Here is a 72,089-nt window from a genome sequence, read left to right on the forward strand (position 1 = left end):
TCACCCACACGGTGCTGTAACTCCTGAATTTCGTACACACGGTGCTGTTACTCCGGAATTTCACACACACGGTTCTGTTACTCCTGACTTTCACACACACGGAGCTGTTACTCCTGAATTTTACACACGGTGCTGTTACTCCTGAATTTCACACACACCGTGCTGTCACTCCTGAATTAACTCACACGGAGCTGTTACTCCTGAATTTCACACACACGGTGCTGTTTCACCTGAATTTCACACACACTGTGCTGTTACTCCTGAATTTCACACACACGGTGCAGTTACTCCTGAATTTCACACATTGTGCTGTTACTCCTGAATTTCACACACACGGTGCTGTTACTCCTGAATTTCACACACACGGTGCTGTTGCTCCTGAATTTCACACACACGGTGCTGTTACTCCTGAATTTCACACATGGTGCTGTTACTCCTGAATTTCACCTACACGGTGCTGTTACTCCTGAATTTCACACACACCGTGCTGTCACTCCTGAATTAACTCACACGGAGCTGTTACTCCTGAATTTTACACACGGTGCTGTTACTCCTGAATTTCACACACACCGTGCTGTCACTCCTGAATTAACTCACACGGAGCTGTTACTCCTGAATTTCACACACACGGTGCTGTTACTCCTGAATTTCACACACAGGGTGCTGTCACTCCTGAATTAACTCACACGGAGCTGTTACTCCTGAATTTCACACACACGGAGCTGTTACTCCTGAATTTCACTCACACGGTGCTGTCACTCCTGAATTAACTCACACGGAGCTGTTACTCCTGAATTTCACACACACGGTGCTGTAACTCCTGAATTTCACACACAGGGTGCTGTCACTCCTCAATTAACTCACACGGAGCTGTTACTCCTGAATTTCACACACATGGTGCTGTTACTCCTGAATTTCACACACACGGAGCTGTTACTCCTGAAGTTCACACACACGGTGCTGTTACTCCTGAACTTCACACACAGGGTGCTGTTACTCCTGAATTTCACACACTCGGGGCTGTTACTCCTGAATTTCACACACACGGTGCTGTTACTCCTGAATTTCACATACACGGTGTTATTCCTCCTGAATTTCACACACACTGTGCTGATACACCTGAATTTCACACACACGGTGCTGTTACTCCTGAATTTCACACTCACGGTGCTGTTACTCCTGAATTTCACACGCAGGGTGCTGTTACTCCTGAATTTCACATGCAGGGTGCTGTTACTCCTGAATTTCACACGCACGGTGCTGTTTCACCTGAATTTCACACGCACGGTGTTATTCCTCCTGAATTTCACACACACGGTGCTGTTACTCCTGAATTTCACACACACGGTGCAGTTACTCCTGAATTTCACACACACGGTGCTGTTACTCGTGAATTTCACAAACACGGTGCTGTTTCACCTGAATTTCACACGAACGGTGTTATTCCTCCTGAATTTCACACACACGGTGCAGTTACTCCTGAATTTCACACACACGGTGCTGTTACTCCTGAATTTCACACACACGGTGATTTTACTCCTGAATTTCACACGCACGGTGTTATTCCTCCTGAATTTCACACAGACGGTGCTGTTACTCCGGAATTTCACACACATGGTGCAGTTACTCCTGAATTTCACACACACGGTGCAGTTACTCCTGAATTTCACACACACGGTGCTGTTTCACCTGAATTTCACACACACTGTGATGTTACTCCTGAATTTCACACACACGGTGCAGTTACTCCTGAATTTCACACATTGTGCTGTTACTCCTGAATTTCACACACACGGTGCTGTTACTCCTGAATTTCACACACACGGTGCTGTTACTCCTGAATTTCACACACACGGTGCTGTTGCTCCTGAATTTCACACACACGGTGCTGTTACTCCTGAATTTCACACACACGGTGCTGTTGCTCCTGAATTTCACACACACGGTGCTGTTACTCCTGAATTTCACACACACGGTGCTGTTACTCCTGAATTTCACACACACGGTGCTGTTGCTCCTGAATTTCACACACACGGTGCTGTTACTCCTGAATTTCACACATGGTGCTGTTACTCCTGAATTTCACCTACACGGTGCTGTTACTCCTGAATTTCACACACACAGTGCTGTTACTCCTGAATTTTGCACACACGGTGCTGTTACTCCTGAATTTCACACACACGGTGCTGTCACTCCTGAATTTCACACACACGGTGCTGTCACTCCTGAATTTCACACACACGGTGCTGTTACTCCTGAATTTCACACACATGCAGCTGTTACTCCTGAATTTCACCCACACGGTGCTGTAACTCCTGAATTTCGTACACACGGTGCTGTTACTCCGGAATTTCACACACACGGTTCTGTTACTCCTGACTTTCACACACACGGAGCTGTTACTCCTGAATTTTACACACGGTGCTGTTACTCCTGAATTTCACACACACCGTGCTGTCACTCCTGAATTAACTCACACGGAGCTGTTACTCCTGAATTTCACACACACGGTGCTGTTTCACCTGAATTTCACACACACTGTGCTGTTACTCCTGAATTTCACACACACGGTGCAGTTACTCCTGAATTTCACACATTGTGCTGTTACTCCTGAATTTCACACACACGGTGCTGTTACTCCTGAATTTCACACACACGGTGCTGTTGCTCCTGAATTTCACACACACGGTGCTGTTACTCCTGAATTTCACACATGGTGCTGTTACTCCTGAATTTCACCTACACGGTGCTGTTACTCCTGAATTTCACACACACAGTGCTGTTACTCCTGAATTTTGCACACACGGTGCTGTTACTCCTGACTTTCACACACACGGAGCTGTTACTCCTGAATTTTACACACGGTGCTGTTACTCCTGAATTTCACACACACCGTGCTGTCACTCCTGAATTAACTCACACGGAGCTGTTACTCCTGAATTTCACACACACGGTGCTGTTACTCCTGAATTTCACACACAGGGTGCTGTCACTCCTGAATTAACTCACACGGAGCTGTTACTCCTGAATTTCACACACACGGAGCTGTTACTCCTGAATTTCACTCACACGGTGCTGTCACTCCTGAATTAACTCACACGGAGCTGTTACTCCTGAATTTCACACACACGGTGCTGTTACTCCTGAATTTCACACACAGGGTGCTGTCACTCCTCAATTAACTCACACGGAGCTGTTACTCCTGAATTTCACACACATGGTGCTGTTACTCCTGAATTTCACACACACGGAGCTGTTACTCCTGAAGTTCACACACACGGTGCTGTTACTCCTGAACTTCACACACAGGGTGCTGTTACTCCTGAATTTCACACACTCGGGGCTGTTACTCCTGAATTTCACACACACGGTGCTGTTACTCCTGAATTTCACATACACGGTGTTATTCCTCCTGAATTTCACACACACTGTGCTGATACACCTGAATTTCACACACACGGTGCTGTTACTCCTGAATTTCACACACACGGTGCTGTTACTCCTGAATTTCACACGCAGGGTGCTGTTACTCCTGAATTTCACATGCAGGGTGCTGTTACTCCTGAATTTCACACGCACGGTGCTGTTTCACCTGAATTTCACACGCACGGTGTTATTCCTCCTGAATTTCACACACACGGTGCTGTTACTCCTGAATTTCACACACACGGTGCAGTTACTCCTGAATTTCACACACACGGTGCTGTTACTCGTGAATTTCACAAACACGGTGCTGTTTCACCTGAATTTCACACGAACGGTGTTATTCCTCCTGAATTTCACACACACGGTGCAGTTACTCCTGAATTTTACACACACGGTGCTGTTACTCCTGAATTTCACACACACGGTGATTTTACTCCTGAATTTCACACGCACGGTGTTATTCCTCCTGAATTTCACACAGACGGTGCTGTTACTCCGGAATTTCACACACATGGTGCAGTTACTCCTGAATTTCACACACACGGTGCAGTTACTCCTGAATTTCACACACACGGTGCTGTTTCACCTGAATTTCACACACACTGTGATGTTACTCCTGAATTTCACACACACGGTGCAGTTACTCCTGAATTTCACACATTGTGCTGTTACTCCTGAATTTCACACACACGGTGCTGTTACTCCTGAATTTCACACACACGGTGCTGTTACTCCTGAATTTCACACACACGGTGCTGTTGCTCCTGAATTTCACACACACGGTGCTGTTACTCCTGAATTTCACACACACGGTGCTGTTGCTCCTGAATTTCACACACACGGTGCTGTTACTCCTGAATTTCACACACACGGTGCTGTTACTCCTGAATTTCACACACACGGTGCTGTTGCTCCTGAATTTCACACACACGGTGCTGTTACTCCTGAATTTCACACATGGTGCTGTTACTCCTGAATTTCACCTACACGGTGCTGTTACTCCTGAATTTCACACACACAGTGCTGTTACTCCTGAATTTCGCACACACGGTGCTGTTACTCCTGAATTTCACACACACGGTGCTGTCACTCCTGAATTTCACACACACGGTGCTGTCACTCCTGAATTTCACACACACGGTGCTGTTACTCCTGAATTTCACACACATGCAGCTGTTACTCCTGAATTTCACCCACACGGTGCTGTAACTCCTGAATTTCGTACACACGGTGCTGTTACTCCGGAATTTCACACACACGGTTCTGTTACTCCTGACTTTCACACACACGGAGCTGTTACTCCTGAATTTTACACACGGTGCTGTTACTCCTGAATTTCACACACACCGTGCTGTCACTCCTGAATTAACTCACACGGAGCTGTTACTCCTGAATTTCACACACACGGTGCTGTTTCACCTGAATTTCACACACACTGTGCTGTTACTCCTGAATTTCACACACACGGTGCAGTTACTCCTGAATTTCACACATTGTGCTGTTACTCCTGAATTTCACACACACGGTGCTGTTACTCCTGAATTTCACACACACGGTGCTGTTGCTCCTGAATTTCACACACACGGTGCTGTTACTCCTGAATTTCACACATGGTGCTGTTACTCCTGAATTTCACCTACACGGTGCTGTTACTCCTGAATTTCACACACACAGTGCTGTTACTCCTGAATTTTGCACACACGGTGCTGTTACTCCTGACTTTCACACACACGGAGCTGTTACTCCTGAATTTTACACACGGTGCTGTTACTCCTGAATTTCACACACACCGTGCTGTCACTCCTGAATTAACTCACACGGAGCTGTTACTCCTGAATTTCACACACACGGTGCTGTTACTCCTGAATTTCACACACAGGGTGCTGTCACTCCTGAATTAACTCACACGGAGCTGTTACTCCTGAATTTCACACACACGGAGCTGTTACTCCTGAATTTCACTCACACGGTGCTGTCACTCCTGAATTAACTCACACGGAGCTGTTACTCCTGAATTTCACACACACGGTGCTGTTACTCCTGAATTTCACACACAGGGTGCTGTCACTCCTCAATTAACTCACACGGAGCTGTTACTCCTGAATTTCACACACATGGTGCTGTTACTCCTGAATTTCACACACACGGAGCTGTTACTCCTGAAGTTCACACACACGGTGCTGTTACTCCTGAACTTCACACACAGGGTGCTGTTACTCCTGAATTTCACACACTCGGGGCTGTTACTCCTGAATTTCACACACACGGTGCTGTTACTCCTGAATTTCACATACACGGTGTTATTCCTCCTGAATTTCACACACACTGTGCTGATACACCTGAATTTCACACACACGGTGCTGTTACTCCTGAATTTCACACACACGGTGCTGTTACTCCTGAATTTCACACGCAGGGTGCTGTTACTCCTGAATTTCACATGCAGGGTGCTGTTACTCCTGAATTTCACACGCACGGTGCTGTTTCACCTGAATTTCACACGCACGGTGTTATTCCTCCTGAATTTCACACACACGGTGCTGTTACTCCTGAATTTCACACACACGGTGCAGTTACTCCTGAATTTCACACACACGGTGCTGTTACTCGTGAATTTCACAAACACGGTGCTGTTTCACCTGAATTTCACACGAACGGTGTTATTCCTCCTGAATTTCACACACACGGTGCAGTTACTCCTGAATTTTACACACACGGTGCTGTTACTCCTGAATTTCACACACACGGTGATTTTACTCCTGAATTTCACACGCACGGTGTTATTCCTCCTGAATTTCACACAGACGGTGCTGTTACTCCGGAATTTCACACACATGGTGCAGTTACTCCTGAATTTCACACACACGGTGCAGTTACTCCTGAATTTCACACACACGGTGCTGTTTCACCTGAATTTCACACACACTGTGATGTTACTCCTGAATTTCACACACACGGTGCAGTTACTCCTGAATTTCACACATTGTGCTGTTACTCCTGAATTTCACACACACGGTGCTGTTACTCCTGAATTTCACACACACGGTGCTGTTACTCCTGAATTTCACACACACGGTGCTGTTGCTCCTGAATTTCACACACACGGTGCTGTTACTCCTGAATTTCACACACACGGTGCTGTTGCTCCTGAATTTCACACACACGGTGCTGTTACTCCTGAATTTCACACACACGGTGCTGTTACTCCTGAATTTCACACACACGGTGCTGTTGCTCCTGAATTTCACACACACGGTGCTGTTACTCCTGAATTTCACACATGGTGCTGTTACTCCTGAATTTCACCAACACGGTGCTGTTACTCCTGAATTTCACACACACAGTGCTGTTACTCCTGAATTTTGCACACACGGTGCTGTTACTCCTGAATTTCACACACACGGTGCTGTCACTCCTGAATTTCACACACACGGTGCTGTCACTCCTGAATTTCACACACACGGTGCTGTTACTCCTGAATTTCACACACATGCAGCTGTTACTCCTGAATTTCACCCACACGGTGCTGTAACTCCTGAATTTCGTACACACGGTGCTGTTACTCCGGAATTTCACACACACGGTTCTGTTACTCCTGACTTTCACACACACGGAGCTGTTACTCCTGAATTTTACACACGGTGCTGTTACTCCTGAATTTCACACACACCGTGCTGTCACTCCTGAATTAACTCACACGGAGCTGTTACTCCTGAATTTCACACACACGGTGCTGTTACTCCTGAATTTCACACACAGGGTGCTGTCACTCCTGAATTAACTCACACGGAGCTGTTACTCCTGAATTTCACACACACGGTGCTGTTACTCCTGAATTTCACTCACACGGTGCTGTCACTCCTGAATTAACTCACATGGAGCTGTTACTCCTGAATTTCACACACACGGTGCTGTTACTCCTGAATTTCACACACAGGGTGCTGTCACTCCTCAATTAACTCACACGGAGCTGTTACTCCTGAATTTCACACACTCGGGGCTGTTACTCCTGAATTTCACACACACGGTGCTGTTACTCCTGAATTTCACATACACGGTGCTGTTACTCCTGAATTTCACACACACGGTGCTGTTACTCCTGAATTTCACATGCACGGTGTTATTCCTCCTGAATTTCACACACACTGTGCTGTTACTCCTGAATTTCACACACACGGTGCTGTTACTCCTGAATTTCACACACACGGTGCTGTTACTCCTGAATTTCACACACACGGTGCAGTTACTCCTGAATTTCACGCACACGGTGCTGTTACTCCTGAATTTCACAAACACGGTGCTGTTACTCCTGAATTTCACACGCACGGTGTTATTCCTCCTGAATTTCACACACACGGTGCTGTTACTCCTGAATTTCACACACACGGTGCAGTTACACCTGAATTTCACACACACGGTGCAGTTACTCCTGACTTTCACACACACGGAGCTGTTACTCCTGAATTTCACACACACGGTGCAGTTACTCCTGAATTTCACACACACGGTGCAGTTACTCCTGAATTTCACACACTGTGCTGTTACTCCTGAATTTCACACACACGGTGCTGTTACTCCTGAATTTCACACACACGGTGCTGTTGCTCCTGAATTTCACACACACGGTGCTGTTACACCTGAATTTTATACATGGTGCTGTTACTCCTGAATTTCACCTACACGGTGCTGTTACTCCTGAATTCACACACACGGTGCTGTTACTCCTGAATTTCACACACACGGTGCTGTTACTCATGAATTTCACACATGGTGCTGTTACTCCTGAATTTCACACACACGGTGCTGTTACTCCTGAATTTCACACACACGGTGCTGTTACTCCTGAATTTCACACACACGGTGTTATTCCTCCTGAATTTCACACACACGGTGCTGTTACTCCTGAATTTCACACACACGGTGTTGTTACTCCTGAATTTCACACACACGGTGCTGTTACTCATGAATTTCACACATGGTGCTGTTACTCCTGAATTTCACACACACGGTGCTGTTACTCCTGAATTTCACACGCACTGTGCTGTTTCACCTGAATTTCACACGCACGGTGTTATTCCTCCTGAATTTCACACACACGGTGCTGTTACTCCTGAATTTCACACACACGGTGCAGTTACTCCTGAATTTCACACGCAGGGTGCTGTTACTCCTGAATTTCACACGCACGGTGCTGTTTCACCTGAATTTCACACGCACGGTGTTATTCCTCCTGAATTTCACACACACGGTGCTCTTACTCTTGAATTTCACACACACGGTGCAGTTACTCCTGAATTTCACACACACGGTGCTGTTACTCCTGAATTTCACACACACGGTGCTGTTTCACCTGAATTTCACACGCACGGTGTTATTCCTCCTGAATTTCACACACACGGTGCTGTTACTCCTGAATTTCACACAAACGGTGCTGTTACTCCTGAAGTTCACACACACGGTGCTGTTACTCCTGAATTTCACACACACGGTGCTGTTGCTCCTGAATTTCACACATATGGTGCTGTTACTCCTGAATTTCACACACACGGTGCTGTTACTCCTGAATTTCACGCACACAGTGCTGTTACACCTGAATTTCACGCACACAGTGCTGTTACTCCTGAATTTCACACACACGGTGCTGTTACTCCTGAATTTCACACACATGGTGCTGTTACTCCTGAATTTCACACACACGGTGCTGTTACTCCTGAATTTCACACACAGGGTGCTGTCACTCCTCAATTAACTCACATGGAGCTCTTACTCCTGAATTTCACACTCACGGTGCTGTTACTCCTGAATTTCACACACACGGAGCTGTTACTCCTGAATTTCACAAACACGGTGCTGTTACTTCTGAATTTCACACACAGAGTGCTGTCACTCCTGAATTAACTCACACGGAGCTGTTACTCCTGAATTTCACACACACGGTGCTGTTACTCCTGAATTTCACACACACGGAGCTGTTACTCCTGAAGTTCACACACACGGTGCTGTTACTCCTGAACTTCACACACAGGGTGCTGTCACTCCTGAATTAACTCACACGGAGCTGTTACTCCTGAATTTCACACACACGGATCTGTTACTCCTGAATTTCACACACACGGTGCTGTTACTCCTGAATTTCACACACACGGTGCTGTTACTCCTGAATTTCACATACACGGTGCTGTTACTCCTGAATTTCACACACACGGTGCTGTTTCACCTGAATTTCACACGCACGGTGTTATTCGTCCTGAATTTCACACAGACGCGGTGCTGTTACTCCTCAATTTCACACACACGGTGCTGTTTCACCTGAATTTCACACACACGGTGCTGTTACTCCTGAATTTCACACACACGGTGCTGTTACTCCTGAATTTCACACGCAGGGTGCTGTTCCTCCTGAATTTCACACGCTCGGTGCTGTTGCTCCTGAATTTCACACACATGGTGCTGTCACTCCTGAATTTCACACACACGGTGCTGTTACTCCTGAATTTCACACACACGGTGCTGTTACTCCTGAATTTTACACACGGTGCTGTTACACCTGAATTTCACACACACGTTGCTGTTACTCCTGAATTTCACACACACGGTGCTGTTACTCCTGAATTTCACACACACGGTGCTGTTACTCCTGAATTTCACACACACGGTGCTGTGACTCCTGAATTTCACACACACGGTGCTGTTACTCCTGAATTTCACATACACGGTGCTGTTACTCCTGAATTTCACACACACGGTGCTGTTACTCCTGAATTTCACACGCACGGTGTTATTCCTCCTGAATTTCACACACACTGTGCTGTTACTCCTGAATTTCACACACACGGTGCTGTTACTCCTGAATTTCACACACACGGTGCTGTTACTCCTGAATTTCACACGCAGGGTGCTTTTACTCCTGAATTTCACACGCACGGTGCTGTTTCACCTGAATTTCACACGCACGGTGTTATTCCTCCTGAATTTCACACACACGGTGCTGTTACTCCTGAATTTCACACACACGGTGCAGTTACTCCTGAATTTCACGCACACGGTGCTGTTACTCCTGAATTTCACAAACACGGTGCTGTTACTCCTGAATTTCACACGCACGGTGTTATTCCTCCTGAATTTCACACACACGGTGCTGTTACTCCTGAATTTCACACAAACGGTGCTGTTACTCCTGAATTTCACACACACGGTGCTGTTACTCCTGAATTTCACACACACGGTGCTGTTACTCCTGAATTTCACACACATGGTGCTGTTACTCCTGAATTTCACACACACGGTGCTGTTACTCCTGAATTTCACGCACACAGTGCTGTTACACCTGAATTTCACGCACACGGTGCTGTTACTCCTGAATTTCACACACACGGTGCTGTTACTCCTGAATTTCACACACATGGTGCTGTTACTCCTGAATTTCACACACACGGTGCTGTTACTCCTGAATTTCACACACACGTTGTTACTCCTGAATTTCACACACACGGTGCTGTTACTCCTGAATTTCACGCACACAGTGCTGTTACTCCTGAATTTCACACACACGGTGCTGTTACTCCTGAATTTCACACACACGGTGCTGTTACTCCTGAATTTCACACACACGGTGCTGTTACTCCTGAATTTCACACACACGGTGCTGTTACTCCTGAATTTCACACACACGGTGCTGTTACTCCTGAATTTCACGCACACAGAGCTGTTACTCCTGAATTTCACACACACGGCGCTGTTACTCCTGCATTTCACACACACGGTGCTGTTACACCTGAATTTCACGCACACAGTGCTGTTACACCTGAATTTCACGCACACAGTGCTGTTACTCCTGAATTTCACGCACACAGTGCTGTTACTCCTGAATTTCACACACATGGTGCTGTTCCTCCTGAATTTCACACACACGGTGCTGTTACTCCTGAATTTCACACACACGGTGCTGTTACTCCTGAATTTCACACACACGGAGCTGTTACTTCTGAATTTCACACACAGAGTGCTGTCACTCCTGAATTAACTCACACGGAGCTGTTACTCCTGAATTTCACACAGACGGTGCTGTTACTCCTGAATTTCACACACACGGAGCTGTTAGTCCTGAAGTTCACACACACGGTGCTGTTACTCCTGAACTTCACACACAGGGTGCTGTCACTCCTGAATTAACTCACACGGAGCTGTTACTCCTGAATTTCACACACACGGAGCTGTTACTCCTGAATTTCACACACACGGTGCTGTTACTCCTGAATTTCACACACACGGTGCTGTTACTCCTGAATTTCACACACACGGTGCTGTTTCACCTGAATTTCACACGCACGGTGTTATTCGTCCTGAATTTCACACACACGCGGTGCTGTTACTCCTCAATTTCACACACACGGTGCTGTTTCACCTGAATTTCACACACACGGTGCTGTTACTCCTGAATTTCACACACACGGTGCTGTTACTCCTGAATTTCACACGCAGGGTGCTGTTCCTCCTCAATTTCACACGCTCGGTGCTGTTACTCCTGAATTTCACACACATGGTGCTGTCACTCCTGAATTTCACACACACGGTGCTGTTACTCCTGAATTTCACACACACGGTGCTGTTACTCCTGAATTTTACACACGGTGCTGTTCCACCTGAATTTCACACACACGTTGCTGTTACTCCTGAATTTCACACACACGGTGCTGTTACTCCTGAATTTCACACACACGGTGCTGTTACTCCTGAATTTCACACACACGGTGCTGTTACTCCTGAATTTCACACGCACAGTGTTATTCCTCCTGAATTTCACACACACTGTGCTGTTACTCCTGAATTTCACACACACGGTGCTGTTACTCCTGAATTTCACACACTCGGGGCTGTTACTCCTGAATTTCACACACACGGTGCTGTTACTCCTGAATTTCACATACACGGTGTTATTCCTCCTGAATTTCACACACACTGTGCTGATACACCTGAATTTCACACACACGGTGCTGTTACTCCTGAATTTCACACACACGGTGCTGTTACTCCTGAATTTCACACACACGGTGCTTCTACCCCTGACTTTCACACACACACGGTGCTGTTACTCCTGAATTTCACACGCAGGGTGCTGTTACTCCTGAATTTCACATGCAGGGTGCTGTTACTCCTGAATTTCACACGCACGGTGCTGTTTCACCTGAATTTCACACGCACGGTGTTATTCCTCCTGAATTTCAGACACACGGTGCTGTTACTCCTGAATTTCACACACACGGTGCAGTTATTCCTGAATTTCACACACACGGTGCTGTTACTCGTGAATTTCACAAACACGGTGCTGTTTCACCTGAATTTCACACGAACGGTGTTATTCCTCCTGAATTTCACACACACGGTGCTGTTACTCCGGAATTTCACACACATGGTGCAGTTACTCCTGAATTTCACACACACGGTGCAGTTACTCCTGAATTTCACACACACGGTGCTGTTTCACCTGAATTTCACACACACTGTGATGTTACTCCTGAATTTCACACACACGGTGCCGTTACTCCTGAATTTCACACATTGTGCTGTTACTCCTGAATTTCACACACACGGTGCTGTTACTCCTGAATTTCACACACACGGTGCTGTTGCTCCTGAATTTCACACACACGGTGCTGTTACTCCTGAATTTCACACATGGTGCTGTTACTCCTGAATTTCACCTACACGGTGCTGTTACTCCTGAATTTCACACACACAGTGCTGTTACTCCTGAATTTTGCACACACGGTGCTGTTACTCCTGAATTTCACACACACGGTGCTGTCACTCCTGAATTTCACACACACGGTGCTGTCACTCCTGAATTTCACACACACGGTGCTGTTACTCCTGAATTTCACACACATGCAGCTGTTCCTCCTGAATTTCACCCACACGGTGCTGTCACTCCTGAATTTCGTACACACGGTGCTGTTACTCCGGAATTTCACACACACGGTGCTGTTACTCCTGACTTTCACACACACGGAGCTGTTACTCCTGAATTTTACACACAGTGCTGTTACTCCTGAATTTCACACACACCGTGCTGTCACTCCTGAATTAACTCACACGGAGCTGTTACTCCTGAATTTCACACACACGGTGCTGTTACTCCTGAATTTCACACACAGGGTTCTGTCACTCCTGAATTAACTCACACGGAGCTGTTACTCCTGAATTTCACACACACGGTGCTGTTACTCCTGAATTTCACTCACACGGTGCTGTCACTCCTGAATTAACTCACATGGAGATGTTACTCCTGAATTTCACACACACGGTGCTGTTACTCCTGAATTTCACACACAGGGTGCTGTCACTCCTCAATTAACTCACACGGAGCTGTTACTCCTGAATTTCACACTCACGGTGCTGTTACTCCTGAATTTTACACACACGGAGCTGTTACTCCTGAATTTCACAAACACGGTGCTGTTAATTCTGAATTTCACACACAGAGTGCTGTCACTCCTGAATTAACTCACACGGAGCTGTTACTCCTGAATTTCACACACACGGTGCTGTTACTCCTGAATTTCACACACACGGAGCTGTTACTCCTGAAGTTCACACACACGGTGCTGTTACTCCTGAACTTCACACACAGGGTGCTGTCACTCCTGAATTAACTCACACGGAGCTGTTACTCCTGAATTTCACACACACGGAGCTGTTACTCCTGAATTTCACACACACGGTGCTGTTACTCCTGAATTTCACACACACGGTGCTGTTACTCCTGAATTTCACATACACGGTGCTGTTACTCCTGAATTTCACACACACGGTGCTGTTTCACCTGAATTTCACACGCACGGTGTTATTCGTCCTGAATTTCACACACACGCGGTGCTGTTACTCCTCAATTTCACACACGGTGCTGTTTCACCTGAATTTCAGACACACGGTGCTGTTACTCCTGAATTTCACACACACGGTGCTGTTACTCCTGAATTTCACACGCAGGGTGCTGTTCCTCCTGAATTTCACACGCTCGGTGCTGTTACTCCTGAAATTCACACACATGGTGCTGTCACTCCTGAATTTCACACACACGGTGCTGTTACTCCTGAATTTCACACACACGTTGCTGTTACTCCTGAATTTCACACACACGGTGCTGTTACTCCTGAATTTCACACACACGGTGCTGTTACTCCTGAATTTCACACACACGGTGCTGTTACTCCTGAATTTCACACGCACAGTGTTATTCCTCCTGAATTTCACACACACTGTGCTGTTTCTCCTGAATTTCACACACACGGTGCTGTTACTCCTGACTTTCACACACACGGAGCTGTTACTCCTGAATTTTACACACGGTGCTGTTACTCCTGAATTTCACACACACCGTGCTGTCACTCCTGAATTAACTCACACGGAGCTGTTACTCCTGAATTTCACACACACGGTGCTGTTACTCCTGAATTTCACACACAGGGTTCTGTCACTCCTGAATTAACTCACACGGAGCTGTTACTCCTGAATTTCACACACACGGTGCTGTTACTCCTGAATTTCACTCACACGGTGCTGTCACTCCTGAATTAACTCACATGGAGATGTTACTCCTGAATTTCACACACACGGTGCTGTTACTCCTGAATTTCACACACAGGGTGCTGTCACTCCTCAATTAACTCACACGGAGCTGTTACTCCTGAATTTCACACTCACGGTGCTGTTACTCCTGAATTTCACACACACGGAGCTGTTACTCCTGAATTTCACAAACACGGTGCTGTTAATTCTGAATTTCACACACAGAGTGCTGTCACTCCTGAATTAACTCACACGGAGCTGTTACTCCTGAATTTCACACACACGGTGCTGTTACTCCTGAATTTCACACACACGGAGCTGTTACTCCTGAAGTTCACACACACGGTGCTGTTACTCCTGAACTTCACACACAGGGTGCTGTCACTCCTGAATTAACTCACACGGAGCTGTTACTCCTGAATTTCACACACACGGAGCTGTTACTCCTGAATTTCACACACACGGTGCTGTTACTCCTGAATTTCACACACACGGTGCTGTTACTCCTGAATTTCACATACACGGTGCTGTTACTCCTGAATTTCACACACACGGTGCTGTTTCACCTGAATTTCACACGCACGGTGTTATTCGTCCTGAATTTCACACACACGCGGTGCTGTTACTCCTCAATTTCACACACGGTGCTGTTTCACCTGAATTTCAGACACACGGTGCTGTTACTCCTGAATTTCACACACACGGTGCTGTTACTCCTGAATTTCACACGCAGGGTGCTGTTCCTCCTGAATTTCACACGCTCGGGGCTGTTACTCCTGAAATTCACACACATGGTGCTGTCACTCCTGAATTTCACACACACGGTGCTGTTACTCCTGAATTTCACACACACGTTGCTGTTACTCCTGAATTTCACACACACGGTGCTGTTACTCCTGAATTTCACACACACGGTGCTGTTACTCCTGAATTTCACACACACGGTGCTGTTACTCCTGAATTTCACACGCACAGTGTTATTCCTCCTGAATTTCACACACACTGTGCTGTTACTCCTGAATTTCACACACACGGTGCTGTTACTCCTGAATTTCACACACTCGGGGCTGTTACTCCTGAATTTCACACACACGGTGCTGTTACTCCTGAATTTCACATACACGGTGCTGTTACTCCTGAATTTCACACACACGGTGTTATTCGTCCTGAATTTCACACACACGCGGTGCTGTTACTCCTCAATTTCACACACGGTGCTGTTTCACCTGAATTTCAGACACACGGTGCTGTTACTCCTGAATTTCACACACACGGTGCTGTTACTCCTGAATTTCACACGCAGGGTGCTGTTTCTCCTGAATTTCACACGCTCGGTGCTGTGACTCCTGAATTTCACACACATGGTGCTGTCACTCCTGAATTTCACACACACGGTGCTGTTACTCCTGAATTTCACACACACGTTGCTGTTACTCCTGAATTTCACACACACGGTGCTGTTACTCCTGAATTTCACACACACGGTGCTGTTACTCCTGAATTTCACACACACGGTGCTGTTACTCCTGAATTTCACACGCACAGTGTTATTCCTCCTGAATTTCACACACACTGTGCTGTTACTCCTGAATTTCACACACACGGTGCTGTTACTCCTGAATTTCACACACTCGGGGCTGTTACTCCTGAATTTCACACACACGGTGCTGTTACTCCTGAATTTCACATACACGGTGCTGTTACTCCTGAATTTCACACACACGGTGCTGTTACTCCTGAATTTCACACGCACGGTGTTATTCCTCCTGAATTTCACACACACTGTGCTGTTACACCTGAATTTCACACACACGGTGCTGTTACTCCTGAATTTCACACACACGGTGCTGTTACTCCTGAATTTCACACGCAGGGTGCTGTTACTCCTGAATTTCACACGCAGGGTGCTTTTACTCCTGAATTTCACACGCACGGTGCTGTTTCACCTAAATTTCACACGCACGGTGTTATTCCTCCTGAATTTCACACACACGGTGCTGTTACTCCTGAATTTCACACACACGGTGCAGTTACTCCTGAATTTCACGCACACGGTGCTGTTACTCCTGAATTTCACAAACACGGTGCTGTTACTCCTGAATTTCACACGCACGGTGTTATTCCTCCTGAATTTCACACACACGGTGCTGTTACTCCTGAATTTCACACACACGGTGCAGTTACTCCTGAATTTCACACACACGGTGCAGTTACTCCTGACTTTCACACACACGGTGCTGTTTCACCTGAATTTCACACACACGGTGCTGTTACTCCTGAATTTCACACACACGGTGCAGTTACTCCTGAATTTCACACACTGTGCTGTTACTCCTGAATTTCACACACACGGTGCTGTTACTCCTGAATTTCACACACACGGTGCTGTTGCTCCTGAATTTCACACACACGGTGCTGTTACTCCTGAATTTTATACATGGTGCTGTTACTCCTGAATTTCACCTACACGGTGCTGTTACTCCTGAATTCACACACACGGTGCTGTTACTCCTGAATTTCACACACACGGTGCTGTTACTCATGAATTTCACTCATGGTGCTGTTACTCCTGAATTTCACACACACGGTGCTGTTACTCCTGAATTTCACACACACGGTGCTGTTACTCCTGAATTTCACACACACGGTGTTATTCCTCCTGAATTTCACACACACGGTGCTGTTACTCCTGAATTTCACACACACGGTGTTGTTACTCCTGAATTTCACACACACGGTGCTGTTACTCATGAATTTCACACATGGTGCTGTTACTCCTGAATTTCACACACACGGTGCTGTTACTCCTGAATTTCACACGCAGTGTGCTGTTACTCCTGAATTTCACACGCAGGGTGCTGTTACTCCTGAATTTCACACGCACGGTGCTGTTTCACCTGAATTTCACACGCACGGTGTTATTCCTCCTGAATTTCACACACACGGTGCTGTTACTCCTGAATTTCACACACACGGTGCAGTTACTCCTGAATTTCACACACACGGTGCTGTTACTCCTGAATTTCACACACACGGTGCTGTTTCACCTGAATTTCACACGCACGGTGCTGTTTCACCTGAATTTCACACGCACGGTGTTATTCCTCCTGAATTTCACACACACGGTGCTGTTACTCCTGAATTTCACACACACGGTGCAGTTACTCCTGAATTTCACACGCAGGGTGCTGTTACTCCTGAATTTCACACGCACGGTGCTGTTTCACCTGAATTTCACACGCACGGTGTTATTCCTCCTGAATTTCACACACACGTTGCTGTTACTCCTGAATTTCACACACACGGTGCTGTTACTCCTGAATTTCACACACACGGTGCTGTTACTCCTGAATTTCACACACACGGTGCTGTTACTCCTGAATTTCACACGCACAGTGTTATTCCTCCTGAATTTCACACACACTGTGCTGTTACTCCTGAATTTCACACACACGGTGCTGTTACTCCTGAATTTCACACACTCGGGGCTGTTACTCCTGAATTTCACACACACGGTGCTGTTACTCCTGAATTTCACATACACGGTGTTATTCCTCCTGAATTTCACACACACTGTGCTGTTACTCCTGAATTTCACACACACGGTGCTGTTACTCCTGAATTTCACACACACGGTGCTGTTACTCCTGAATTTCACACGCAGGGTGCTGTTACTCCTGAATTTCACACGCAGGGTGCTTTTACTCCTGAATTTCACACGCACGGTGCTGTTTCACCTGAATTTCACACGCACGGTGTTATTCCTCCTGAATTTCACACACACGGTGCAGTTACTCCTGAATTTCACACACACGGTGCAGTTACTCCTGAATTTCACGCACACGGTGCTGTTACTCCTGAATTTCACAAACACGGTGCTGTTTCATCTGAATTTCACACGCACGGTGTTATTCCTCCTGAATTTCACACACACGGTGCTGTTACTCCTGAATTTCACACACACGGTGCAGTTACTCCTGAATTTCACACACACGGTGCAGTTACTCCTGAATTTCACACACACGGTGCTGTTTCACCTGAATTTCACACACACGGTGCTGTTACTCCTTAATTTCACACACACGGTGCAGTTACTCCTGAATTTCACACACTGTGCTGTTACTCCTGAATTTCACACACACGGTGCTGTTACTGCTGAATTTCACACACACGGTGCTGTTGCTCCTGAATTTCACACATGGTGCTGTTACTCCTGAATTTCACCTACACGGTGCTGTTACTCCTGAATTCACACACACGGTGCTGTTACTCCTGAATTTCACACACACGGTGCTGTTACTCATGAATTTCACACATGGTGCTGTTACTCCTGAATTTCACACACACGGTGCTGTTACTCCTGAATTTCACACACACAGTGTTATTCCTCCTGAATTTCACACACACGGTGCTGTTACTCCTGAATTTCACACACACGGTGCTGTTACTCATGAATTTCACACATGGTGCTGTTACTCCTGAATTTCACACACACGGTGCTGTTTCACCTGAATTTCACACGCCGGTGTTATTCCTTCTGAATTTCACACACACGGTGCTGTTACTCCTGAATTTCACACACACGGTGCAGTTACTCCTGAATTTCACACGCAGGGTGCTGTCAGTCCTGAATTTCACACACACGGTGCTGTTACTCCTGAATTTCACACACACGGTGCTGTTACTCCTGAATTTCACACGCACGGTGCTGTTACTCCTGAATTTCACACACACGGTGCTGTTACTCTTGAATTTCACACACACGGTGCAGTTACTCCTGAATTTCACACACACGGTGCTGTTACTCCTGAATTTCACACACACGGTGCTGTTTCACCTGAATTTCACACGCACGGTGTTATTCCTCCTGAATTTCACACACACGGTGCTGTTACTCCTGAATTTCACACAAACGGTGCTGTTACTCCTGAATTTCACACACACGGTGCTGTTACTCCTGAATTTCACACACACGGTGCTGTTACTCCTGAATTTCACACACATGGTGCTGTTACTCCTGAATTTCACACACACGGTGCTGTTACTCCTGAATTTCACACACACGGTGCTGTTACACCTGAATTTCACGCACACAGTGCTGTTACACCTGAATTTCACACACACGTTGCTGTTACTCCTGAATTTCACACACACGGTGCTGTTACTCCTGAATTTCACACACACGGTGCTGTTACTCCTGAATTTCACACACACGGTGCTGTTACTCCTGAATTTCACACACACGTTGTTACTCCTGAATTTCACACACACGGTGCTGTTACTCCTGAATTTTACGCAAACAGTGCTGTTACTCCTGAATTTCACACACACGGTGCTGTTACTCCTGAATTTCACACACACGGTGCTGTTACTCCTGAATTTCACACACACGGCGCTGTTACTCCTGAATTTCACGCACACAGTGCTGTTACACCTGAATTTCACGCACAAAGTGCTGTTACTCCTGAATTTCACGCACACAGTGCTGTTACTCCTGAATTTCACACACATGGTGCTGTTACTCCTGAATTTCACACACACGGCGCTGTTACTCCTGAATTTCACACACACGGTGCTGTTACTCCAGAATTTCACACACACGGTGATGTTACTCCTGAATTTCACACGCAGGGTGCTGTTACTCCTGAATTTCACACACACGGTGCTGTTACTCCTGAATTTCACACACACGGTGCTGTTACTCCTGAATTTCACACGCACGGTGCTGTTTCACCTGAATTTCACACGCACGGTGTTATTCCTCCTGAATTTCACACACACGGTGCTGTTACTCTTGAATTTCACACACACGGTGCAGTTACTCCTGAATTTCACACACACGGTGCTGTTACTCCTGAATTTCACACACACGGTGCTGTTTCACCTGAATTTCACACGCACGGTGTTATTCCTCCTGAATTTCACACACACGGTGCTGTTACTCCTGAATTTCACACAAACGGTGCTGTTACTCCTGAATTTCACACACACGGTGCTGTTACTCCTGAATTTCACACACACGGTGCTGTTACTCCTGAATTTCACACACATGGTGCTGTTACTCCTGAATTTCACACACACGGTGCTGTTACTACTGAATTTCACGCACACAGTGCTGTTACACCTGTATTTCACGCACACAGTGCTGTTACTCCTGAATTTCACACACACGGTGCTGTTACTCCTGAATTTCACACACATGGTGCTGTTACTCCTGAATTTCACACACACGGTGCTGTTACTCCTGAATTTCACACACACGTTGTTACTCCTGAATTTCACACACACGGTGCTGTTACTCCTGAATTTCACGCACACAGTGCTGTTACTCCTGAATTTCACACACACGGTGCTGTTACTCCTGAATTTCACACACACGGTGCTGTTACTCCTGAATTTCACACACACGGTGCTGTTACTCCTGAATTTCACACACACGGTGTTGTTACTCCTGAATTTCACACACACGATGCTGTTACACCTGAATTTCACGCACACAGTGCTGTTACTCCTGAATTTCACGCACACAGTGCTGTTACTCCTGAATTTCACACACACGGCGCTGTTACTCCTGAATTTCACACACACGGTGCTGTTACACCTGAATTTCACGCACACAGTGCTGTTACACCTGAATTTCACGCACACAGTGCTGTTACTCCTGAATTTCACGCACACAGTGCTGTTACTCCTGAATTTCACACACACGGTGCTGTTACTCCTGAATTTCACACACACGGAGCTGTTACTTCTGAATTTCACACACAGAGTGCTGTCACTCCTGAATTAAGTCACACGGAGCTGTTACTCCTGAATTTCACACACACGGTGCTGTTACTCCTGAATTTCACACACACGGAGCTGTTAGTCCTGAAGTTCACACACACGGTGCTGTTACTCCTGAACTTCACACACAGGGTGCTGTCACTCCTGAATTAACTCACACGGAGCTGTTACTCCTGAATTTCACACACACGGAGCTGTTACTCCTGAATTTCACACACACGGTGCTGTTACTCCTGAATTTCACACACACGGTGCTGTTACTCCTGAATTTCACACACACGGTGCTGTTTCACCTGAATTTCACACGCACGGTGTTATTCGTCCTGAATTTCACACACACGCGGAGCTGTTACTCCTCAATTTCACACACACGGTGCTGTTTCACCTGAATTTCACACACACGGTGCTGTTACTCCTGAATTACACACACACGGTGCTGTTACTCCTGAATTTCACACGCAGGGTGCTGTTCCTCCTGAATTTCACACGCTCGGTGCTGTTACTCCTGAATTTCACACACATGGTGCTGTTACTCCTGAATTTTACACACGGTGATGTGACACCTGAATTTCACACACACGTTGCTGTTACTCCTGAATTTCACACACACGGTGCTGTTACTCCTGAATTTCACACACACGGTGCTGTTACTCCTGAATTTCACACACACGGTGCTGTTACTCCTGAATTTCACACGCACAGTGTTATTCCTCCTGAATTTCACACACACTGTGCTGTTACTCCTGAATTTCACACACACGGTGCTGTTACTCCTGAATTTCACACACTCGGGGCTGTTACTCCTGAATTTCACACACACGGTGCTGTTACTCCTGAATTTCACATACACGGTGTTATTCCTCCTGAATTTCACACACACGGTGCTGTTACTCCTGAATTTCACACACACGGTGCTGTTACTCCTGAATTTCACACGCAGGGTGCTGTTACTCCTGAATTTCACACGCAGGGTGCTTTTACTCCTGAATTTCACACGCACGGTGCTGTTTCACCTGAATTTCACACGCACGGTGTTATTCCTCCTGAATTTCACACACACAGTGCTGTCACTCCTGAATTTCACACACACGGTGCAGTTACTCCTGAATTTCACGCACACGGTGCTGTTACTCCTGAATTTCACAAACACGGTGCTGTTTCACCTGAATTTCACACGCACGGTGTTATTCCTCCTGAATTTCACACACACGGTGCTGTTACTCCTGAATTTCACACACACGGTGCAGTTACTCCTGAATTTCACACACACGGTGCAGTTACTCCTGAATTTCACACACACGGTGCTGTTTCACCTGAATTTCACACACAGGGTGCAGTTACTCCTGAATTTCACACACTGTGCTGTTACTCCTGAATTTCACACACACGGTGCTGTTACTCCTGAATTTCACACACACGGTGCTGTTGCTCCTGAATTTCACACATGGTGCTGTTACTCCTGAATTTCACCTACACGGTGCTGTTACTCCTGAATTCACACACACGGTGCTGTTACTCCTGAATTTCACACACACGGTGCTGTTGCTCATGAATTTCACACATGGTGCTGTTACTCCTGAATTTCACACACACGGTGCTGTTACTCCTGAATTTCACACACACGGTGCTGTTACTCCTGAATTTCACACACATGGTGCTGTTACTCCTGAATTTCACACACACGGTGCTGTTACTCCTGAATTTCACGCACACAGTGCTGTTACACCTGAATTTCACGCACACAGTGCTGTTACTCCTGAATTTCACACACACGGTGCTGTTACTCCTGAATTTCACACACATGGTGCTGTTACTCCTGAATTTCACACACACGGTGCTGTTACTCCTGAATTTCACACACACGTTGTTACTCCTGAATTTCACACACACGGTGCTGTTACTCCTGAATTTCACGCACACAGTGCTGTTACTCCTGAATTTCACACACACGGTGCTGTTACTCCTGAATTTCACACACACGGTGCTGTTACTCCTGAATTTCACACACACGGTGCTGTTACTCCTGAATTTCACACACACGGTGTTGTTACTCCTGAATTTCACACACACGATGCTGTTACACCTGAATTTCACGCACACAGTGCTGTTACTCCTGAATTTCACGCACACAGTGCTGTTACTCCTGAATTTCACACACACGGCGCTGTTACTCCTGAATTTCACACACACGGTGCTGTTACACCTGAATTTCACGCACACAGTGCTGTTACACCTGAATTTCACGCACACAGTGCTGTTACTCCTGAATTTCACGCACACAGTGCTGTTACTCCTGAATTTCACACACATGGTGCTGTTCCTCCTGAATTTCACACACACGGTGCTGTTACTCCTGAATTTCACACACACGGTGCTGTTACTCCTGAATTTCACACACACGGAGCTGTTACTTCTGAATTTCACACACAGAGTGCTGTCACTCCTGAATTAAGTCACACGGAGCTGTTACTCCTTAATTTCACACACACGGTGCTGTTACTCCTGAATTTCACACACACGGAGCTGTTAGTCCTGAAGTTCACACATACGGTGCTGTTACTCCTGAACTTCACACACAGGGTGCTGTCACTCCTGAATTAACTCACACGGAGCTGTTACTCCTGAATTTCACACACACGGAGCTGTTACTCCTGAATTTCACACACACGGTGCTGTTACTCCTGAATTTCACACACACGGTGCTGTTACTCCTGAATTTCACACACACAGTGCTGTTACTCCTGAATTTCACACACACGGTGCAGTTACTCCTGAATTTCACGCACACGGTGCTGTTACTCCTGAATTTCACAAACACGGTGCTGTTTCACCTGAATTTCACACGCACGGTGTTATTCCTCCTGAATTTCACACACACGGTGCTGTTACTCCTGAATTTCACACACACGGTGCAGTTACTCCTGAATTTCACACACACGGTGCAGTTACTCCTGAATTTCACACACACGGTGCTGTTTCACCTGAATTTCACACACAGGGTGCAGTTACTCCTGAATTTCACACACTGTGCTGTTACTCCTGAATTTCACACACACGGTGCTGTTACTCCTGAATTTCACACACACGGTGCTGTTGCTCCTGAATTTCACACATGGTGCTGTTACTCCTGAATTTCACCTACACGGTGCTGTTACTCCTGAATTCACACACACGGTGCTGTTACTCCTGAATTTCACACACACGGTGCTGTTGCTCATGAATTTCACACATGGTGCTGTTACTCCTGAATTTCACACACACGGTGCTGTTACTCCTGAATTTCACACACACGGTGCTGTTACTCCTGAATTTCACACACATGGTGCTGTTACTCCTGAATTTCACACACACGGTGCTGTTACTCCTGAATTTCACGCACACAGTGCTGTTACACCTGAATTTCACGCACACAGTGCTGTTACTCCTGAATTTCACACACACGGTGCTGTTACTCCTGAATTTCACACACATGGTGCTGTTACTCCTGAATTTCACACACACGGTGCTGTTACTCCTGAATTTCACACACACGTTGTTACTCCTGAATTTCACACACACGGTGCTGTTACTCCTGAATTTCACGCACACAGTGCTGTTACTCCTGAATTTCACACACACGGTGCTGTTACTCCTGAATTTCACACACACGGTGCTGTTACTCCTGAATTTCACACACACGGTGCTGTTACTCCTGAATTTCACACACACGGTGTTGTTACTCCTGAATTTCACACACACGATGCTGTTACACCTGAATTTCACGCACACAGTGCTGTTACTCCTGAATTTCACGCACACAGTGCTGTTACTCCTGAATTTCACACACACGGCGCTGTTACTCCTGAATTTCACACACACGGTGCTGTTACACCTGAATTTCACGCACACAGTGCTGTTACACCTGAATTTCACGCACACAGTGCTGTTACTCCTGAATTTCACGCACACAGTGCTGTTACTCCTGAATTTCACACACATGGTGCTGTTCCTCCTGAATTTCACACACACGGTGCTGTTACTCCTGAATTTCACACACACGGTGCTGTTACTCCTGAATTTCACACACACGGAGCTGTTACTTCTGAATTTCACACACAGAGTGCTGTCACTCCTGAATTAAGTCACACGGAGCTGTTACTCCTTAATTTCACACACACGGTGCTGTTACTCCTGAATTTCACACACACGGAGCTGTTAGTCCTGAAGTTCACACATACGGTGCTGTTACTCCTGAACTTCACACACAGGGTGCTGTCACTCCTGAATTAACTCACACGGAGCTGTTACTCCTGAATTTCACACACACGGAGCTGTTACTCCTGAATTTCACACACACGGTGCTGTTACTCCTGAATTTCACACACACGGTGCTGTTACTCCTGAATTTCACACACACGGTGCTGTTACTCCTGAATTTCACACACACGGTGCTGTTTCACCTGAATTTCACACGCACGGTGTTATTCGTCCTGAATTTCACACACACGCGGTGCTGTTACTCCTCAATTTCACACACACGGTGCTGTTTCACCTGAATTTCACACACACTGTGCTGTTACTCCTGAATTTCACACACACGGTGCTGTTACTCCTGAATTTCACACGCAGGGTGCTGTTCCTCCTGAATTTCACACGCTCGGTGCTTTTACTCCTGAATTTCACACACATGGTGCTGTCACTCCTGAATTTCACACACACGGTGCTGTTACTCCTGAATTTCACACACACGGTGCTGTTACTCCTGAATTTTACACACGGTGATGTTACACCTGAATTTCACATACACGTTGCTGTTACTCCTGAATTTCACACACACGGTGCTGTTACTCCTGAATTTCACACACACGGTGCTGTTACTCCTGAATTTCACACACACGGTGCTGTTACTCCTGAATTTCACACGCACAGTGTTATTCCTCCTGAATTTCACACATACTGTGCTGTTACTCCTGAATTTCACACACACGGTGCTGTTACTCCTGAATTTCACACACTCGGGGCTGTTACTCCTGAATTTCACACACACGGTGCTGTTACTCCTGAATTTCACATACACGGTGTTATTCCTCCTGAATTTCACACACACTGTGCTGTTACTCCTGAATTTCACACACACGGTGCTGTTACTCCTGAATTTCACACACACGGTGCTGTTACTCCTGAATTTCACACGCAGGGTGCTGTTACTCCTGAATTTCACACGCAGGGTGCTTTTACTCCTGAATTTCACACGCACGGTGCTGTTTCACCTGAATTTCACACGCAGGGTGTTATTCCTCCTGAATTTCACACACACGGTGCTGTTACTCCTGAATTTCACACACACGGTGCAGTTACTCCTGAATTTCACGCACACGGTGCTGTTACTCCTGAATTTCACACACACGGTGCTGTTTCACCTGAATTTCACACGCACGGTGTTATTCCTCCTGAATTTCACACACACGGTGCTGTTACTCCTGAATTTCACACACACGGTGCAGTTACTCCTGAATTTCACACACACGGTGCAGTTACTCCTGAATTTCACACACACGGTGCTGTTTCACCTGAATTTCACACACAGGGTGCTGTTACTCCTGAATTTCACACACACGGTGCAGTTACTCCTGAATTTCACACACTGTGCTGTTACTCCTGAATTTCACACACACGGTGCTGTTGCTCCTGAATTTCACACATGGTGCTGTTACTCCTGAATTTCACCTACACGGTGCTGTTACTCCTGAATTCACACACACGGTGCTGTTACTCCTGAATTTCACACACACGGTGCTGTTACTCATGAATTTCACACATGGTGCTGTTACTCCTGAATTTCACACACACGGTGCTGTTACTCCTGAATTTCACACACACGGTGCTGTTACTCCTGAATTTCACACACACGGTGTTATTCCTCCTGAATTTCACACACACGGTGCTGTTACTCCTGAATTTCACACACACGGTGTTGTTACTCCTGAATTTCACACACACGGTGCTGTTACTCATGAATTTCACACATGGTGCTGTTACTCCTGAATTTCACACACACGGTGCTGTTACTCCTGAATTTCACACGCAGTGTGCTGTTACTCCTGAATTTCACACGCAGGGTGCTGTTACTCCTGAATTTCACACACGGTGCTGTTTCACCTGAATTTCACACACACGGTGTTGTTACTCCTGAATTTCACACACACGGTGCTGTTACTCCTGAATTTCACACACACGGTGTTGTTACTCCTGAATTTCGCACACACGGTGCTGTTACTCATGAATTTCACACATGGTGCTGTTACTCCTGAATTTCACACACACGGTGCAGTTACTCCTGAATTTCACACACACGGTGCTGTTTCACCTGAATTTCACACACACGGTGCTGTTACTCCTGAATTTCGCACACACGGTGCTGTTACTCCTGAATTTCGCACACACGGTGCTGTTACTCCTGAATTTCACACACACGGTGCAGTTACTCCTGAATTTCACACGCACGGTGTTATTCCTCCTGAATTTCACACACACGGTGCTGTTTCACCTGAATTTCACACACACGGTGTTATTCCTCCTGAATTTCACACACACACGGTGCTGTTACTCCTGAATTTCACACACACGGTGCAGTTACTCCTGAATTTCACACACACGGTGCTGTTACTCCTGAATTTCACACACACGTTGCTGTTACTCTTGAATTTCACACACACGGTGCAGTTACTCCTGAATTTCACACACACGGTGCTGTTACTCCTGAATTTCACACACACGGTGCTGTTTCACCTGAATTTCACACGCACTGTGCTGTTACTCCTGAATTTCACACACACGGTGCTGTTACTCATGAATTTCACACATGGTGCTGTTACTCCTGAATTTCACACACACGGTGCTGTTTCACCTGAATTTCACACACACGGTGCTGTTACTCCTGAATTTCACACACACGGTGCTGTTACTCATGAATTTCACACATGGTGCTGTTACTCCTGAATTTCACACACACGGTGCTGTTACTCCTGAATTTCACACACACGGTGCTGTTACTCCTGAATTTCACACACACGGTGTTATTCCTCCTGAATTTCACACACACGGTGCTGTTACTCCTGAATTTCACACACACGGTGTTGTTACTCCTGAATTTCACACACACGGTGCTGTTACTCATGAATTTCACACATGGTGCTGTTACTCCTGAATTTCACACACACGGTGCTGTTACTCCTGAATTTCACACGCAGTGTGCTGTTACTCCTGAATTTCACACGCAGGGTGCTGTTACTCCTGAATTTCACACACGGTGCTGTTTCACCTGAATTTCACACACACGGTGTTGTTACTCCTGAATTTCACACACACGGTGCTGTTACTCCTGAATTTCACACACACGGTGTTGTTACTCCTTAATTTCACACACACGGTGCTGTTACTCCTGAATTTCACACACACGGAGCTGTTAGTCCTGAAGTTCACACATACGGTGCTGTTACTCCTGAACTTCACACACAGGGTGCTGTCACTCCTGAATTAACTCACACGGAGCTGTTACTCCTGAATTTCACACACACGGAGCTGTTACTCCTGAATTTCACACACACGGTGCTGTTACTCCTGAATTTCACACACACGGTGCTGTTACTCCTGAATTTCACACACACGGTGCTGTTACTCCTGAATTTCACACACACGGTGCTGTTTCACCTGAATTTCACACGCACGGTGTTATTCGTCCTGAATTTCACACACACGCGGTGCTGTTACTCCTCAATTTCACACACACGGTGCTGTTTCACCTGAATTTCACACACACTGTGCTGTTACTCCTGAATTTCACACACACGGTGCTGTTACTCCTGAATTTCACACGCAGGGTGCTGTTCCTCCTGAATTTCACACGCTCGGTGCTTTTACTCCTGAATTTCACACACATGGTGCTGTCACTCCTGAATTTCACACACACGGTGCTGTTACTCCTGAATTTCACACACACGGTGCTGTTACTCCTGAATTTTACACACGGTGATGTTACACCTGAATTTCACATACACGTTGCTGTTACTCCTGAATTTCACACACACGGTGCTGTTACTCCTGAATTTCACACACACGGTGCTGTTACTCCTGAATTTCACACACACGGTGCTGTTACTCCTGAATTTCACACGCACAGTGTTATTCCTCCTGAATTTCACACATACTGTGCTGTTACTCCTGAATTTCACACACACGGTGCTGTTACTCCTGAATTTCACACACTCGGGGCTGTTACTCCTGAATTTCACACACACGGTGCTGTTACTCCTGAATTTCACATACACGGTGTTATTCCTCCTGAATTTCACACACACTGTGCTGTTACTCCTGAATTTCACACACACGGTGCTGTTACTCCTGAATTTCACACACACGGTGCTGTTACTCCTGAATTTCACACGCAGGGTGCTGTTACTCCTGAATTTCACACGCAGGGTGCTTTTACTCCTGAATTTCACACGCACGGTGCTGTTTCACCTGAATTTCACACGCAGGGTGTTATTCCTCCTGAATTTCACACACACGGTGCTGTTACTCCTGAATTTCACACACACGGTGCAGTTACTCCTGAATTTCACGCACACGGTGCTGTTACTCCTGAATTTCACACACACGGTGCTGTTTCACCTGAATTTCACACGCACGGTGTTATTCCTCCTGAATTTCACACACACGGTGCTGTTACTCCTGAATTTCACACACACGGTGCAGTTACTCCTGAATTTCACACACACGGTGCAGTTACTCCTGAATTTCACACACACGGTGCTGTTTCACCTGAATTTCACACACAGGGTGCTGTTACTCCTGAATTTCACACACACGGTGCAGTTACTCCTGAATTTCACACACTGTGCTGTTACTCCTGAATTTCACACACACGGTGCTGTTGCTCCTGAATTTCACACATGGTGCTGTTACTCCTGAATTTCACCTACACGGTGCTGTTACTCCTGAATTCACACACACGGTGCTGTTACTCCTGAATTTCACACACACGGTGCTGTTACTCATGAATTTCACACATGGTGCTGTTACTCCTGAATTTCACACACACGGTGCTGTTACTCCTGAATTTCACACACACGGTGCTGTTACTCCTGAATTTCACACACACGGTGTTATTCCTCCTGAATTTCACACACACGGTGCTGTTACTCCTGAATTTCACACACACGGTGTTGTTACTCCTGAATTTCACACACACGGTGCTGTTACTCATGAATTTCACACATGGTGCTGTTACTCCTGAATTTCACACACACGGTGCTGTTACTCCTGAATTTCACACGCAGTGTGCTGTTACTCCTGAATTTCACACGCAGGGTGCTGTTACTCCTGAATTTCACACACGGTGCTGTTTCACCTGAATTTCACACACACGGTGTTGTTACTCCTGAATTTCACACACACGGTGCTGTTACTCCTGAATTTCACACACACGGTGTTGTTACTCCTGAATTTCGCACACACGGTGCTGTTACTCATGAATTTCACACATGGTGCTGTTACTCCTGAATTTCACACACACGGTGCAGTTACTCCTGAATTTCACACACACGGTGCTGTTTCACCTGAATTTCACACACACGGTGCTGTTACTCCTGAATTTCGCACACACGGTGCTGTTACTCCTGAATTTCGCACACACGGTGCTGTTACTCCTGAATTTCACACACACGGTGCAGTTACTCCTGAATTTCACACGCACGGTGTTATTCCTCCTGAATTTCACACACACGGTGCTGTTTCACCTGAATTTCACACACACGGTGTTATTCCTCCTGAATTTCACACACACACGGTGCTGTTACTCCTGAATTTCACACACACGGTGCAGTTACTCCTGAATTTCACACACACGGTGCTGTTACTCCTGAATTTCACACACACGTTGCTGTTACTCTTGAATTTCACACACACGGTGCAGTTACTCCTGAATTTCACACACACGGTGCTGTTACTCCTGAATTTCACACACACGGTGCTGTTTCACCTGAATTTCACACGCACTGTGCTGTTACTCCTGAATTTCACACACACGGTGCTGTTACTCATGAATTTCACACATGGTGCTGTTACTCCTGAATTTCACACACACGGTGCTGTTTCACCTGAATTTCACACACACGGTGCTGTTACTCCTGAATTTCACACACACGGTGCTGTTACTCATGAATTTCACACATGGTGCTGTTACTCCTGAATTTCACACACACGGTGCTGTTACTCCTGAATTTCACACACACGGTGCTGTTACTCCTGAATTTCACACACACGGTGTTATTCCTCCTGAATTTCACACACACGGTGCTGTTACTCCTGAATTTCACACACACGGTGTTGTTACTCCTGAATTTCACACACACGGTGCTGTTACTCATGAATTTCACACATGGTGCTGTTACTCCTGAATTTCACACACACGGTGCTGTTACTCCTGAATTTCACACGCAGTGTGCTGTTACTCCTGAATTTCACACGCAGGGTGCTGTTACTCCTGAATTTCACACACGGTGCTGTTTCACCTGAATTTCACACACACGGTGTTGTTACTCCTGAATTTCACACACACGGTGCTGTTACTCCTGAATTTCACACACACGGTGTTGTTACTCCTGAATTTCGCACACACGGTGCTGTTACTCATGAATTTCACACATGGTGCTGTTACTCCTGAATTTCACACACACGGTGCAGTTACTCCTGAATTTCACACACACGGTGCTGTTTCACCTGAATTTCACACACACGGTGCTGTTACTCCTGAATTTCGCACACACGGTGCTGTTACTCCTGAATTTCGCACACACGGTGCTGTTACTCCTGAATTTCACACACACGGTGCAGTTACTCCTGAATTTCACACGCACGGTGTTATTCCTCCTGAATTTCACACACACGGTGCTGTTTCACCTGAATTTCACACACACGGTGTTATTCCTCCTGAATTTCACACACACACGGTGCTGTTACTCCTGAATTTCACACACACGGTGCAGTTACTCCTGAATTTCACACACACGGTGCTGTTACTCCTGAATTTCACACACACGTTGCTGTTACTCTTGAATTTCACACACACGGTGCAGTTACTCCTGAATTTCACACACACGGTGCTGTTACTCCTGAATTTCACACACACGGTGCTGTTTCACCTGAATTTCACACGCACTGTGCTGTTACTCCTGAATTTCACACACACGGTGTTATTCCTCCTGAATTTCACACACACGGTGCTGTTACTCCTGAATTTCACACAAACGGTGCTGTTACTCCTGAATTTCACACACACGGTGCTGTTACTCCTGAATTTCACACACACGGTGCAGTTACTCCTGAATTTCACACACATGGTGCTGTTACTCCTGAATTTCACACACACGGTGTTATTCCTCCTGAATTTCACACACACGGTGCTGTTACTCCTGAATTTCACACAAACGGTGCTGTTACTCCTGAATTTCACACACACGGTGCTGTTACTCCTGAATTTCACACACACGGTGCAGTTACTCCTGAATTTCACACACATGGTGCTGTTACACCTGAATTTCACACACACGGTGCTGTTACTCCTGAATTTCACGCACACAGTGCTGTTACACCTGAATTTCACGCACACAGTGCTGTTACTCCTGAATTTCACACACACGGTGCTGTTACTCCTGAATTTCACACACATGGTGCTGTTACTCCTGAATTTCACACACACGGTGCTGTTACTCCTGAATTTCACGCACACAGTGCTGTTACACCTGAATTTCACGCACACAGTGCTGTTACACCTGAATTTCACGCACACAGTGCTGTTACACCTGAATTTCACGCACACAGTGCTGTTACTCCTGAATTTCACACACACGGTGCTGTTACTCCTGAATTTCACACACACGTTGTTACTCCTGAATTTCACACACACGGTGCTGTTACTCCTGAATTTCACGCACACAGTGCTGTTACTCCTGAATTTCACACACACGGTGCTGTTACTCCTGAATTTCACACACATGGTGCTGTTACTCCTGAATTTCACACACACGGCGCTGTTACTCCTGAATTTCACACACACAGTGCTGTGTGAATGAGGAGCCATGATTATTCCTGCGGTTCGCCTGCATGACAGAGGCAGTGGCGAGCTCTACTTTCGGTGCAGTACAAGCCCTACTTCGGATGCACAAATAACTGAGAATATATAAGTCTAACATACCAAACAAACGCGCCTCTTATCCTGTTATACACATTTCAGTGAAAATTCTGCTCATCCGTGGAATTAACCCCAGCTCTTAATGGTCAGCTGTGGCAAAGCCAGTGATTCTGCTGCCCAAATTCTCCGGCGACGTTTTTTTGGTGGGGGCGGGGATTGCGCCGGTCGGGCGCCGTTGGCAGTGGCCCCCCAGCGATTTTCCGGTCCCTGATGGGCCTTGCGGCCCCCCGTTTACAGCCAGTCCCGCCGGCGTCGATTTCATCAGGTCCGTACCAGCGGGACCTGGCTCTGAGGACGGCCTGCGGAGTCCTTGGGGGGGGGGGCATGGGGGGATCCGGCCCTGGGGGGGGGGCCCCTCCACGGTGGCCTGGCCCGTGATCGGGGCCCACTGATCTGCGGGCGGGCCTGTGCCGTGGGGGCACTCTTTCCCTCCGCGCCGGCCGCTGTCAACCTCCGCCATGGCGGAGGCGGAGAAGAAACCCCCTGCGCATGCGCAGGAATCACGCCAGCGGTTCTGGGAACACGCTGGCGCTCCTGCGCATGTGGCAACTCGTGCCGGCCGGCGGAGGCCGTTCCGCGCCAGGTGGCGCGGCGCCAATCACTCCAGCGCCGGCCCAGCCCCCGAAGGTGCGGAGAATTCAGCACCTTCCGGGCGGCCCGACACCAGAGTGGTTCACGCCGCTGTTTGGCGTCGGTACGGCCCGACCCGCCGGATACCGGAGAATCCCGGCCTCTGACTCCCACACAAGGATTCACACACACAAGTAAGTTGCAAAATGGGAGTTGTTCAAAATCAAAAATGTGGTACATTGATGCCATGCAGATTTCAGGCTGTGCTCAATGGTCTTTTGAAATTCTGCAACAGGATGATTTAAACATGTTGACAGGTAATTTTGATTTGGTCTCCTGGAGTCAGCAGCAGCTGGGTTGGTTTTGCAGGTGCTGCACACTATGTACCGCTGGTCAAACAACAGGCAGGTCTCAAGCTTGCAGGATGGATGGAGAGAGAGAGAGCCAACTCGGGGTCCTTCTTCTTCTGTGTTTCTTTTTCTTCTCTTCTCTCTGGCATGGAGAAAAGCAGTTACTCAAAGAGTTCATCACATTAATTCCTCTCACCAACTGACTTGGTCGCAGACAGTTGATTCTGGGCCCTCAGTTGACCCTTGGTTAGATTATGGCTGGAAGACCTTCCTTCTCAGCCAGGACCCATTGTGATTGGACGGGAGTCTTGGGTCCGCCAGCCGTGTTTTCCTGGGTGGCACCCTCTCGCCGGCAGCAGGATTCTCCGTTCCCGCCACCTGCCAATGGGGTTTTCCATTGCGGCCACCTCATGCCGCCGGGAAACTGTCAGTCATGGGCGCAACGGAGGATTCCAGTGGTGGAGAATCTAGCCCATCGTCTCGGCATGGTAGCACAGTGGTTAGCACAGTTGCTTCACAGCTCCAGGGTCCCAGGTTCGATTCCCGGCTTGGGTCACTGTCTGTGCGGAGTCTGCACGTTGTCCCCGTGTCTGCGTGGGTTTCCTCCGGGTGCTCCGGTTTCCTCCCACATGTCCCGAAAGATGTGCTGTTAGGTGAATTGGGCATTCTGAATTTTCCCTCAGTGTACCCGAACAGGCGCCGGAATGTGGCGACTAGTGGCTTTTCACAGTAACTTTGTTGCAGTGTTAATGTAAGCCTACTTGTGACAATAAAGATTGTTAAATTAAATCAAACGTGCCAGAGGACTGGAGAATTGCAGACACAATATAGAAACTCAAGTGATAACCTCAGATAGGGAACTGATACCAGAGCAAATCCTCTGCTTCCCATGACGAGCATGCTCAATTAATTCTCAAAATGGCCGGTTCAGTCCTACACGTGGACCGTACTCGCCATCAGTGCAGTCATTTGCTTGTTGCTCTCAATGGGGGGAGCTGTCTCCGCAGCTAAATGGATATGCTCACACACTTGGCGTGTGATTGAGATCCAGAAAGCGAGATGATTTCCAGGCTGAGTTTGACATTGCAAATACTGGGACCAGAAAGAGAAAATCAGCCAAAGATTACTGTCCATTTATAGTGTGCGGGGGTATTGACTCTGTCCAGTAATACTGGGGCCACCCAGTGCCACCCATATTAGCCCAATTAAAATGGCCTCAAACAAGTTCGCACCATCTGATTCATTCAGATTGGTCAAGAAATCATAGAACTTACAGTGCAGAAGGAGGCCATTCGGCCCATCGAGTCTGCACCGGCCCTTGGAAAGACCACCGCACTCAAGCCCACTCCTCCACCCTATCCCCGTAACCCCACCCAACCTTATTTGGACACTAAGGGACAATTTAGCTTGGTCAATCCACCTAACCCGCACATCTTTGGACTGTGGGAGGAAACCGGAGCACCCGGAGGAAACCCACGCACACACGGGGAGGATGTGCAGACTCCGCACAGACAGTGACCCAACGGGGAATCGAACCTGGGACCCTGGAGCTGTGAAGCAATTGTGCTAACCACTGTGCTACCGTGCTGCCCCTGCACACACTGTACAAATAGCTGAGGTATATCTCCAGTGATTAAATGGAGAGACTGAGAGGCAACAGGATGGAAGGAATGATTCCGTTGTTATTTTTATTCAAGGGCGGGAAGGGATTTGGATTAAAGGTGGGAAAACAGAGTTGACGTCCAGATCAGCCACGTTTCATATGAATGGGGCAATGGGCTCCTCCTTTTACTTGTGTGCCTATTTGACAGCTGAAGTAAACACATGGTGGAGAAAAGAATGGAAGACTATGCTGATAGGGTGACATGAAGTGCATTGGGAGGAGGCGCACATGGAGCATAAACACGAGCATGGAGTCGGATGGCCTCATTCTGTGCTGTATCTAAGAACATTGGACTCTGGAGCAGAAGTAGGCCACTCGCGCCTGCTCCACCATTCAATCAGATAATGCCTGATCTGGTTATCGTCTCAACACCACTTGCCTGTCTGCACCCCGCCCCCCGCCCCCCTCCCCCACGCCCAAACCCTTGACTCTCTTGTCGAACAAAAATCTGCCTGACCCTACCTTGAATGTCGGCCAAGCCTCCGCCACCTTCTAGGGAAGAGGATTCCACACTCTAATGACCCTTTGAGAGAAATAAATCGTCCCAATCTCAGTCTTAAACGATCAATCTCTTCAGTGGTCACAGAGGGACCGCACACAGCAGTACAGCTCCTATCTGGGCTGGCTTTAATGTCCCAAGTCCCAAGCGATGATATGCATAAGCAATCATGTAAATAATAAAGTATACGACCTCCAACCAGCAGGTGGCAGTAGAGAACTACCACGTGACTCTCGACTTTGAGGAGTTGGGAGATAGTAGTGTTAGTGGATAGTCATACTTGCAGTAGCTCTAGGATAATTTATTATAGATAGTAGTTTTTTGATATATTTCTCACAGTAATCATTCGAGTGAATTTTCTAAATAATATACTATTCTAAACTATAAATAATATACTATGTAATCAGTATGCAATGCAATTTACTGAAAATTAGATTCCTTTTAATCAGTTACCAGGATTGTCTTTAAAGAGTGAATTCTTAATTGTGATAATACTGAGGATGCTTCAGTTACCTCTTGTTTTATTCTGCCATAGTGATTGGATTGTTTGACAGCAGTTTCAATTTATTAACTTAAATTTGTTTACTCACAGATTGAACGATCATCATATGCAGGAAACTCTCATTGTCTTCCAGAGCGTCGCAATCTTTGTTGCTTCCCGTTCTGCTTTTTATAATGGATGCTTCCACGCTCTGGGCGTGATTTAACCACCGCGTTGTACCTGGGCAGACCTGGGCACGCCGGGTAAATAGCGGGAAAGGCCGAAATCGAGATTCGCGCTGGGCGTGAAACACTTTGCGATTCATCTAACCCGCTCCAGATAGCGAGTTTCGGATCCCACCCACAAATGGCGAGCTTATCATTCACCTTCATTGCATTCATTTCAAGCTGATAAGCAAGATTGAAGATTGAAGTCGAATGCAGCGGCCTCCTGGGAATTACCCGTCTCCACAATGAGACATCACGCAAGCGTTGTTTGGTTCCCCTATTCAAAAACATGAAGCTAGCGCAGTGGCTGCTGGGGGGAAGTGAGGAGGGAGGAGCCATTTCCATGTTCCTGCATGCAGCTCCAGGGCATCGGAGCTGCCCAGGGAGACCCCTCAGGGGATTAGGCTTGCTCAGGTGCCTGAAGCTTTCTAGTTCCGGGGTCACCCCTCAGCTGGTGGGGGGGGGGGGGGAGGGGTGGTGAGGGTCTTTGCATCTGTGAGGCCTTCAAGCCACCTTTAAATATTGTGGAGACCCATAACAGGGGGCTGCTGCCTGTCTGTCCCACCAAACACATCCAGGACAGAGCCTTGCTGTGGCTTCTATCCTGACAGTCACTTTAACTCGCTTTGACTGTGAGCAGCCTCTGCCTCCACAGCCAAATGCAATTTCAAATGGGGAATTAGCCTTCTTAGTTGTGATAGCACTTCACACTCCTCAACTCTCAAGTGCCTCCTTGAGGGCATACATGCCGTGTCTCAGAGGATGATTAATAACAATAATAATAATCTTTATTGACACAAGTCGGCTTACATTAACGCTGCAATGAAGTTACTGTGAAAAGCCCCTAGTCGCCACATTCCGGCGCCTGTTCGGGTCACAGAGGGAGAATTCAGAATGCCCAATTCACCCAATAGCACGTCTTTCGGGACTTGTGGGAGGAAACCGGAGCACCCGGAGGAAACCCACGCACACACGGGGCAAACGTGCAGACTCCGCACAGACAGTGACCCGAGCCGGGAATCGAACCTGGGACCCTGGCACGGTGAAGCAACAGTGCAAACCACTGTGCTACTGTGCCCTTGCACTTCCAGCAAACCTTGAAGCTGGAACTGTGTGCCTGAACCCGAGGAGCATCAGAACCACAGAGGAGACTGTCACCAATCAAACACGAAAGAGCAGGGCTTCAGCACTGGGGATGTGTGTGGGTCGTGGAGGGCACCTGAGCAGTTTCCCTAATGTTCCCGGCAGGGGTCTGGGATCCCGGGTCGAGGGATTCTTGCAGTGAGTGTGCAGAGCAAGGTTTGCCAGGACAACTGACTCGGAGGATGGCACTCTGAGAGAAGGAGAGACATGTAAGGGTGGGTGAATGTTGGGGGATTTGAGGGTCCCGGGATGGAGGGGCAGCTGGAGTGAGCTCCAGAATCCTCTGGGTCATCTGTCTCTGCCAGCCCTGACCCCTCCCCAAAGCCTGCAGCATGATGTCGACACCTTCGGCGGTGCCCCTCAGTGACTGGGCCACGCTCCCAGTGCCCTGGCAATGTCTACCTGCATCTGGGACCCGCCCCTCAGCAACTGGGCCATGCTCTGCAGTGCCTTGGCAATGTGCACCTGCTTATGGGACATGTCTCTCAGCAACTGGGACATGATACCAAGGCCTTCAGCCGTGCTCGTCACTGACTGAGTCATGCCTTGGACACCACCACTCAAGACGCTGACCTGGTGTTGCAGGCTTTCCACTGCAGTCACCACCCTAGCAGTGTTGACCTCGGTGCCTCGCATTGTCAGCAACATCTGCACCCATAGTCTTTGGGACTCCTCCAATTGGCTATGCACTCACTGAAATGTCGCTGACACGCCCTCCTGAATTCCATGGCTGTGTCTTAGCATCTGCATCAGCTCTGGGATAACCTTGTCCAGAGGCTGGGCATCTGACTGGGACTCAGCTGAGTCCTGGGATCCAGCAGACCTCCAACTGTTGTCTCTCTTGGATGTTCCTGCCTTCACCTGATGTGCATCAGTAACTGTGTGGTGCTCACCAGATTGTGCCCCAGAGGCATGTTCACTAATGTCGGCCACCGAGGTGTGTGTCTCTGTGGAGGAGGAGGTGAGGGTGTTGGCTGTGGTGCTTTGATGGTGGTCTCCTCGGAGCTCTCCTTCAAAGTGGTCTCTTGGGGGCAGCACGGTGGCGCAGTGGGTTAGCCCTGCTGCCTCACGGCGCCAATCACAGGTTCGCTCCCGGCTCTGGGTCACTGTCCGTGTGGAGTTTGCACATTCTCCCCGTGTTTGCGTGGGTTTCGCCCCCCACAACCCAAAAGATGTGCAGGGTAGGTGGATTGGCCCACGCTAAATTACCCCTTAATTGGAAAAAAAATGAATTGGTTACTCTAAATTTATTTATAAAAAAGGTAGTCTCTTGGGTGGCAGAGGGGGGAGCAACTCCGGATGGTTCATTCCCATCAGGTGGGATTCTGCAAGGGAGTGGACATGTGGTCACTGAGAGGGAAGGATCATTTTGTCTGACATGAAGAACTCACTTGAGACAGGTCATCTGGGTGAAGGGGCAGTGGATCCTCACCTGTGTAGTGGCCGGCCAACCTCTCTATCAATGCCTGGACTCTCCATGGGCAATCCCGGGACTTCCAGGGCACGTTCCTCATAGGGGGTGAGGACTCGGATCTCTGGTATCCTGCCCCCCCCCCCCCCCCCAGCCCCCCTGGCCTTGGCCTTTCCCCGCTTATCATTGGCTATCTTCCCCTGCGGGGACAAAGAGAGGGCTTTGTGAGCCACGTGCTTGATGAGTCATAGGGGTCGATCGCAGGTGTCTCGTGCGGGCACCGCACCCGGACATGAAGGGGTTGTGCTGGTGGGTGCCAGGGGTGCTGAGGAACAAGCACTAAGATCGGATGTGAGGAGGGTGCAAGGTATCACCCAGTGTTATGTCGGTGGGGGGGTGGGGGGTTTGGGAATTGGAGGGGTGGCAGGCAGAACTGATGCCAGGAGAGAGGTGGTAACTTACCCACGCAGCTTGGTGGAGGTTGGCTGTCTTCTTCCAACATTGGACGGCGGTCCTTGTGGTCATGCTGCCCACACTGCCTTCCAGGAGCCATTGCTGACCCTGCGGCTGATCCTCCGAACCCGCCAGGGGTGCAGGATGTCCCGCCTCACATTCACAGCGCCGCGAAGCCTGGCGAGGTTGGCATCTCCAAAGCGAGAAGCAGGTCTGCTTGCTGCCATGCTTGTGTGTTGACTGGGTGTGAGTGGCGAGGGAGGGATTGATAAATAATAGTTTCAGACATGTAATGTAAATGATGTTTAAAAAAAATTGAAAAAAACTAATAAAAATATTTATAAAAAATAAACAGTCTCAGAATAAGGGGGTGCCAATTTAAGACTTGAGATGAGGAGGAATTCCTTCTCTCAAAGGGTTGTGAAGTTTTTGGAACTGGCCATAGGCAGCTGTGTATATTTAAGGCTGAGACAGATTCTTGCTCAGGAAGGGTATCAAGGGTGACAGGGAAAGAGCAGGAATGTGGGTGCGAGGAATGTCGGATCAGCCATGATCCTATTGAATGGCGGAGCAGGTTCGAGGGGCCGAATGGCCTGCTCCTGTCCCTAGTCCCCGCTGGGTCACTCTCTGTGCGGAGTCTGCACGTTCTCCCAGTGTCCGCGTGGGTTTCCTCCGGGTGCTCCAGTTTCCTCCCACATGTCCCCAAAGACGTGCAGGTTAGGTGGATTGGCCGTGATAAATTGCCCTTAGTGACCAAAAAGGTTAGGAGGGATTATTGGGATAGGGTGGAAGTGAGGGCTTAAGTGGGTCGGTGCAGACTCGATGGGCTGAATGGCCTCCTTCTGCACTGTATGTTCTATGTTCTAGGACCCCAGGGGCAAAAGAGGTATCAGCTAAATGTGTGAAAAGCTTCAAGAGCGATTCTAATCGAGGAGACATTTTTGAATTTCTACTCGAGTGGAAAGCATATTGTCGGCTGCTGAATTTGAAAGCGGAATTCTTTGCTCCATTTGAGTAAAGAAAGTGCATGGAGACCATCCCTTGCAGAATTTAGCTCTTTCATTTTCTGCTAAAATACAACTGGTTTTGTCCAGTTGTCCCTGGCCAGGAATTTAAGCAGCATGTGGATTACTGATCTAACATCTGGACAGTATAAAATGATCCCAAATCATTCATAAAGCATTCTTGTCAACACAAACTGTATGGTGCTTGCTTTGATGCAAATATTTGCCATTCTGGTCTGACCCTGTATGTTTTATTAATTGAAACACAGAAATAAGTGTGTCAAATGAACCAGTACCAAATAAAATATTTACAGAGAGACTCTGTTGCCAGAAGGGATGGACGTTTGGTAGCTAGATGACCAAAAGTAAAATGGAGTCCTGATCTGCCCCTTCGTTACCATCTATAATAGTCCTGTGGCCCTTTTTCACATGATGTGTTCCACTAAATGACATTGAGAATGTAAGGATAATGTCCAAGATTCAAGCGATTCCAGCACTGGAAAAGTGGAGGGGGAACAAAGCAAAGTGTCTGTGTGGGTTTCCTCCGGGGGCTCCGGTTTCCTCCCACAGTCCAAAGATGTGCAGGTTAGGGGGACTGGCCATGATCAATGCGTGGGATTACGGGGATGGGGCGGGAGGAGTGGACCTAGGTAGAGTGCTCTTTTGGAGGGTCGGTGCAGACTCGATGGGCCGAATGGCCTCCTTCTGCACGGGAGGGATTCTATGAAGGAGGGACTTCCTTGCAATGGGAACAGCTCAGAGGAGGTTCCGTCGGTAGATTCCTGGGATGAGGGGATGAGGAAAAGTTGAGCAGGTTCGGGCTTTGCAATAATAAACTTTATTATTGTCACAAGTAGGTTCACATTAATCCTGCAATGAAGTTACTGTGAGAATCCCCTAGTCGCCACAGTCCGGCGCCTGTTCGGGTCACAGAGGGAGAATTCAGAATGTCCAATTCACCTAACAGCACGTCTTTCGGGACTTGTGGGAGGAAACCGGAGCACCCGGAGGAAACCCACGCAGACACGGAGAGAACGTGCAGACTCCGCACAGACAGTGACCCAAGCCGGGAATCGAACCTGGGACCCTGGCACTGTGAGGCAGCATTGCTAACCACTGTGCTACCGTGCTGCCCAGAACTCGTTAGAATTTAAAAGAATGAGAGGTGATCTTATTGAAACCTAAGATTCTAATGAGGGGTTTGACAGGCTGGGTGCCGAGAGGAAATTCCCGCTTGTGGGGAAATACAGGACACAGTTCACAAAAGGGGGTCTCTCATTTAAGATGGAGATGAGGAGAATGTATTCTCTCAGAGGGTCATTAGTGTTTGGACTTCTCTCCCCCAGCGGAGGGTGGGTTTTTGAATATATTCAAGGTTGAGGTGGACTATTTTTTTATTGATGCGGGGGGGGTCATGGGTTATGGGGGCAGGCAAGAAAGTGGAATTAAGGCCACACTCAGATCAGGCAAGATCTTATTTAACGGTGGAGAAGGCTCAAGAGGCTGAAATATCGATGCCTGCCCCTCTTTCTTATGTTCTTAAGTAAGCAACAGATCTTTGGCAGTTTTCTTTTCCTCATACCTCGGCACTCTTCCTGAAGAGCATGAAATATTGGAAGATTCACAGGCTGACAGGGTGGCGTGGGCATTTTTGTATCTTTACACTCTTCCATTGTAGAATGAGGTAAAGTACTGGAAGGATTCCGTGATTGATTAATATTCTGGCTGGTACCAAAGTGGATGTTTCCTCTAGTGGGAGAATCTGCAATTATTAGGTACAGTTAAAAATAAGGGGCCTCTCATTTATGATGGAGACAAGGATTTTTTACTCTTAAAATCATGAGATTGGAATTATATAGTGGCACAGTGGCGCAGTGGGTTAGCACTGCTGCCTCATGGCGCCGAGGTCCCAGGTTCGATCCCGGCTCTGGGTCACTGTCCGCGTGGAGTTTGCACATTCTCCCCGTGTCTGCGTGGGTTTCACCCCACGACCCAAAGATGTGCAGGGTAGGTGGATTGGCCACGCTAAATTGCCCCTTCATTGGAAAAAATGAATTGGGTACTCTAAATTTAAAAAAAAAAAGATTGGAATTATCTTCCCCAACGGCAATGGAGACAGGCCGGGCTTCTTCAAAACGGCGTTGACGCCGGCAGAAACACTAGAGTGTTTACTGTGGTGTCAACGGGCCTCTTGGCCCAGCGATTCCGTGGCCCACAGGTGGCCAGCACGGTGCCGGAGTGTTCCACGCAGCTCCAGCTGCCGATACGCGGCCCTGCACTTCCGGCCGCTGGTCCGCGACATGGCGGACCAACACAGCGGGCCGACACGGAAGAAGATAGGCCCCCGTTTGCGGGCCTGGCCATCATGGAGGCCCCCCTCGGAGACTGATCCCCCCCGCTTCCCACCAGGACGGCCACCACATCCACGATGCCGAGCTCCCACCGGGTGGAACCATACGTGAAGCACGTCGGCGGGAACTCAGCTGGTCGACCGCGGAGAATCGCCGTGGGGGCCTCTTTCAACGGCCCCCAACCGGCACTGCGTCGACCGCACACGACTGCCGCCGATTCTTCGGTCACCGGAGGTTCGCGTCCCGGCGTCGGATCCGATTGCGGGTCTGACGCCCCATTCTCCGCCCCCGCGCCGAGCGCGATTTCGGCGTCCAAGCTCGGAGAATCCCGGCCATTGAGCCTGAATTGGACAGATATCCTCCTACCAGCTGATAGTGAGGTTAGTCTGAGATGGCAGGAGAGTTGTATGGGCATCCACAATGATACAGTGAGGAGTGGGGGCCACCCATACCCATTCGTTACAAGTAACAATATCAATGGATATCAAGGCAGCGCGGTGGTACAGTGGTTAGCACTGCTGCCTCACGGCGCCGAGGACCCGGGTTCGATCCCGGCCCCGGGTCACTGTCCGTGTGGAGTTTGCACATTCTCCCCATGTCTGCGTGGGTCTCACCCCCACAACCCAAAGATGTGCAGAGTAGATGGATTGGCCACGCTAAATTGCCCCTTAATTGAAAAAAAAAGAGTTGGGTACTCTAAATTTATTTAAAAAAATCAATGGATATGAATGCAGAATTCAGAGTCATGAAATGAATGGAACTTGAATCAGCATTTTAATGTGTGAACTGCTTCATCGCAAATCGTTAAGATAATAAGAAACTGGAATTCTCAAATGATTTCAGCCTTTTCCCCTTTGGGTCTAATAGTTTCCCCAGGCGATTGTTTTAAGTTCCCCCTTCCTTTCCACCTCTTAATTTAAAGTATATTTGGGAAGCTTTCTCAGTCTTCTCCAGTGACTATATTTTAAAATAAATTTAGAGTACCCAATTAATTTTTTTCCAATTAAGGGGCAATTTAGCGTGGCCAATCCACCTACCCTGCACGTCTTTGGGTTGTGGGGGCGAAACCCACGCAGACACGGGGAGAATGTGCAAACTTCACACAGACAGTGACCCGGGGCCGGGATCGAACCTGGGACCTCGGCACCATGAGGCAGCAATGATTTCAAACTATTTTCAGGGTGTAGGTGCGCGAACATTTGTTAACAAGGGTGTGAGTGATCTCGGGCTTTCAACCTCTTCTCCCTTGAGCTTTTTATTCCCACGATCAGATGTCAGAACTGATGAGTGTGATGAGTTCCTTTGTGCTGTGTTCTAAATGTCAAATTTCTCCCCGTTGCTCTCAGTTCAAAGCAACCACGAACAGTGGGATACATGCTGTTTTACGTGAGTCCAAAGTATGACTTACCAGCAGTGCAACGCAGACACACTAAATACATGCATTGCAAACGTCTTGCTCTATTTCAGCTCGTCTTTACCTCAACTCTGAGCGTGACTGTAACTTGACTCAAAGTAGTCATGGCAAACCCTGAATGTTCTTCTGTAAAATGTTTTCCTGCAATAGCACTTTTAAGACAGATCATTCTGATCGCTTTCTCTCTCTCTCTGTCAATGAAGATCAATTTCTGTTAGTGAGGCTAGATTGGGTTAGTATGCACAGCCGATAAGGATCATACCTAATTCATTATGAAAAGTGAGAGCTGTTCTTGTGAATTCATTGCTCCAAGAGGTGTTGAAGAGTCACAGTTACGAAGCAGCAGCAACAACAAACTTGCATTTATACAGAGCCTTTATCATAGAGTTGAATCACAGAATCTCGACAGTGCAAAAGGAGGCCATTCGGCCCATCGAGTCTGCACCGGCCCTTGGAAAGAGCACCCTACCCAAGCCCACGCCTCCACCCTCTCCCCGAAACCCAGCAACCCCACCTAACCTTTTGGACACTAAGGGGCAATTCAGCATGGCCAATCCACCTAACCTGCACATCTTAGGACTGTGGGAGGAAACCGGAGCACCCGGAGGAAACCCACGCAGACACGGGGAGAACGTGCAGACTCCGCACAGACAGTCACCCAAGGCCGGACTTGAACCCGGGGTCCCTGGAGCTGTGAGGCAGCTGTGCTAACCACTGTGCCGCCTGGCCACCGGTGTTAACCGCCGTGTTAACGTAATAAAACACCTCGAACTGTTGCACTGGGGCAATTGCAAACAAAATTTGACATCAAGCCACATTAGATCAGGTGACGAGAAGCTTGGTCAATGAGACAGGTTTTAAGGAGTGTGTTAAAGGAGGAGAGAGAGGTGGAGAGGTTTCGGGAGGAAATTCCACAGCATGAGGTCCAGGCAGCTGAAGACATTGCCAGTGGAGCGATGAATACGAGGAACACGCAAGAGCAAAGAGTTGGGTCGTGGGGCTGGAGAAGGTTACAAAAATAGTGAGGCCACGGAGGGATTTGAACGGTGCATTCTGAAAGATGTGCTGTGACCTCCAGCGACACAGCAATGGACTGCAGTATCAGCCTGGACAGTGTGCTTGAGTTCTGAAGTGCTGCTTGAGGCCTATTGACAAGCGGAGGCAACAGGTATGCCACCTCAGGCAGACTAGCACTCGCAGTGACAGAGTGGGTGAAATAAAATCACCCTATCTGTTGAGGTCACCCAAGTTTAAGCCTGACGGTGTAACAATCATGAGCTACAGAGGCTAGTGACTTGTGTCTGTGTCTGATTTGTCATAGGCCGCTTTGCAGAATATTTTGTCTTATTCCCAAAGGGCAACATTTAGACAATCAAACCTTCAAATGTCATAACTTGTATCTACCGAAGGCAGTTAACAGCCATCATATTATATCTGATTGATCAGACATATAAGCCCATGCATGTTACAATTAACAGACCATGGCGCCATCTATTTATACAGCTGTAGGAATGAATGAATTATTGAATTAGATGGAGAGGGAACTTTCGAAGAAAACTAAGAAAGACGTATGTGTGTATACCTCAGGAGTGGGTGAAAGAAATGGATGAACGAGGTTATGTAGTTTAATTCCGTAAATGGATTATAGATTCCCTTTTCCCCCTCTTTGTGATTTGCTGAATGACATTGTACATTAATGCATTCGCTGTAGAATTTAGATCATTCGCATTAAGCGCAAGGAGGCTGTCAAATTATGATGATGTTGCAGTACCTGTGTCCAAATTGTCTTGACTTTTAAAGAGTCAAAAGACAATGGGCACAATCTCTCCGAATGAGGACAGAGTCGGAAGGCCGAGAAACACCCTGTTATCTAACACCCATCCAGGTAGATCGGAGGCCTCAGTGGGGAACTCCCACGCCTTGGGTAGATTATGGGAGCACATATTACAGTGAGACGAGCTGTCTCACTCTAATATGCAGATTTGCCAGAAAGTGCTCCCGCCCAGAATGGGCAGAATTCACATTGCGACGCCTCGCGAGATCACGTTAAATCTGGCGAAACGCGGAGAGCTGGGTAGATCCCAGAAGCGCTGCTTTTTGGGCATAACGTGACCAATAGGTCCCGCCCTGTGTGTGGCATTTTCCAGTGCTGCCAACATACGTCTGAGGCAGTCCTGGGGTAGTGCACAGCATGTTACAAAGCTGTGTTTGGCACAGCGCCAGGGACCCGGGTTCAATTCCAACCTCGGGTGACTGTGTGCAGTTTGCACGTTCTCCCCTGTCTGCGTGGGTTTCCTCCGGGTGCTCCGGTTTCCTCCCACAGTCCAGAGATCTGCAGTTTAGGTGGATTGGCCACGATAAATTGCCCTTAGTGTTCAAAGATGTGCAGGTTAGGTGGATTGGATATGCTAAAATTTCCCCTACGCGGGGTTATGGGGATAGAGTGGGGGAGTGGGCCTAGGTAGGACGCTCTTTCAAAGGATCGGTGCAGACTTGATGGGCTGAATGGTCTCCTTCTGCACTGTAGGGATTCTATGAACTCTGGCATCCCCACTCCTGTCTGGGACCTCTCTCTGTTTTTGCGTGTGATCTTTCCCTGCCTAAAGACAGATGGAGACACTGTGAACAGGAGGACTGCCAAAGTAGATGATAAGCATGCCTGCCCTTTATGTGTGCTGAGTGGGCCTATGTGAGGGCCGAAGGTGCGAGTTGTGAGGGATGTGAAAGTGTGTGTGAGAGAATCAGTGGTAATGTCCCTTCTGCTGGTGGAGTGGGAGAGCCCAGTGGACTGTAACCCTGTGGGTGCCTGATGGGCTGGTGGGAGCTGAGAGAGAGAGGAGAAGGTTGACTTACCCTGATGGAGTGTATGAGATCAGGCATCCTCTTCCAGCACTGGGAGAGCGGCCCTTTTCTGGAGAGTGCAGGGGCTAACCGCACTAGCGGCCTCCTCCCAAGCCTTGGTGGTGTGGTTGGTGGACCTCATACTCCCAGCACAGGGGTAAAGGACCCCCCTCGGGCATCGATTGCCTGGAGGAGTGTTGTCAGGGCCTTGTCGCTGAATTTGGGCGTTCAGCGCAGTGTCTTTTCTCACGGCCGCCATCACTCGCCATGACAAGTTCTGGGCCGGAATTTGCCGCTTGTTGCGTTTCACTTTCCCCACCAGATGTCCATCCATCCCGGCCTGTGGGGTGTCCCAGCGCCGTTGGGTGGTTTCAATGGGAAATCCCATTGATCAGCGGCGGGAAGTTAGAATCCTGCCGCCAGTGAATGGTGTGCCACCGAGAGACACGCGGCTGGGGGTCTGGAGAACCCTGCCCCTAGCTCCAGAGAGTGACCATGTGTTCGGGTGAAGTAACGACCATGCCACCACGAGATAATGACATGCCGCTCTTTCATGCACACATAATGAGCTGAAAAGTGGACGACCTAGCGCGCAAACCCGCCAGGCTGGCCGCCCCGACTGATGCCAACATTCCCACCTGCCACACCGCTTTAATTTAATAATCTTTATTAGTGTCACAAGTCGGCTTACATTAACGCTGCAATGAAGTTACTGTGAAAATCCCCTCGTCGCCACATTCCGGCGCCTGTTCGGGTACACAGAGGGAGACTTCAGAATGTCCAATTCACCTAACGCATGTCTTTCGGGACTTGTGGGAGGAAACCGGAGCACCCGGAGGAAACCCACGCCGACACGGGGAGAACGTGCAGACTCCGCACAGGCAGTGACCCAAGCCGGGAATCGAACCTGGGACCGTAGCGCTGTGAGGCCACAGTGCTAACCATGGTGCCACCGTGATGCCTTAGCCTCCAGAGCGGATCATTCTGTCCTATCTTTTTTTTAAAGAAATGGGAAAATCACTCATTTTAAGCAGCTTTCTTGACTGACGTGGAGCCAACAATGCCTTCCAATCTGCAAACTTCCCTCAGCAATTAAAACTGACCTTGGGTCGTGTTTTACTTCCAGTAGCTAGGCCGTGTGGCTTTAAATGTGGGCAGCACGGTAGCATAGTGGTTAGCACAGTTGCTTCACAGCTCCAGGGTCCCAGGTTCGATTCCCGGCTGGGTCACTGTCTGTGCGGAGTCTGCACATCCTCCCCGTGTGTGCGTGGGTTTCCTCCGGGTGCTCCGGTTTCCTCCCACAGTCCAAAGATGTGCAGGTTAGGTGGATTGGTCGTGATAAATTGCCCCTTAGTGTCTGAAAAATGTGAAGTGTGGGTTACGGGGATAGGGTAGATACATGGGCTTCAGTAGGGTGCTCTTTGTAAGGGCCGGTGCAGACTCGATGGGCCGAATGGCCTCCTTCTGCACTGTAAATTCTATGAAATGGACAGGCCAGCTGAGTTTGCTGACACTGTTAATGGATCATGAGCGATGCCAGTCATGATTCTAAAGGTTGTGAACTGTTTAATTAGAAGTTCATTGTTTATTGCTGCATTAGTAACTGCGATTCAGGAACAGTGCAGCAATATAGTGCTTCATCTTTTTGAAGAGATGTGTGTGACCACTTTACTGAATCACAGTCGCCCAGATTTAACTGTGGCTCAGAGAGAGCCCCCTCACCTCTGAGTCACAAGGTCATGCCAGAGACCCGAGCACAAACTCCAGGCTGACACTCCAGAGCAGAGGAGGTGCTGCACTGTTGGAGGTGCCATCTTGTCATCAAAGTCCTGCCTGCCCCCTCAGGTGGGTGTAAATGATCCCATGGCACTATGTTGAACAACAGCAGGAGATTTTTATGTCCTCGGCCATTAATAGAATGATCTAACTCAGTGTTTTGCAAACTTTCTTTCCCGGGACCCACTTTTTTCAACAGGCTAACCTTCAGGACCCACGCCAAATTTGCTATCCCAGTCTCTCCTGAGTCAAGGCGGTGTCTGAGACACCGAGGGCTGAATTCTCCGCCGTCAGGATTCTCCATTTGTGTCGGCAGCCCGGGGTTTCCTGATGGCGTGTTTTCTTGCCCCAGGCAAGTGAGGGAAAGTAAAACATCGATGGGTGGCGCAGTGGTTAGCACTGCTGCCTCACAGCGCCAGAGGCCCAGGTTCAATTCTGGCCTTGGGTGTCTGTGTGGAGTTTGCACGTTCTCCCCCCCCCCCCCCCCTCCCGTGTCTACGTGGGTTTCCTCTGATTTCCTCCCACAGCCCAAAGATGTACATGATAGGTGACTTGGCCATGCTAAACTGCCCCTTAGTGTCCAAGGCTGTGTAGGTTAGGTGGGGTTACGGAGAAAGGGTGGGGGAGTGGGCCTGGGTAGGCTGTTCTTTCGGAGGGTCGGTGCAGACTCAATGGGCTGAATGGCTTACTTCTGCACTGTAGGAATTCTGTGACTTCCTGATGAAAACTAATGAGCTGTTTTCCGATTCTTAATCACTACCCAGTAGCTCCTGATGCGTTGAATTTATGTCAACATTGAGTGAGGACAGGCGGCACGGCGGCGCAGTGGTTAGCACTGCTGCCTCACGGCGCTGAGGACCCGGGTTTGATCCCGGCCCCAGGTCACTGTCCGTGTGGAGTTTGAAAATTCTCCCCATGTCTGCGTGGGTCTCACCCCCACAACCCAAAGATGTGCAGGGTGGGTGGATTGGCCACGCTAAATTGCCCAGGCTAAATTGGCCCTTAATTGGAAAAAACATTGAGTGAGGACAGGATCAGTCATGGCTGTGATGTCCTCCCATCTATCAAAGTTCACTGTGCAGGCTCACACATGAAGGATACTTACTCATGAGAAACTGGAGAGCTGCCAACAAGACCAGCAGCGCGGGTTCAATTCCCGTACCAGCCTCCCCGAACAGGCGCCGGAATGTGGCGACTAGGGGCTTTTCACAGTAACTTCATTGAAGCCTACTTGTGACAATAAGCAATTATTACTATTATTCCTCCTTCTACCATCACCTCCTGCTGCTGTAGGCCCCGTGACACAGAGTTGACACCCATGAGGGCTGTTAGCCAGTAGCATTCTGCCAAGCCAGATAGGTTTGATCCCCACTGTTGCACCATTTGCTTTTAGTTGCTCCAACCTGCTTCTAATTGGAAGGCAATTCATGAGAGATCAGACTTGGTCTTATTCACACATACATCAGCAGGTCCCACCTGGTCCTATGGACCATGGATTCGCTATCTGGAGGAGGGATTTGTAGGCTAGGCGACATGTTCAGTGGTGATTCCTTGTCATCTTTTGAGCAGCAATGTCAATAATCTGATATCCTGAGACACTCCTTGTTCAAATTTCTGCAACTTAAGACAAAAAATGATCATGCCCCAATGGAGTTCCTAACTTGCATACTCCGTTCTAAATCGGATGCATTCCGATTTATAGGTTCCGTAATGTCTGACTTGCTCTGACAAGCTTTTCCATAAGTTATGCAGCACCATTAGAAACTATCACAGGGAGGGCAGCACGGTGGTGCAATTGGTTAGCACTGCTGCCTCACGATGCCGAGGTCCCAGGTTCGATCCCGGCCCCAGGTCACCGTCCATGTGGAGTTTGTACATTCTCCCCGTGTCTGCGTGGGTGTCACCCCCATAACCCAAGATGTGCCAGATAGCTGAATTGGCCACGCTAAATTGCCTCTTAATTGGAAAAAGAAAGGAATGACTCTAAATACATAAAAGAAAAAAATAAACTAATGCAGGGAGCTAAATGCAACAAAATGAGAAACCTTCTTCCAAACGTAAGACATCCAGCTTTTGAAAAGACAAATTTAATTTCAGCTCCGACCTTTCTCTTTTACAGGGTCAGGTGAGGACAAAACTCTCTACTAGGCCATTGTCATCACTTAGAATCCCTACAGTGCAGAAGGAGGCCATTCGGTCCATCAAGCCTGCACCGACCCTTCGAAAGACCACCCTACCCAGGCCCAATCACCCACCCTATTCCTGCAACCCCACCCTCAGGGGCAATTTATCCGGGCCAATCCGCCTAACCTGCACATCTTTGGACTGCGGGAGGAAACCGGAGCACCCGGAGGAAACCCACGCAGACACGGGGAGAACATGCAATCTCCGCACAGACAGTGACCCAAGCCGGGAATCGAACCCGGCTCCCTGGCGCTGTGAGGCGGCAGTGCCAACCACTGTGTCACCGTGTCACCCCTAACTTTCTTCACAAGAAGGCTGATGTTGGCTAGCCCTGCAGCCTCCCACGATGCTACTTTCTTGCCAGCCCACTTTGAACCGTACCTCTGACACCGCGATCCTTGCAGTATCACTGTAGCTGCCTTGGAATTTCAAAATGCTTAGCTCTCTGTGCTACCTAGTCTTGCTAGAGACCAAATTTCTTGTTTCTAACAACCATCTTCGATCTTCTATTGTTGTATTGCAGTCACGGTTTTAGATTATTTGATCAATAAACAATTAAGCCTGTCTAGATCTCAATTTATGTTATTAAAGTTTAAAAATGGCATCATTCCTTCTCCAATAATCTTATTCTTCGGATGCCTTTATTACATTTAGCTGAGCAGGCCTCATGAGCTTTACAAAGCACAGCAACGAGGGGGAAGGGAGGGCACCAGGAAGGCTGATTTATCTCTTACTGACGGAGCTGTTGATTTTTAAAAGGTGGAGTGGGCAGGCAGAGAGCAAGGCAGGCCTGAAACAGGTGGTGTATATCAGCGGGTTTGGGGAAATGGAGGCCGGGTACGGCCTAACTTAGATCTTAACAGCCCCGCTTAAACTGTGCGTGAGAGGAGAAGATTGCAAGCAGGAGGCCATAAAAAGATCGGTCCCGGCAGTGAGGTAAGTGGATAGATACACTCAGGGGGGATCTCTCTTCATGGACTTTAACAGCAGATCATGGCTTAGTGTTTTGGTAGACTGTTCGCATCGTGGAACAACAACATAGCAGTTTGGCTAACATAGTCCAATCTGCCGCTTGAACCAAATCATTCACATACAGCATCATTATAGGGAACGACGCCATTCAGCCCATCAGGTGTATGCTGACCCACAGAATCATCGAATCTCTACAATTCAGAAGGAGGTGATTCAGCCCACCAAGTCTGCGTCGCAGTCTTGCGCAGGGTACCCTACCGAGGCCCACGCCGCAACCCTATTCTCATAACCCAGTAACCCCATCTAACCCTTTGGACACTAAGAAGCAATTGAGCGTGGTCAGTCCACCTAACCTGTACATCTTTGAGCGTTCCGGTTTCCTCCCACAAGTCCTGAAAGACGTGCTTGTCAGGTGAATTGGACATCCTGAATTCTCCCTCTGTGTACCCGAACAGGCGCCGGAGTGTGGCGACGAGGGGATTTTCCATGCGACTAGGGTAGCATGGTAGCACAGTGGTTAGCACTGTTGCTTTACAGCGCCAGGGTCCCAGGTCCGATTCCCGCTTTGGGTCACTGTCTGTGCGGAGTCTGCACGTTCTCCCCGTGTCTGCGTGGGTTTCCTCCGGGTGCTCCGGTTTCCGCCCACAAGTCCCGAAATACGTACTATTAGGTGAACTGGACATTCTGAATTTTCCCTCAGTGTACCCGAACAGGCGCCGGAATGTGGCGACTAGGGGCTTTTCACAGTAACCTCATTGCAGTGTTAATGTAAGCCTACTTGTGACACTAATAAAGATTATTATCATTGTTCACAGTGACTTCATTGCAGTGTTAATGTAAGCCTACTTGTGATACTAATAAAGATTCTTTTTATCTTTGGACTGTGGGAGGAAACCGGAGCACCCGGAGGAAACCCACGCTGACACGGGGAGAACGTGCAGACTCCGCACAGACAGTGACCCAAGCCGGGAATCGAACCTGGGACCCTGGTGCTGTGAAGCAACAGTGCCAACCACTGTGCTACCGTGCCACCCTCTATGAAAGAAATCTCAAAATACCCCTTCTCCCCTGCTCCTGCCTTGACCCTGCAAGGTTTTCCTTTTCAAGTGTATCCCCAATTCTGCTTTGAGTTAACACTTACCATACACAACAGTAGGAACATGTAAAGTTTACCAGTATTGCAAGCGGACATTTTTTGGTTCTGGTGGGGGAGGCTTCCTGTCAGTTTAGAAAACACATAGATAATAATGACGTGCCTCTGTATTTTGTCCATTTGACTGTAAAAGGTTCTGAAAATAGTGAATGAGGTCAAAGCATTGTATTAAAGAAAAAATAAATTGCTCGCTTCCTGCAGACCTGAAGTATTGTCAACCTGAATCTTGCGTTGAAGAAAGAATTTGGAATTTGCTGCCAAAAGGAATTAGCAGAGATTGAGTTGGCTTTGTCGCACAAAAGCGCAGTGCACATTACGACAGCACTTAAGTAATAGCCTTGAAATAACACTTCAGGCTCGATTTTAAATTTGTGTCCGGGATTGGTGGGGGAATCGGCAAGGGGAGGGTGTGAGGGTGCCGCAAAAATGCCAATGCCAAGATCCGGGGCCTGATGCACTAAGCGTCAAGTACCACAAAGACATGTGAGACTTTAACTAAGGCTTTAATACACTACATAGGAAGCTTACCCGACACAGACGACCCCAGACAAAATGGGTCAGGTCTCAGAAGTTGGGTCTTATACTTAACTCCCGGGGGAGTGGCTAAGGCGGAGCTCTCCGTGGCCAGGTCAGGTTACATAACCGAACCTCTACAGAGCTACAGTATAATACACAGTACCATACACAGGATTACAGGGCCACGTTACACACAACTATTATATAACTATGTACAATGCTAGGGAAGTACAGTGGTGTATCACCACAGGGCCTCAATTCCATATTGAAGATTTGATGATCATCTAAACCTGCCTGCCAGGGTGGCAAGCGGGTGTGGAAATTCAAATGGCAGGTGACCAAGGTGTTTCCTGTTTATAAAGTGAGAGGGAAACCTGAGGCAAAGGAGGCCAAACGTTTTCTTGCAATGGCTGGAGAGGTGCTTCTCTTGTCCACACACAGAAATTATTGTCATTCATTATTTTCCTGACCTTTCTGGGCCTGATCCCACCTCAGCAGAAAGCAGAGATGCCGTTGGAGCCTGACCTGCACATTTAAAGAGGACCCCATGGGCTAGGAGTTGATATCCCTGCCTGTCTGCAGTTGGTCAAATCATGGCGGCAACGGTCTGGGTGAGCCCCTGCCCCATTTTAATTCCACCTTGGTTTTCGCCAGGCAGTTAAAATTGAGGCCTTTAGTGTCCAAGTGCTTGGCCTTCTGTTAATAATTCTCTACTTCTATTGTCAGTGCCCACTTGAAATAGATGGGTCCATCTGTTAAAAGTGGACAGATTTGTATGTTAATGCCATAGTTTGATTTCACAGCAAAAGCAAATTAGGCACAATTAAGGTGCTTGAATTTCAAGTGCACCATCTGATTTAGAGAGATTTGCAAAAAAAAAACTCGAGCACCTCCTTTCTCCCCTATTTAAATCCAACCCAGCTTCACCTGCTCTGCCAAGGCTACTAAATTCAGTACGCCTCCTGGACAAAGGAGCAGGGCTGTGTGCAGGATCACTGGGGTGAAGGGGATCAAAAGATATGGGGGCAAGGCAGGATTAGGCTATTGAGTTGGATGATTAGCCATGATCATAATGAAGGCAGAGCAGGCTCGAAGGGCCGAATAGTCTCCTTCTGCTCCTATTTTCTATGTTTGAGTATAAGTCTGAAGTTAACTTCTTAAGTTGCAAATTATTTGATTTGATTAGATTGGATTTGATTTATTGTCATGTGTACCGAGGTACAGTGAAAAGTATTATTCTGCGAGCAGTTCAGGCAGATCATTCCATACATGAAAAAACATAGGACATACATAAATACACAATGTAAATGCATGGACATCGTGTGAAGCACACGGAGTGTAGTACTACTCAGTAGAGAAGATGTGTGGAGAGATCAGTTCAGTCCATAAGAGGGTCATTTAGGAGTCTGGAAACAGCGGGGAAGAAGCTGTTTTTGAGTCTGTTAGTTCCTGTTCTCAGACTTCTGTATCTCCTGCCCGATGGAAGAGGTTGGAAGAGTGAGTAAGCCGGGTGGGAGGGATCTTTGATTATGCTGCCCGCTTTCCCCAGGCAGCGGGAGGTGTAGATGGAGTCAATGGATGGGAGGCAGGTTCGTGTGATGGACTGGGCGGTGTTCACAACTCTCTGAAGTTTCTTGCGGTCCTGGGCCGAGCAGTTGCCATACCAGGCTGTGATGCAGCCCGATAGGATGCTTTCTATGGTGCATCTGTAAACATTAGCTTAGAAATATTTGTCCTGGTTAATTTCTCCCCCTCAGCTGGTGCCTAATTCCTGACAGTCACCATCAGCTGGATGCAATCAATCACTCAAAGAACAAAGAACAAAGAACAAAGAAAAGTACAGCACAGGAACAGGCCCTTCGGCCCTCCAAGCCTGCACCGACCATGCTGCCCGTCTAAACTAAAATCTTCTACACTTCCGGGGTCCGTATCCCTCTATTCCCATCCTATTCATGTATTTGTCAAGATGCCCCTTAAATGTCACTATCGTCCCTGCTTCCACCACCTCCTCCGGTAGCGAGTTCCAGGCACCCACTACCCTCTGTGTAAATAACTTGCCTCATACATCTACTCTAAACCTTGCCCCTCACACCTTAAACCTAATAATTGACCCCTCTACCCTGGGGAAAAGCCTCTGACTATCCACTCTGTCTATACCCCTCATAATTTTGTAGACCTCTATCAGGCCGCCCCTCAACCTCCGTCGAAATGTTACAGATGGAGGAGGGGGAGAAACCCCAGTTGTGGCCTGTTTTAACTCGAATAATGAACCATGCCAAGTAGCAAAAATGATAGGTTAACAGGATTTGGCCACTGTTAAATTTGAACCTTGCGACTTGACAAAGATCTGCACCAATGTCCAAACGCCTCATAACAAGAGACTGCTTCGAACTGAAAGCTTGTCAACTCGAGTAGGTGTTGATAACAGATCAATATTAACTTGAGACACAGATAATGAGATTGGGTGTCAAACTGAGATTGTGCGTTAACAAGCCTGAGGGTTCATCCGCCGGTGTTAAAGCAGGGACCCTGATCACAAGGGCAGGTTCTATTACAACCTGCAGGTGCCTGTTCACAACCTCTCCCCATGAACAAACTGATTTTAACAGCCTGAGCTGGATTTAAACCAACATCCTTTTTGATGGCAAGCCAAGGATAGAGGTGAAAGCAAGTTCCTGAAGTGCTCAGGAAATATATGCCTGGATCAGACTTAGATCATCAGATAAGATCAGGAATTCAGTTAATAACAGTCAAGTGCCTCGAAATTCAGTCCAGTTTTTCTTAGGTTAAAAAAAAATGAAGTTAGTCACCTTGAATTTTCACCAACTTTAAGCGATGATACATTTTCACACTATTTTAATGGAGATGACAAACAAGGTGAGCAGCCTCGAATAAAGCTCGATAACGAGAACAGGGATGATTAAATATGTTGATTGTTATCATGGGGAGATTGGTGTCTGAACAAGAACATAGAACATAGAAAATACAGCACAGAACAGGCCCTTCGGCCCACGATGTTGCGCCGAACCTTTGTCCTAGATTAATCATAGATTATCATAGAATTTACAGTGCAGAAGGAGGCCATTCGGCCCTTTGAGTCTGCACCGTCTCTTGGAAAGAGCATCCTACCCAAGGGCAACACCTCCACCCAACACTAAGGGCAATTTTGGACACTAAGGGCAATTTATCATGGCCAATCCACCTAACCGACACATCTTTGGACTGTGGGAGGCAGATTTATACCCGAGAACATCCTGTGCGCGTTGGAGCATGCTGGGAATGTGATAGTCCATCAATGGTCAAGCCAAGCATCCAACTTGACATTGCATGTGGAAGGCTGGATCTCATTGGCAGGTCAGGTTGCGTCAATACCGTGATATAGTTTAATATCGTGTGAAGCCCATGTGAAAATGAAAGAGAACTCACCTTTGGACAGTCTCAAAGTTTATTGCTATTTTCCGGAGGATAAAATTATTTATTGCAATTACCCAAAAAAAATGTGAGATGGAGGTTGAACAGCATTTAGCCAACGCACTATTGTCCAGGAACTGGTCGGAATGGGAGAGCTCCATAGCAACACAGCACACGACAATCAGAGTCACTGGGAAAAGCTTCTTCGAGAAGCCTCCATCAGGAACAAAGTTCATTCCAGTAAGCACAGCATAATGGCAGGCACATGAGAGCGGAATGATCCGTCTCCTATGTAGAGCTGGACGCCAATCGTTACAAGAAGGAGGGAGTGAGCCCAGTGTAGGTACATGCATGGGTCAGCAGCAGGCCGGGGTAGTTTTCAGAAGCCAAAAGGGCTTTCGTGTTCCTCCAGGCCCCATTTAGACAGAAAGGGAGAATGATTTTGAGCCTTCCAGTTGTTCCTCAAAATTGCGAGTTTCATATTAAAAGCAGCTTTAATCCCACCTGAAATGGGATTCCTATCAAGAGTGGCTGAATTGAATAACACAGATGTACTTAAGGGGAGGGAAGAGGGTAGAAGACAGATTTCCATTCAGATGATCCTCTGCTGCTTCCCACTGTTGGGATTATCTCTCTGCATCCATCACCAATCTCCCGCTTTTATTGCTGGGATCACTATAGTTCTGATTCTCCGTTCCTGAGGCAAAGTGCCAGCGGGAACGGAGGATCCGTGGTGTTTCACCGTGGGGAAAGTCGGCACGGAACCCTCACCGATTCCGGTACCGGTGAGGGGCTAACACCGGCGCCGCGTGAAACGCCCGTGGAACGCGCGGAAAACGGTCGGAGAATCAGCGGGTCCCGGGCCGCACACGCACATGTCTGACAAGCTGCAGCCGCGCACACACGCACGGAAAAAATTGCGCCATCCATGTTGGACTGTGTACCTGTCCACTCACACCCCACAGCCCACCTCCTGGCCACCCCCCACCACTCTCCCCAGCCCTAGCAGAAGCCCCCCGGCCAGCGGCACAGATCTCGGCCAAGTGTGGCACCGCTGGAAACTGTCCTCCGCCAGCATGCCGGGTTCCCGACCGCTGGGATCACACGTGGCCCGCGCCATCGGGAACCCGGCCCATCGGGTGGGCCCGATAATTATGTGCAGATGGGGTTGCGACGGTGCCCAGCGTACATCCCGATGACGCCAATTTGGAGAAGGCGGAGCATTTCAAACCGGCGTCAAACGAGCACCTGCCCCGATTTTGCCGTCGGGAGCCATGCTCTGCCCGATTGCTGTTCTCGATTTCAGCGTTAGGCTACGGAGAATCCCGCCCGAGGTTTTTGGGTTGGCCATAGGACTGTGATTTTCATTTGAAAAGCGGCATCCCACCTGAAATGGGGGCTGATTTCAGCAGTGGCTGTAAGACATTTACTTCCCAGCCGCTGCCATCTTAGGCGATACGTGGGGGGGGTATCGCCTGCCAGCTTCCAGGAGGACGCCATTTTGAATATGGAAGCCGGGGTCCTATTGAGGTACCAGTTGCATCCGTGGAGCCAGAAACATTCACGACCTTCAGGTGGAAGAGGATGGGAGGGAGGGAAAGAGAAAGACAGGGTAACAGCAAAAGGCTGAGGGTGTCACTCCAGAGTGATGCAATTCCTCACCCTTCAGTTAACACTCAAGTTGCATTGCAGTATAATCTTCAACAGCTCGCTTGTCTTTCTTATGTAGAGGACTGAAACCTTGCAGAGAATTTTGATTAAATTGTTCATTAAAGAAGCTCTGAGCACCTTCCATCAACTGAGTTGGGGAGAGGGGGGGTGCAGGAGGGTGTGTGTGGGGGGGGGGGGGTGCATTGGGCTGAACAGCCTGAGGTGTGCAGAGTTCTAAATGAATAATATAATCGCACAAAAAAGTGATGTTCTTTAAGATGAATTCTATTGATTTCATGTTGTACTGCATATGCTGCAGATTAGTGTGTTTTCTTACAAGCAATACAGTTCTCAAAGCGATCAATAAAAATCAGATAATCTTCAATCTACGGAGGAGAGGGGATTTCTCCATAACTCACCGTCGAAAATAAACCAATATCGCCTCAGGCCCTGCCCAATTAATTCAATATCGCGCAAAAATTTACCTCACAAAGCCAATATCTCATCCTGTCCTACGTTGTCACCACCATTGAGGTGATTGGTTTTAGTTTTCGAAGAAAAATAAACAGAAACAAACTCCAGGCAGAGCAATAAGAAACCTGCAGCCCGGTGTGAAGGAAAAAAGAATTGGACGAACTGGCTTCGATTTTGGGATGTCAGCAAAATCCTCGCTGTGTTCCTCTGTAGAGAGGAGAAATCTCACCCTTTTACTGAGGAAACCTTGGAGAACATGTTTCAGTAGGTAGGAGCTGAGGAGGATGGCCCTTTTTGAAGTAGGCAAGTGCGCACCATCCAAAGCAGAGGTCAAAGTTGTTTGGATGGAGGTAACTGAGGGATTTTAAGAACATAAGAACATAAGAACTAGGAGCAGGAGTAGGCCATCTGGCCCCTCGAGCCTGCTCCACCATTTAATGAGATCATGGCTGATCTTTGTGGACTCAGCTCCACTCTCCGGCCCGTACACCATATCCCCGAATCCCTTTATTCTTTAGAAAGGTATCTATCTTTTTCTTAAAAACGTTTAAAGAAGGAGCCTCAACTGCTTCACTGGGCAAGGAATTCCAGAGATTTACAACTCTCTGGGTGAAGAAGTTCCTCCTACACTTCATCCTAAATCTACTTTCCCTTATTTTGAGGCTATGCCCCCTAGTTCTGCTTTCCCCAACCAGTGTCCAGGATCATGTAGAAAAATGACTGAATTGGTAGCAAAGAGTTGTCAGGACCAATCAAACTGTAGCCCAGCCCAAGTTAATGAACGCACAACAGCTCCGGTCGAACACAAAGAGAAAATATATAAACCATGCTCTTCGAATGCTGAACGGTACATGAATCTGATTCACTTGTTGTCAAATCCTATCCTTTAAGAAGGTGCAGGAGTGGCTGAACTGACACGAATCTCATACTTTCGAAACGGTTAGGGTGAAGAAGCCTCTAGTCATTCGAGGTTAATCTGAGCAGTTAGCTGTTTTCCATAAGTTAACAGAATTTAAATCCTTTTAGAGGCTTGGATCCTTTCCAGAAATGAATGAGATTGGCCAGTTATTGATTCTGTTCAGAAGGACAAATGCAATTAAAGATTACAGAAGTTATTTATTATTGGTGTATTTGGTGCTCTTGGGCATAAATATGAAAATGAATGTGGATGACAATGAAGAAGCAAAACACCTTTCATACATCACCTAGCTGGGGGTGGCAGGACAGACCGGGTTTTTTTTTACAACATTTCCTACAGTTCTCAATATCTTATTTTCCCACAACACTATATTGAGCTCTGAGCCAAGCTTGCATTATGAGGACAGGCAGAAACCCAGGTCAAGGATTCGGTTTTGACAAGTAAAGTGAATCTTTGACTTTGCCTGATTGGCACCTTTAAGTAGTTATAATAAGTTGATCTTTCTGCGATCTCTTTTGTCAATGTCTCAATGTTTATGTGGACAAGACAAAAAGGTGCAAAGTGTTTGAAGCCTCTGTTATTGATACCTGAATGGTCGGTCTGATTGACACTTTTATAAAGATGTAGGGACAGCAGTTTTTTTTTTAAGAACATTTTTGAATGGGGGTTTTCTGTTCTCTCAGGTGTTCCACACTTGCCGTTGTTATTACATATGTCCCATTGGTTATGTACAAAGTGCATACTGGGTGAATGGGCATGGTAGGGGCATGGGCTGACATTGATTTGGCATGGACGCTATGAGGAGCCATGGGGAGTGGCTGGGAAGGGGGGGATCACATGGGCAAGACCTTTGAACTTACCTTCCAAAAGGGTTCCCGAATCCAGATTCTGGTGCCCCTTCGGGGTCGTGAACCACGAGTCATGGAGAAGCTGGGCCAAATTCCCAAAATTCTGGGAGATGCCTACCCTTGCAATGGAGCCAACCAGATCAACAGTGCAGGGTGCGGGCCTGCTCCCGACACTCCTGTTGGGAACTCCGGAATCATGTCCTGCCGGCCATTTGGAAATGGCTCTGGGGATGTCCCAATTTGGCAAAAAGCCGGCCAGATATTAATGAACTGCCAATTCAGACAGGTTGCTGAACAATAAGTTTCAGCTAAAGTCAGTGAAAGTTCTCACCGATGGAAGGCGAGTTTCCAAAAAGGAAGGTAGAACATATCAATGTGAATTATATAAATATTCATGTCCAAGCCTTTCATATCTGCTGAGGTTCACTGCAGCTGAAGTCATTTATTCACTTTATCATCAGACGCCAGCAAAAGGAGATAACAGCAAAACAGTTAAGCTCAATCTATCTGAAATTGACCTCTGCGACTATTCATGCCAGACCTGTGATGTTTCTTTCTGCGTGGCTGCTTCGTGTTTATTATTTCATTCTCGATCTAAGTGTAAATCCCATCATTCGTTAATTGATTATCAGATGGATCATGGGGGCGGAACGCACACAGCCTCGGTACGTTGAATGCTGAAAGAATTTCCCAACACATTATTTGTACAGGTCCGCAATAACAGACCTGGGTCTGAACAGGCCTTCCAACTTCCCCTTTCCTCAATCCCTAAAATGTGGCTTAATGGTGAGACTGAGATGGGGAAATTGGCCTCTTGTATGCCATCTGTAAAGTTTAAATCCATGTTTCCACTGTCTTAAGTTGTTGATGTTGGCCAATCTTGTCCTGACAGAGCATTTGTTTGCCAATTGATGGATAACAACAGCCTACAGACGATGCCTGACTGGAAAATTTAAACAGAACAAATGAGGGAATAAGAAACTTAAACACAAATCCGACTAACGTGTCTACGTTTTATGGATGTGGCTGCAGGGTTTAAGACAACAACAAGCTAATTACGAGGCAGAAAGGCCATCACAGCTCTTATCATAGAATTTACAGTGCAGAAGGAGGCCATTCAGCCCATCGAGTCTGCACCGGCTCTTGGAAAGAGCACCCTACCCAAGCCCAAACCTCCACCCTACCCCCGTAACCCAGTAACCCCACCCAACACTAAGGGCAATTTTGGACACTAAGGGCAATTTAGCATGGCCAATCCACCTAACCTGCACATCTTTGGACTGTGGGAGGAAACCGGAGCACCCGGAGGAAACCCATGCACACACGGGGAGGACGTGCAGACTCCGCACAGACAGTGACCCAAGCCGGAATCGAACCTGGGACCCTGGAGCTGTGAAGCAACCGTGCTAACCACAATGCTACCGTGCTATCCAGTCACCTACCCCCATCCTGGTACAATAATGGTGCTGCTGGCTCATCATGGCAATTAATCTCCATCAATCATTCGATGGCAAACTCAGTTATGCCACTGGAAAAACCCAAATGGTGAAGCTTTGGGACCCATAGATCCCAAATCACATGGTTGAAATGAGCTGGAGGACAAAGTCTTGACAGAAAGGCGGTGGGGGGGGGGGGGAGACAGGACAGAGGCAAGGGAAGGGGCTGGAGGGCAAAGGCCTGGGTAGGGGAGCGGTAAAACAGGACTGAGGCAAGGGAGGGCAAGGTCTGACTTTTGGGGGGGGGGGGGGGGGGCGGCAATACTGCGGAAGGGTGCACTCAGACGCATGATTGGTTGGGGGAGATGATGGGATCATCCTCGTGCCTTCATCATCAAATGCAGGCAGGAGGAAAGGCAGAGAAGAGTGTGACGTCAGCGCCAGGCTTCACAAAGGGAGGTGCATCACCCTGATGAGCAAGGGGCAGCAGGACGCCCTCCAGACAAAGAGGGAGCTCATAGATCCGTTAAGTGTTGGCGCCTTGCAAGGTGTACAGAAGACACATGTTATTCCTCCACGTGAGCAGAAATCAGTGTCATCAACGCCTCCGCATGTCCAGGGATCTGATGGGTCACATCTGCCACGTTCTCCAGGATTTGACGCTGCAGGGACTGGGGGGGACTTTCATTATCAGTTGCTCTCAAGGCCATCACAGCTCTTAACGTCAAAGCAAGTGGCTCCTTCCAGGGCTCCACTGGGGACCTCTACTGCATCTCTCAAGCTTCCACTCACAAGCTCATACAGGAGGTTGCAGACGGTCTCTTTGTCAAGATCCACCTGGCTAGAGATCAAGGTAACCAGACAGCTTGAACACTGGGATTCGCTGCAGTTTCAGGATTTCCACAGGTGCAGGATGCCATCGACTGCACTCACGCAAGAGCCAATGCAATGTGTTAACAGGAAAGCCCTCCATTCACAGAATGTACAGCTTGTCTGTGACCACCAGAAACATATCTTGCAGGGATGCACAAGATTCCCAGGATGCCACTCCAAGATCTTGAGCAAATGGTAGATGCCTGACACCTTCGAGGGCCCGCATCACATCCAGAATTGACTCCTCGGTGACAAAGTTGGCCCTGGGGTGTCTAGTTGCTGGCCCTCATCCCTATGTGTGCCCAATAGGCCCAGGCTGACTCCTTGAAATGAATGGGTAGCTGGAGTGAGATCGAGCTGCCCTTTCCCCCTCTCACATTACCCACTGTTGGATGCCACCGATGCCCTTAGCAATGGAGTACACCTCCTGCAGCAACACAGGCCCTATGTCCTGGACCAAGGACGCCATGGCGGCTGCCAGTTTGCCAGTATCCCTTCCATTCCTATCTTAATGATTTTTCTGCCCTGGGCCTGGTTTTGGGGTTTAGTTGCGTTACGGTATGTATGTAACTCCCCATAGATCTGGGTTTTTTGTGGATCTTCTTTTGTTTTTGTAAAGGTGGGTATAACTCATCCGTTCCTAGTTCCTACAGAGGTGCAGGTGGGTCTGGTATCTGGAACAATGCTGTGATGGGTTGTCGGTGCCATTGGCACTGCTGGAGTTGAGGAGGACGCACGTTGGTGCGTGCCCACTCATGGCGCGGAAATTTATCCTGATTTCCCGTGACGATTGCGTATTTTTGCAGCGTGGGATGGTGCGCACCATATTGCCATGTTGTCATGATTCTATCCCGTTTCACCCTCGGTCTCTGGTAGGGCAATTTGGGCATCCCGTTCTGTCTAATGATGGTATGAAGCGGGCTGTGATGTTGTTCTCCTGTGCCATGCTGGGCTCATATAGATTAAGCTGTTTCTGGCTTTTCTCTCCGCGCTGATGCCAATGTATTCTTTTGTAACTTTGCTGAGTTTTTTTGGGACCTCTCCCTCCTCCTGTGGGAGAATTTGCGCGAATGTGATCAGGACGCATTCCAAGGATGATGTGGGTTGTGTGAATGCTGAGTGCAGCAGTGCGCGAAATACGTCCGGGAGCTGTGCAGGGTGCGAGCCCAGATGGCGATGTCAAGGTGTGTGTGTGAGAGAGTGAGTGCTGATGTCACTTGAGCTGGCAGTGTGTGAGGATCCCTGTGGAGACTCATCCTATCAATGTCTGATGGGCTGCTGAAAGTATGAGTTGAGGTTGATGAGATGGCTGATTTTCCCTGATGGATCGGGTGAGACCATTCATCCTCTTCCTGCACTGGATGGTTGGTTTCTTCTAAGCTGAGTTTTTTTTTAAATATGTGTTTATTAAGAATTTTTCAACAATATTTTCCATCATACAAACCCCCCCCCCGTAACAAAGAAAAGAAAGAAAGCTCACGTGGCAAGACATGAACATGGCAAGTCAATAAAATACAGAACTTTGTACATTGGATTCTTCCCGTACATGTCAGTCTCCGGATCATTCATGTGTTTTCTTGCTCCAATGCCCCCCAGAGAAGCCCCCCTTCCCCCTCCCTCCCCCCCCCCACCCCCGAACGATGCCCCCCCCCCTCCCCCCCACCCCCCCTGGGTTGCTGCTGCTGCTGTCTGACCTTCATCTAACGCTCCGCGAGATGGTCTAGGAACGGTTGCCACCGCCTGTAGAACCCCTGCGCAGACCCTCTCAAGGCAAACTTAATCCTCTCCAACTTTATGAACCCAGCCATATCATTTATCCAGGCCTCCACGCTGGGGGGCTTCGCCTCCTTCCACATTAACAAGATCCTTCGCCGGGCTACTAGGGATGCAAAGGCCAGAATTCCGGCCTCTTTCGCCTCCTGCACTCCCGGCTCGTCCACTACTCCAAATAGTGCTAGCCCCCAGCTTGGCTTGACCCGGACTTTCACCACCCTAGATACTGTTCCCGCAACTCCCCTCCAGAACCCCTCCAGTGCCGGGCATGACCAAAACATATGGACATGGTTCGCCGGACTTCCTGAGCACCTCCCGCATCTGTCCTCCACCCCAAAGAACCTACTCAGCCTCGCCCCCGTCAAGTGCGCTCTGTGGACCACCTTAAATTGTACCAGGCTGAGCCTGGCACACGAGGAAGGGGAATTAGGGCATCAGCCCATAGCCCCTCCTCAATCTCCTCCCCCAACTCCTCTTCCCATTTACCCTTCAGCTCCTGGTATATCGCCGACACCTTGCCCTCTCCGACCCATACGCCCAAAATCACCCTATCTTGAATCCCCTGTGCCGGGAGTAGCGGAAATTCCCTCACCTGCCACCTCACGAACGCCTTCCTTGCATGTACCTGAAAGCGTTTCCCGGGGGTAACCCAAACTTCTCCTCCAGCGCCCCTAAGCTCGCAAGCGTCCCGTCAATGAACAGGTCCCCCATTCTTCTAATCCCTGCCCGATGCCAGCTCTGAAACCCCCCGTCCATCCTTCCTGGGACAAACCGATGGTTGTCTCTGATCGGGGACCACACCGAGGCTCCCATCGCTCCCCTGTGCCGTCTCCACTGCCCCCAGATCTTTAGCGTTGCCGCCACCACCGGGCTCGTGGTGTACCTTGTCGGCGAGAGCGGCAGCAGTGCCGTCACCAGCGCCCTCAGGCTCGTTCCTTTGCAGGACGTCATCTCCAACCTCTTCCACGCCGCCCCCTCTCCCTCCATCACCCACTTACGGATCATTGCCACGTTGGCTGCCCAACAGTAACCTCCCAAATTCGGCAACGCCAACCCTCCTCTATCTCTGCTACGCTCCAGGAACCCCCTCCTTACCTGCGGGGCCTTGCTCGCCCACACAAATCCCATAATGCTCCTGCTTACCCTCTTAAAGAAGGCCTTAGTAATCACAATTGGGAGGCATTGGAATACAAAAAGAAACCTCGGGAGGACCACTATTTTAACCGACTGTACCCTACCCGCCAGCGAGAGTGGCAGCATGTCCCACCTTTTAAAATCCTCTTCCATCTGTTCCACCAGCCGCGTCAAATTCAGTTTGTGCAGTGCCCCCCAGCTCCTAGCTACCTGAATGCCCAAGTATCGAAAGCCCCTTTCCACCCTCCTCAGCGGTAGGTCGTCTATCCCTCTTCCCTGGTCCCCGGATGGATCACAAAGAGCTCGCTCTTTCCCACATTGAGCTTATAGCCCGAAAAGTCTCCAAACTCCCTTAGGATCTGCATTACCTCAACCATCCCCTCCACTGGATCCGCCACGTACAGCAACAGGTCGTCTGCGTACAGCGACACTCGCTGTTCCTCTCCACCTCGACCCACCCCCTTCCATTTCCCCGACTCCCTTAACGCCATGGCGAAAGGTTCAATTGCTAATGCAAACAGCAGAGGGGACAGGGGGCACCCCTGCCTCGTCCCTCGATACAGCCGGAAATACTCCGACCTCCGCCGGTTCGTGACCACACTCGCCACCGGGGCTTTATACAGGAGCTTAACCCAACTAATAAACCCTCCCCCGAACCCAAACCTCCTCAACACTTCCCTGAGATACTCCCACTCTACCCGATCAAAGGCTTTTTCCGCGTCCATGGCTGTCACTATCTCCGCCTCTCCCTCCACCGATGGCATCATTATCACATTTAGGAGCCTTCGCACAGTAGTATTTAGCTGCCTACCCTTTACGAATCCCGTCTGGTCCTCGTGAAACACCCCCGGGACACAGTCCTCAATCCTCGTGGCCAACAATTTTGCCAGCAACTTAGCATCTACGTTAAGGAGCGAGATTGGTCGATACGACCCACATTGCAGTGGGTCCTTATCCCGCTTCAAGATCAAAGAGATCGTCGCCTCCGACATTGTCGGGGGCAGGGTCCCCCTCTCCCTTGCTTCATTGAAGGTCCTTACCAGCAACGGGGCTAACAGGTCTACATACTTCCTATAAAACTCCACCGGGAACCCATCCGGCCCCGGGGCCTTCCCTGCCTGCATGCTCCCCAGTCCTTTAACCAGCTCCTCCACCCCAGTTGACGCCCCAAACCAGCCACCTCCTGCTCCTCCACCCTTGGGAACCTCAATTGGTCCAGGAATCGCCGCATCCCCTCTTTTCCCCCTGGGGGCTGGGACCTATACAGCTCCTCGTAAAAGGCCTTAAAAGCCTCATTCACTTTCCCTGCACGCCGCACCGTAGTTCCCCTGCCATCTTTGACTCCACCTATTTCCCTCGCTGCCATCCTCTTACGGAGCTGGTGTGCCAGCATCCGGCTCACCAACTCCCCATATTCATACATCGCCCCCTGTGCCTTCCTCCACTGTGCCTCTACCTTCCTTGTGGTCAACAGGTCGAACTCCGTCTGGAGACTTCGTCTCTCCCAGAGTAGTCCCTCATCAGGAGCCTCTGCATAGCTCCTGTCTACCCTTAAAATCTCCCCCACTAACCTCTCCCTTTCCCTGCCCTCTCTCTTCACCCTATGAGCCCTGATGGAGATTAACTCTCCCCTGACCACCGCCTTCAGCGCCTCCCATACTACTCCCACCTGCACCTCCCCGTTGTCGTTGGCCTCCAGGTACCTTTCGATGCACCCCCGCACCCTCCCACACACTTCCTCGTCTGCCAGCAGTCCCACATCCAACCTCCACAACGGGCGTTGGTCCCTCTCCTCCCCCAGCTCCAGCTCCACCCAGTGCGGGGCATGGTCTGAAATGGCTCTGGCCGAATACTCCGTTCCCTCCACTTTCGGGATCAGTGCCCTGCCCAGAACAAAAAAATCTATCCGGGAGTAGGCTTTATGTACGTGGGAGAAAAAAGAAAATTCTCTGGCCAAAGGCCTGGCAAATCTCCACGGATCTACATCCCCCATCTGGTCCATAAACCCCCTAAGCACCTTGGCCGCAGCCGGCCTCTTCCCCATCCTAGATCTGGAGCGATCTAGTGCTGGGTCCAGCACCGTGTTAAAATCCCCACCCATTATCAAGCTCCCTACCTCCCGGTCTGGAATACGCCCCAACATCCATTCCATGAATCCAGCATCGTCCCAGTTTGGGGCACATACATTCACCAGTACCACCTCCGTCCCCTGCAACCTACCACTCACCATCACGTATCGGCCTCCCTTGTCCGCTACTATGTTCTTGGCCTCAAACGACACCCGCTTCCCCACCAGTATTGCCACCCCTCTATTCTTCGCATCCAGCCCCGAATGGAACACCTGTCCTACCCATCCCTTCCTTAACCTGACCTGATCTGCCACCTGATCAGATGTGTCTCCTGAAGCATGACCACGTCTGCCTTCAGTCCCTTTAGGTGCGCGAACACTCGGGCCCTCTTAATCGGCCCATTTAGGCCTCTCACATTCCACGTGATCAGCCGGATTGGGGGTTTACCCACCTCCACCACCCCCCCCCCGCCCCGCCCCGCCGACTAGCCATCTCCTATCTTAGGCCAGTCCCGTGCTCGCGCCTCCCACACCCTCCAGTCCCCCAGGCGGGGAACCCCCGTCCCGACCACCTCGTCCATTTTCAGTTCCCCCTCGGACAGTGAAGCAGCAACCCTAAAATCCCCCCCTCCACCGCCCCCCCCTCCCCGCACCCGCTAGATTCACATCTATCTCATTTGCTCCCCCCATATTACTTCCGTGTGTCAGCTGATTTCTGCTGACCCCGGCTTCCCCCGCCTTCCCGTTGATCTCCCCCGTGTGGGAGTCTCTCCTCCTCCTTACCTTCCTCCGTGCCTCCCCCCTTTTTTGCGCGGGAAAAAGCCCGCGCTCTCCTGAACCAGCCCCGCCCCCTGTGGCGCAGCTCCTGTTGCGGCCGTTATCCCAGTTCCCTCAGTCTCACCTCCCTCCAGCACCGACGCCCACATTCCCCATCATCATCGTCTCGTCTACAGAAAAGAAAAAAGGAATTTTAGGAATTTTAACCAGAACTCTACCTACATCCCCACCCATCATCCCACCCATGAAGTATTCTTTACCCCTATTTACAACCCCATATACAACCAACATCTCCCCCCACACCCACATCCCCTCAGTTCGAGTCCAGTTTTTCCGTCCGAATAAAGGTCCAAGCCTCTTCTGGCGTTTCAAAATCATGGTGTCGGTCCTGATAAGTGACCCACAGTCGCGCAGGCTGCAGCATGCCGAACCTGACTCTTTTTCTATGCAGCACCGCCTTGGCCCGGTTGAAGCCAGCTCTCCTCCTTGCCACCTCCGCGCTCCAATCCTGGTAAACTCGGATCACCACGTTCTCCCAGCTACTGCTCCGCACCTTCTTGGTCCATCTCAGCACACTTTCTTTAGCGCGAAACGATGGAACCTTGCCACTATCGCCCTTGGCGACTCATCAGCCTTGGGTCTCCTCGCCAGGACCCGGTGAGCCCCTTCCAGCTCCAGGGGGGTCGGAGAAGCCTCCGCTCCCATCAGCAAATGGAGCATCGTGCTCACATACGCCCCGGCATCAGCTCCCTCCACTCCTTCAGGAAGACCCAGAATCCGGAGGTTCTTCCACCTCGACCTGTTCTCCAGGACCTCGATTCTCTCGGCCCACCTCCTGTGCACCGCCTCGTGCGCCTCCATTTTTACCGCCAGGCCCAGGATCTCGTCCTCGTTATCATTCATTTTATCTTTCACCTCGCGAAGCACCACCGCCTGGGTCTTCTGGGTCTCCTTCAGCCCCTCGATCGGCAACAGCATTGGCACCAGCACCTCCTTTTTAAGCTCCTCCACACAGCGCTTAAGGAACTCCTGCTGGTCCGGCCCCCATGCTGCTCAATCTCCGCCCTCCGCCATCTTGCTTTTTCCCCCTCGTTTTTGCCGCTGCTCCAGAGCCTCTTTTCTCGCCGCTCCACCGCTGATCTCGGCCATATACCGTAAGGGGGGACCTTACTGCACCTTCCCACACGGGATCAAATCAAAAAAGTTCCGTTGGGGCTCCTCTGGAGAGCCCGAAGGTTTGTTGTCGCGGGAGCTGCCGAAACGTGCGGCTTAGCTCCGCATCGCCGCAACCGGAAGGCTCTTCTAAGCTGAGTTGGCCCTCACTGCAGTGGCCACCTCCTCCCAAGCCGCAGCTGAGGTTTTTGGACCTCCTCCTGCCACCACGAGAATAGGCCACTTACTGGCAACCCCCGACTGCGCCAGGAAGGAGACCCAGCAACGTGTTGTCAACCTGCAGTCTTCTTCCCTTTGGGGGCCATTTCGCTGTTGCAGGAGTCCTGGGCTGCAGACATTGAAAAGGCCATGCGCGGGTGCAGTTTAAATACGGCGGCCACTGTGATGATCCGCTCAAGTCACGATGGGACGGGCAAATCACAGTCCACCCGCCCATGATAGACATGTTTCCTGTTGGTGCATATGTAATGAGGCAAGAAGTGTACAATCGCGCACGAGAACCCAACATTGTGGCCATCAGGAAAAACACTACCCCC

The sequence above is a fragment of the Scyliorhinus torazame genome, chromosome X, assembly GCF_047496885.1.
Source record: "Scyliorhinus torazame isolate Kashiwa2021f chromosome X, sScyTor2.1, whole genome shotgun sequence".
Taxonomy (NCBI): domain Eukaryota; kingdom Metazoa; phylum Chordata; class Chondrichthyes; order Carcharhiniformes; family Scyliorhinidae; genus Scyliorhinus; species Scyliorhinus torazame.